Here is a 72,089-nt window from a genome sequence, read left to right as displayed (position 1 = left end):
ATATTGTATGTTGATATAGCGTTAAACATGTTCTCCTACTATATTGTACATGTTAAATCTCTCTTTTGTGCAAGCATGATATTGTGTGTATGGTTCATTTGAAATTGGTGAAACCGGACAATATTGTATGTATTAGTCTTCTCCACGTGAGACGCATTGAGAATTGTATAATTTTCTTACATCCTTTCTGCATGAAATGTAGTTTGGTTCGTATTTACTTGCTCACATAGCATTCGCTTAAACTGTTGCATTTATTTTGCATAATTGCTTCATTACAGCTCTCTTTGCATGATCATAAGTTATGTTCGGCATTGTGCATGTCATTTGCATCTTGCCCCTGCCTGAAGGCGCATCTCTTTGTTATCTTGCCTGTTTGTCTAAGTCTTCGGCTTTGTCAAAAATGGGTCGTCTCTGGGCCTTGACATTCACTCCCGTCACTTTTTGACTTCCGAGTTCTGTCAAAGAGGGGCAACTGTAGACACCCTATTTTTGGCTGACCTTAAGACTCAGACATCATCGATTGAGCGCTCGGTGATAATGAATGTTTGTGCTCGTTTCAAGATTTTGGAGTTTTCGACTGAGTGCCTTGCCTCCGGGCCTCTGAACTTTTTGTGTTTTGGCTTGGTTTGTGGACCATGCCTTTTCTGCCCTTTCTTGGAGGAGGGAGAGAGATCCGTAGACCACTTTTCCCTCCTAGAGACTAGTTTCCATTTTTCAGAGCCTTCGGCAATGCGCCTTGTCTCAGGATCACTTAACGTTCTCAGTTTGGCCTGGTTTTCGAACCATGCCTTGTTGCCTTCTCCTAGAGGGATGCAGAGGTCTGGGAGACCACTTTTTGTGGTCGTAGACCACTTTCCCCTCGTAGACCGCTTTTGGTGCCCGTAGACTAGTTTTCGAGGCTTTCGGCTGCGCGCCTTGACCCCCGAACTTTTGTCTTTCATCCTTTTTGGTTTGTTTTTGGCATAAACCTTGTTTTCCTTGCTTGGAGGGTGGAATAAGGGTGGGAGACCAGTTTCTCTCCCTGAAAACCAATTTTCTTCCCTCCAGCCAGTTTTCTGGTCGGCCAACTGGTCTTCTTGGTCTTTGGACCATCAAAAGTGGTCGGCCACCACACCATTGGCTTGCTTTCATTGTGCAGACCACCTCCCCCCACCTGCCGACCACTTTCTTTCCTGGCAGACCACTTCAAGTGGTCGGCAGCTTTCAAGCACCTTTCTGAAGATCTTTTCTTGCCAGCTGTGACAGCTAGAGGGCACAGAAACCATCCTCCATACACGTGTATAGGGGGATGGCTTGAAGGCTTAAGCTTGTTCAACAAGCTTAAACCTTGGTTCTCTACAAAAGAGAACCTCCCCCCTCTTGCCTTAGGTTCAGAATTTTGTGCTTGAGCTATAGATACACACCTATCTCTATAGTTGCTCATTCTCTCTTGTTTTGTGCTTAAAAGTGCATTTTCATCATACTATTGCACACAAACACACACTCAAACACCATACTCTTGTTGCTGAGGCACTTTGGCTAGTTTTGGTGTTTTTGGACTAGTTTTGATCCAAGAAAGCTACTAGAGTTGTTGCTCTAAAGTGGTTCTACAAGGGTGAGCTTCTAACCTCTTAAACCCTTGTTTTTTATTAAGCTTTTGGACCTATTTTCATGCTTATGCTGGCTTGACTTTCTACTACAAAAAGTTTTGATTTTGCATGCTTGTAATGTTTGTTTAAGGTCTCTTTTGTGTTGGGGGTGGTCTACCCCCTCTTGCGCCTTGTTTGGCTTTGTTTTACACCATCACTTTAAGCCCTTGAGATCACTTTCTCTTGGCCTTTTAACCACTGAAATCCAGTGGATTTTCAGTGGTAAAACTTGTGTTTTGAGGTCTTAAATAGGAGAGGGTCATCCCCTCTCCTTGTATCTTGGATGCTTGCTTCATTTGCCTCATATTTGAGCATGTTTGTTAAGCTTATGTTGACTCCATCTTAGCATGTATTTGGGGTTATTTTGACAGGGCATACCACTGTTTTGTCTTGGTTTGGTCACCCCTTGCATGCTTTATACACTTGTAGTGTAAATTTTGCAAACTAGCTTTGTGTGCCTTATAAAGTAGCATGTCTTTCTAGCATATTTTGGCTCCATCTCAGGTTATTTTTGGTGTTTTTTTTAGCATTCTATACCTCTGTTTTAGGTTGGTTTGTTAGCCCCTTGCATGCTTCACACACTTGTAGTGCAATCTTGCATGTTAGCCTAACATGCATCATGCTTTGGACCATCATCCTAGCATGATTTTGGCTTAACTCTGAGAAGCTTTTGTTCATATTTTAGCATGCTCTAGCTCTGATTTATGTTTTTTTTGGTCATGCATGCATTGCTTTGTATAGCCATAGTGCATTCTAGCTCACTAGCCTTGAGTTTCCAAGCCACTAGCATGTATTGCTTGGACTATTTTCATGATTTGGCATCATATCATATGTGATTTCAGAGCATGTTTCATTGCCATACACTCACATCTTTCACTCTTTTAATGCATTGGAGAGTTTGTGCTTTATGCCTTAAACATGAGCCATTGTGTATGCCTTCATGCCTAAGCTTGTGAGCTATCATTTCAGTGTGTTTTTGGGGTTATTTTGCCATAATATAAATCTAATTTTTGTTGGCGAAGCCATCTCATGCTTGGTCTTGGTAGGTGTAGTGTAATCCTCCATATTGGCCTTGCATATTCCATGCTTCATGCTCACCATGCTAGCTTATTTTGGCTTCCTTCCATACACGTTTTAGCATCATTTTGACATGCTCTAGGACTGTTTTGGGTTGTATTTTCCATATGTTTCATGTATTGCATAGTTGTACTGCAATTGTCCTTGCTAGCTTTGAGTTTTGAGCTTTGAGCACCATAGCATGCTTCATTTGTGACATGTACATGATTTGGTATCATTTACCATATTATTTCAGGGAATATAGCATTGCCATGTTCCCATTTCTTTCACCCTTCGAGTGCCTCTAAGGGTTGTGCATTGTTGCCTTGTTTGTGGCTTAGCTTGTATGCATGCATGCCTAGGCCTTTGAGCTCCCATCTCAGCATGTTTTGGTTCTTGTTTTGACCTAGTTGAGCTCTGTTTATGGCCGGTTCATCCATTTGTGCCATGCATTGCATGCCTCATGTGTAGTTTCCTTGACTAGCCTTGTGTTTTCATGTCCCTAGCATGCTATGCTTGCGGTGTTTAGATGATTTGGAATCATTTTATACTATATTTCAGAGCATTTAGTGTTGTCACACTTCCACATTTGTCACTCCTTGAGCACTTTTGAGGGTCATGTTCTTAGGCCTACTTGATGAGCCAATGTATGTGCATGCATGTCTTGCATTTCATGCCATCTTTCAACATTTTGGCCACTGTTTTCGATTTAAGTCCATTATGCATGTTTGTTTGCATGTTGTTCGCATGCGTGTTGTTTGCTTTGTGTTGAAATGCTTATGTTGCATTGCATTGTGTATGCATGCCATTAGCGTTGACAGGTTGCTTATGTTGCATTCCATTGTGTATGCATGCCATTAGCGTTGATAGGTTGCTTATGTTGCATTGCATTGTGTATGCATGCATTACATTGTGTTTAGTATGCTTGAGTTGCATTGCATGTGTTTGGATTGGGTGTTAGTCCAAATACGAGAAACAAGGGACGTTTCATACTTGAAGTGATGAAACGTACCTCATTTCTCGGTCGCCAACCCTCTTGATCGTGCATGATAGAGGTTAAGGCATTTATGTGTTATGTGTGCATTCATTTACATTGATTCGTGCAATCTTGCCTCTTTGGCCATCATGCATCAAGATGCGCGATTGGTGGCCCGAGAGTCAAGAGCCGCACTCCCTTAAGATCATGAAATGATAGAGAGGGTGGTTGTGCACACATATCTTGCAAATACTTTGCCATGTCCCTTCTTGTTCTCTGTTGCAGCAAACTGGAGAAGTGCAGTGAAAAGTGGTCGGCAGACCAGTAAAAGTGACTGACTGACCACTTTTTCTGGTCTGCAACAAAGGTAAGTGGTCGGCAAGTGGTTGGCAACACCAACAAGTGGTCGGCAGCCTTCCTAGAGGTTCCCATGATGGAGCAAAAGCTATCTGGAGCTTTGTGCAAGGTTCTGAGAACAATTGCAAATAGAGGCAAGTTGCGGCATTGCAATGGATTTCCGAACAAGGCGACCGAGCATGCATGCACTTCTCGCTCCAAGCCCCTTTCTTTTACTGTTTTACTTAGCTTCTTTACTTAGCTAGCTAATGCTATTTGTTTTTGTACTTAATTAGTTAATGAGCTTAACTATTCAATTTGTGTTGTAATAACTAATTAGTTAACTTGTTAGTTAATTAGTTTTGTGATGTAATAATTAGTTTAATTAGCTTAGATTAGTTAGTTAGATTATTATTCAGACCCTCCGTCGAGAGGGCGAATTTTGTAATAAGTGTGCGTGCGTGTGTGAATGTCTTCCAATCCTACGTCTTTCTCTCTTTTATTTACCAGCTTTCAATGGTTAGTTTAGGGTCATTTTCAATTAGCATACTTATGCCTTGTATGTTTGCATTTATTCATTTGTCTTGTATGCACCGGGCTCGGCGCATCATACAAACTGCATTGTATTTTAATTCCTATTTGGATACATGTTATCAAGTTGCATTCACATGACATCTTAGAATAGTCGGGCCTATCTTAGTTGTATTTTTGCATGTGTTGCATTAGCCATCTTAACATGAACTAGGATCATACATGATTTCTAACTAGTTCTCTGTTTTGGCTCGGAGTACATTGTGAATGTTTACGCTTTAGCATACTGCATGAGATGTGTATGTTGCCATGTTAGCATGCTTGCCATAAGGCTAACTGCTTAAGTGATTAATTGCCTGAATGCATGTGGGTGAAGGTTGGATTGCTTGAATTGGGATAATTCATAAAAATGTGCGTTTTAAGCCCACTTGAAAGCGGCAAATCACCATATTTTCTAAGCCCACTTGAGGATGGCAAAATCCACAACTTAGCCTACTTGCGAATAGCACTTCTAAACCATTTTCAAACAAATGAACATGAGATATTTTGTTCCAATTTAGGCGATCTAGTCTATACTTGTATGTTGTGCACATCACGTAGTAATTCTAGATTAATAACCGGAATAAGAACGCATGTGTTTTCAAAAACAACATATCATGTTAGTAAAGCGCGATCTTTGATCGAGCGAGCGAGGGTGCTCATTGCATGACCTTCCCCTCTTGTAACCAAGTTCCCAAGCCGAGGCAACTTTGGTGATGACGGACACGTGACCTTAGGCACGAGTCAGGGTTTCCTAAATTTCCCAAAATAAAAACATTTTGGTGGCGACTCTGTATCTGACAAAGCAGTCCATGTTTGGCACTTCTTTATAAAAATCAGTTTTCCAAAATGATTTGCTGGATTTGGACTCTTTGGTGATTTATCAGTCTTGCATTGCACTTTGCGAGATTAGATTTAGAACCGTGACACGAGTCCGAACTGTAGTAGGTAAGAACAATGATTCGCCCTCGCGCGCGGAGCGGAGTTCCGGGAGGTCCACAGGGGTTCATTATTAACAGCATGGCATCTCTCTCTTGCCTTACACTATCTCTTGTTTGACATTTCCTTCTCTTTAGAGGGCTTCTCACCAATGGCCTTAATTGGTTAAAGAATGGTTGGTAAATTAAAATGGGTAAATAAAAATGGAAACTAAAATTGTGCAAGTTAAGAATTTGGTTGTGTTTTGGTGTGTTCAATCGGACATTAATTGAACAGAAGGAAAATTAGGGCATTTCATACTCAAAGTGATGAAATGTGCCAAATTTCATAGGTCACCATTGCCCTTGATCATGCATGATAGGGTGAAGGTTTTAAGTCTTGTTTGCACATTTATTAAACTTGTACACCTTGGTTCTTTAGCCATCATGTAATGAAATTACTTGATTGATGGTTTAAGGACCAAGTGTATCACTCCTTTGAGATGTTTTGATGATAAGAAGAGATATACAATACAAACAATCTGTGAGAATACCCTCTCTTTGCCCTGTTTGCTCTTTGTTACAACAGGGAATAGTGCATCATCAGTGGTCGGCCGGCCACTATTTCTGGCCAGCAGGCCATCTGTGTTAGACGGTAACCCCCTACTAGTGGCCGGTTGGCCAACACTTCTGGCCTGCCGGCCACCAGTGAATTTTGAGCAAAATACTTATGAAGCAAAGCAAACTTGGTCTGGAAGAGAAAAACTAGTTCAAAGGTTATGCAATAGAGGCTTTCAGGAGCAAACAGTGGACATACTTCGGGTGGAAACCGAGCATGCATGGGCCTCCTTCGCTTCCCAGACTAGTTAATTAGTTTAAATTAGTCATTTGTCATTTAGTTAACTAGTTTAATTGGTGACTTTGTAATTAATTAATTAACGTAGTTAGCTAATTAGTTTTGGATTGTACTTATTTAATTAGCTTAAAGTAGTTAATTAAATTAGTTCATTATTGTAATAATTAATTAGCTTAGATAACTAGCTTATTTATTCATTTTTTTTAATAATTATTTAAGTAGTTTAGCTTAGCTAGTTTATTCATTTGGACCCTCCTGCGCGAGGGCATCAATGTTATAATAATGTGCATGTCTTCTAACCCTATGCCTTTCTCCTTTTTATTTATCCGCTTTTGATGGTGAGATTAGGGGTATCACGTCTCAATTAGCATATCGCATGTTTGCATCCATTCATTTGTTTTACATACACCGAGGCTCGGTTCATCATTCAAACTTGCATTGTTGTTTATTACCACGTTGAATACGTGTTTAAACGCATGCTATGAAATTGTAACAAATAACATGTTAAGTAGACGAGCTTATTTTAGTTGCGTTATTGCATGCGTTGCATTAGCCATCTTGCATAGTTAGGAATCATGCATATTTTTTCTAACGCTTTTGTTTTGTCTTAGCTTGGAGTACTAGGTGAGTTTTTAGTGCTTTAGCATACTTGCACAAGTGTGAGTGACTGTCATGACTAGCATGCTTGCCATGAGGCTAAGTGCTTACTTGTTAAATTGTTTGAGTACTTGTGGATGAAGGATTGTTGCTTGAATTGGAATGATTCAATGAATGTACGTTTAAGCCCACTTTGTCAAATGAAAAATTCACAAACTTTAAGCCCACTTTGTTAAGTGAAAAATTCACAAACTTTAAGCCCACTTTGTTAAGTGGCAAAATCAAACCTTTTCTGAAAAACAAACATGAAATTGAATTGTTCCAATTTGAGCAAACTAGTCTATACCTTGTGTGTGCGCATCACATAGTAATGCTAGTCTTAAAAAAAAAAAACGGGAACAAGAGCATATAATGTTGATAAAAATTATATCATGATTAGTAGAGGTCGATGTTCGATCGGGCGAGCGGGGGGGCTTAATTCATGACCTTCCTCTCTCGTACCTAAGTTCCTGAGCCGAGACAATCTTGGTGATAACGAACACGTGGCCTTTGGCACGAGTCATGGTTTCCTAAATTTTTCCAAAATAAAATATTTAGGTGACGACTCTGTATCTGGAAAAGCAGTCCATTTTTGGCAATTTGATTCAAAATCAATTTTTCAAAAGATTTCCCGGATTTGGACTCTTTGGTGTTTATCAATTTCACATTGCACTTGTGAGATTAGACTCAGAATCACGAAAGTCTGAACTGTAGGGCTTATTTCACCTTCCAAAAGGGGGCACGAAAAAAATCGAGCTACAAAACCCATTTCTTGTTCCTAATAAATTTTTCTTGTAAGGACAAGATGAAAATAAGTGCCCTTTTCTAAAACAATAATGACAAGTAATATGTGGACTACTAGATGAGCAAGCTTTAACAAAAAAAGTTTTATAAAAAGTTTGCTTCTTGTAAGGTTTGTATACAATACCCGCTTTGTTGAAAACACATCTTTAATTTCCAAGTAATTGATTTAAATTTTCCTCTCCTTGTGTGAATTTAAAAATTATTTTATTTAAATCTTCTATATTTTATTTTAAAGATTTATTTTCAGTTTTCAAATCATTTAAAGAATTTTTCAAAGAATCATTTTCCTTTTTGAAACTTTCATTTTCATTGACAAGCAAAGCATTTGATTTTTTAATAGTAGAATTTTTTGAAATTATCTTTTGAAAATCTTCATGAAGTTCGTCTACAATATCTAGCAATTCTTCATAGGAAATAGAGTTTTCGATTACCTCATCATCTTCAATCCCCATGAAGCAAAGATTTGCAACTTTTGAGTCACTTGATTCGTTATTTGATCTACTGTAGTCAATTTCTCCCCATGCTGCCATAGCTCTTTTGCTCTTCTTCTTTTCCTTCATCTTCTTTAAGTTAGTACAATCCTATTTAATGTGACCCGGTTTCTTACACTCATAACAGATTATTTGGTTTTTCTTTCCTTCATCTTTATTAAATGATTTTTTGTGTAGTCTTTTTTTAAATTTTTTATCTCTTTTCAATAAATTTTTAAACTTTTTAGTGACCATGGCAATGTCACCATCCTCATTACTTGAGTTGCTACCGTCTTCAACTTTTTCTTGAGTTGATGTTTTGAATGCGATTCCATTCTTCTTCTTGTCATTGTCATCATCATCGGTCTTCATCAAAATCTCATGGGTTATCAATGACCCAAGAAGTTCATCTAAACTAAGTGTGCTGAGATCCTTGGCTTCTTAGATCGCCGTCACTTTCGGTTCCCAATTCTTTGGTAAGAACCTGAGAATTTTTCTTACCATTTCACTATTAGTATATACTTTACCAAGATTTTTTAAAGAATTTGCAGTATCAGTAAATTTGGTAAACATTTCAGAATTAGATTCGTTGGATTTCATTTTGAATAATTCATAGTTATGAACAAGCATACTAATACGTGACTCCTTAACTTGATTTGTGCCTTCATGCGTGACTTCTAGTTTATCCCAAATTTCTTTAGCAGTGTCACATGCAGAAATTCTATTAAATTCATTAGGATCAAGTGCACAATATAATACATGTTTGGCTTTAGCATTTGCTTGAATACTCTTAATATCATTTTCATCCCATTCATCTTCTGTTTTAGGGACTTTCTGTGTATCTACAATTTTGAAAGGAATATTTGGACTATTTGTAATAATTTTCCATACCGTATAGTTTGTGTCTTGAATATATATCATCATTCTATTTTTCCAATAACTATAATTAATTCCAGAAAAATATGGAGGCTTGAAAGGGGAGTGACCATCAATAATTTGTGCTCCTATAATGGTTGCCATTAATTAACTCTAAGACTATTGAGTAAAAAAAAAAAAAAATACTAAAGCCCTTGCTCTAATACCAATTGTTACCCAGAAAGCAACCCAAGAGGGGGTGAATTGGGTTTCTTAAATAAATTACTAAATGAAAAAGTTAACCCAAATAATAAACAATTAACAATATGAAACAATAAAGATGAGTAATAAATTAAAATATAATCCAAATAAGAAATAGATGCAATATAAATGAGACTAATAAAAATAAATTAAGTGAAGGAAGGGAAAAGAATGCAAACACAGAATTTATAGTGGTTCGGTTCAAACCAAGCCTACATCCACTCCTCAAGATTCTCCTTGAGAGTTTTTCACTATGCGTCAAATAGAAATTACACTCCTAGCTTTTATAGGTTCTAGTGAACCTTAATAATTGATCAACCCCGATCACTCCAACCAACTAGTTGTGAATCCGATGCTAGTCACACCTAACCCAAGTGATTTTAAATTAAAAATCACTCACAAAAATATAACTCTCTTTTACTAGAAAAATGATAAGGGATTGGAAACCCTCTTACAATAAAAGTTCAAACACTCAATAAATTTCTCAAAGAAAATTATATAGCTCAATAAAAAAATACCACACAATATTTTGAACTCTTGAATATCACAAATTTTCTTCACTTCACTTCTATGTCTTTTCTTTTCTCCATAAAGCTTCTTCTATAGCCAAAAAAAAAAAAAAACTAGCCATTGCAGAGAGATTCTAGGTAGGCTCCTCTTTCCTTATATTTTTCTTCCATCTGAATTTATTAGCCTTTTAGACTTGCATCATTCTTGCGAAGAAACACTTCAAATCAATCAAAAGAAGAGAATGAATAACAAAAGATATGGAAATGATTTGAATTGATTTTTATATTAAATTAAAGTATTCAAAAGATGCACAATAAATTCAGTTATTTGTAAAATGGTGCAGTCTATATCAAAATGACAAATTTTATTTTCATATTTTGTGTTAAATGATTGTAAAAAAAAAATGTGTATTAAAAAATCACAATTTATTTTATAATATTTTAGACATCATCAAAATCAAACCATAGGATTAACAAGCTATATCTAGGCCAGTGCAGTTCATCAAGTACATTAAACTTTCAATAATTTGGGCATACTCTAATTGAGAAATACTTTATTGTACATTCTTAGAAAGAAACAAATTAACATCCACAAGTGTTTTAGCAAGATGATCATCATCTTAGCTAAATTTGTCAAGTATTTTCTCAATGTAATGTGATTTTGACAAAGCATATCTTTCTAATGTTTTGGCAATTTTCATACCAAAAATTACATCAGCTATCCCCATGTCCTTCATGTCAAAATGTTTATTCAATATTTTCTTGATAGTTTTAATCATGTCATTATTACTACCTATGATGAGCATATCATCTACATAAAGACATACAATTACATAACATTTGTCTGTGTTTTTAATATAAACACATTTGTCACATTCATTAATTTTAAATCCATTTGACATCATTGCATTGTCAAATTTCTCATGCCATTGCTTTGGCGCTTATTTTAAACCATATAATGATTTAACCAATTTACACACTTTCTTTTCTTTTCCTGAAACAAAAAATCCTCCTGGTCGTTCCATGTAAATTTCTTCATTTAACTCACCATTTAAGAAAATTGTTTTCATATCCATTTGATAAATTTCTAGATTGTACAAAGATGCAATGGCAATTAGCATTCTAATGGATGTTATTCTAGTAACATGTGAGTATGTGTCAAAGTAATCAAGACCTTTTTTTTTGTCTATATCCTTTAACCACAAGTCTTGCCTTGTATTTGTCAATTGATCCATCTGCTTTCATTTTTCTCTTGAAAATCCACTTGTCCACAAAAGGTTTACAACTTGGTGGTAGATCCACCAATTCCCAAGTGTGATTTTGCAAGATGGATTCAACTTCACTATTTACAGCTTCTTTCCATAAAGGAGCTTCAGGAGTGGACATAGTTTGTTTAAAAGTTAAAGGTTCATTTTCTAACAAAAAAGTTACAAAATTTGGACCCAAAGATTTTGAGGTTTTAGCTCGTTTACTAGGTTCCTCTTCCTCATTTTGATCTATCTCTTGTTCTTGATCTTGTTTTTTATCGTGACTAGAAATAGCATCGTAAGAACTTTTATTAGTACTAGTCTCTTGTCCAGTCTTATTTGGAAACACATGTTCAAAGAAAAATGCATTCCGAGATTCAATAATAGTATTTGCATGCATTTTGGAATGTTTTAACTTATGAATCGAAAACCAATATGCACTACTATTCTTGGCATAACCAATGAAACCTCCACACTTTTAAGTATTTGTAGGATGGTACTCTCTCATGCCACATTTCATAAGGTCTTTGATTTACTTTCTTTCGGGGTATTTTATTAAGAATATAATTAGCAGAAAGTATTGCGTCCCCCCATGAGTTCTGAGGTAATCCAAAACTTATTAACATGACATTCATCATTTCTTTTAAAGTCCTATTTTTCCTTTCAGCAATGTCATTTTGCTGAGGTGAGTAAAGAGTAGTGGTTTGATGAATTATTCCAAGTTCTTTACAAAATTCACCAAGAGGTGATTCATATTTACCACCTCTATCACTTCTTAGTTTTTTTTAATTTTGTTACCAAGTTGATTTTCAACTTCATTCTTATATTGAATAAAAGTTTCCACAGCTTCATCTTTGGTTCGAATTAAATAAACATAACTATATCTAGTATAGTCATCTATGAAAATGATAAAATACTTTTTCCCACCTCTAGTTTGAATTGATTTAAAATCACAAATGTCACTATGAATTAATTCAAGTGGTTCGTTACTTCTTTCAATTAAATAAAAAGGAGTTTTAGTTAATTTTACCTCAACACAAATTTCACATTTATGATTTAGATCAATTTCAAATTTAGGTAAACATTCCATATTAATTAATCTACGCAAAGATCCATAATTAACATGTCCTAGTCTACTATACCACAAATTTGAATACTCAAGCAAATAAGAAGAAGATGTATTTTTATTAATAATAGAGGGTACACCAGTCATTACATTTAGTTTAAAAAGGCCATCAGACATGTAACATTTTCCTACATACATCTTGTTTTTGGTAAGTACAAATTTGTCACTTTGAAAAACTAGCCTAAACCCATGTTTACTCAACAGAGATCCGCAAACAAGATTCTTGCGAATGTTCGGTACATGTAGCACATTGTTGAGAGTAAGTTCCTTTATAGATGTCATCTTCAGAATAATCTTTCCTTCTCTATCAACTTTAGAAGTTGAGGAGTTGCCCATAAAAAGTTGTTCATCGTTGTTTACCACAGAATAAGATGTGAACATCTTTTTGTCGACACAGATGTGGCGAGTAGCACCAGTGTCCACCAACCATTCTTTAGGATTTCTGACAAGATTTTCCTTGGAAACAACTGTTGAAATATTTATGTCCTTTGCACCATTAGAAATTTTGTCTACTTCGGTTGTATTGGCTTAAGCAGGCTTCTTGCTTGATCTTCCTTTGCCTTTGCGCTTGCTACGGCAATCTTTGGCCCGATGTCCCTCTTTGTCACAGATGTAACATTTGCCATTAAACTTGTACTTCTTAATTTCCACTCCTTTAGAGCCTTATGCGGAACTTTCTCCAAAATACTTCCATTTTTTTGGCTTTTGGAGCATTTTCCACCACATTTGCCTTAGACTCCATTGGATACTTTGGTGCCCACTTTTCAGAATTATAGTTGTCCTTCTCAATTCTCAAATGCACAATTAATTCTTCCAAAGTCATTTCTTTGCGCTTGTGTTTGAGGTAGTTCTTGAATTCCTTCCAGCCTTGTGGTAATTTTTCAATTAAGGCAACAACTTAGAAGGATTCACTAAGAGACATGCGTTCTGCATGAATGTCATGCAGAATAAGTTGGAGATCATGAACTTGGCTGATCACAGTCTTATAATCAACCATTACAAAATCCAAGAATTTGCTAACCACAAATTTACTTGAGTCAACATCTTCTGTTTTGTACTTTTTCTTCAAAGACTCCCAAAGTTCCTATACCATCTTGATAGGGCTGTAGACGTTGTACGATGTGTTATCAAGTTCGTTCAAGATGTAGTTCCAGCAAAGGAAATCAGAATGTTTCCAGGCATCAACCGCAACAACTACTTGCCGGTCGGTTTCATTCTCTTTTAGAGTAGGAGCATCCTCACAGAGAAACCATGCCAGGTTGAGAGTAGTAAGGTAGAATAGCATTTTCAGCTGCCGACTTTTAAAATTAGTTTCTAAGAACTTTTTTGACTTTTCAGCATGATTCACTGGCACAATCACAATAAGAGGAGGGGTTGGAGCAATTGCAGCCACTACACTAGTACTTGTTTGAGCATTAGTTTGACCAGTTTCAGTTGCTATAAATTCTAAATCATATAACAAAATTATAATTAGAATTTTAGACTACACAGAAAATTTAAACCATACACACAAAATTTAATTCTGTAAGAATAAAAGAAACAAGAATTGTAACTTTTATTTCCAATTAATTGGAAAATAAAATAATTATTTAAACAAATTAATTCCACACAGAAAAATATTTCTATAATACTTCAAAAATTGAAATACTGAAAACAGAATTTTAATTAATGAAAACTCAAAAATTATTTCTGAAAACCAAAATTAAGTTCTGACCAACTTCGCAAATGAATATTCTGAATTGTTAATGACTACCAGTATATTACTACTAGTTGTCAAAGAAAATAAACAATATATTACTACTATTTGTATTTTCCAACCAGAATATTATTTTGTAAAACCACAAAAAATAATTTCTGTAAGGAGAAGAAAGGAAGAAAGAGATACAAACGAAAAATTCTGTATAAACAGAATAATTCGAAGCGGTCTTAAGATTGTTGAAACAATCTTCTATGTAAAATAAATAACTTAAAACCAAATCAAACAAATAAAAATAAATTATTTGCAGAATTTATTTACCGAAATGAATAAGTACAAAAATAGATCAAATCGAGTGTGTGACGCTCTATCCTTAAGACAGTTTCTCCCCGCCTCAATGCTTACAGATAAATGGCGTCTATATCTCAAGATACAATGATCTACACAGATTGTTGTAGTACTTCAAACAATCTATACGGTGAACCAAACCTGTGTTCTATACTCTTAGAATATTTTTCCTAAGAACTAATATGAAGAACAATGCACACAAAGAACAAAGCCGGGGAAGAGAAGAATTTTTCTGGATGTTAGAAATGCTAGAAGAGGTCTACTTTTATAGGCAGATTGGTGACCATTCATGTCTATCCGAACAGATCTGTTCTTGAAATGAACAGGTGCAGTTACTATTTGAACACAGATTTGAATCTGTTATGTAAAAAAAACTAAATCTGTTAGGAACTACTGGCTGTTTAGAGCAGTTTAAAATAGTTGGAAATTGGACCGAAAGAGGCATAGTTTGGATAGAAAAATTTGGCAAAAAAATTAAATTAATTTCGTTTAGAAATTCAAATAATTTTCCTGCAAGAATTTGTAAATATTCAAATAAATTTTGTCCAAAAAGTTAATGTCAGAACCGACCCAACCCACATCCTATACCAGCGCCCGGCATAGCTGGATAGATGACAGGGGTGACGCACGTGTGCTGGTTTGAGCCAAGATTTACTTTGTCCATAACTCCTCTCTTCTACAAACTTGGGGTGCCCCTTGGGGCCCAACCCAAGTGTTGCCACTTAGAACTTATATACATACATAAGTTCTCTTCAAATTTCAATGTAGGACAACCATTACAAGGAAACCCACATTTTACCTTTTTAATTGTCCATTTCACGAACCTGAAAGTGACGTCAACTTCCCATTCACTCATTAATGGTTTTGACGAACCATCTTCACCATGTGACTTTCCATGCAGCAAGGAACACGTCACTTCTTCGGACCCACCCCAAAAGACGTTTGGGAACTACTTAAATTTGGGCTCAAAGTTAGGCCAAAATAAGCCTATAAAAACTATAATTCCAACAATAACAATCTTCATACTCCAAGGTCATGAACTATCATGATTTTCACAAATAATAACATAATGTGGAAAATAAATAACATACCTGGATCGGTTATGCGAAACCTTCAAGTGACCCAAATTTGATTGAACATAAACCTAATAATAGTATTAGTGGAAAAAGATTTCTCTCTCTTGACCCTCTTTAGAATACATTGAATTCAGAATTATTTTGATGGGTAGTCTGAATGTTCTTTTATTGGTAGAGAGATGACCAGTTTCCTTATTCAACAATGATTCCACTTTCCCATCAAAGTAGGATATTTGGAAAACATTCTTCTTTATCTACCAATTAATTGTAGCAAAAAATATGAAATCATAATCTTGCCAAATCTCTAATTTATATTACCATATCATGTGGGTCAATATAATGACTAAACAAATAATTTAGTCTTACATTCTCCCACTAGGTCCATACGAAAACTTACGTCAAGATTTAACAAGGTTAACATTAGACGCATAATAAACCATATTCAATATTACCTTTAATTTGGTCATCATCGTAATGCTATAATTAAATAGTTCACTAATATGAGTCATGGAAGTTCTACACCAATAGTGCGATATCGTCCCTTCCATGTACTATAACACTAGCAACGAGTTTAACATAGCCCTTTAAGTGAAGAGTATAAAGAGGTCCAACGATAATATCTTTTATGAAAGACTATTCTTGTTGTCATTCATTCATTCTCATATATGTACATAATCATTTCATAACAGGAAATATATCAGAAACACAATTAATGAAATCTCAATGTGTCAAATAACACAATCAATCATAAACAACTGTTATGGATTACATTCAAGACCCAATTGGCAAGTTTCTTAATTTTCTTTGAGAGTAATCCCTTCATTAATAGATCTGCACTTAAAAGTTATATACTTATGCGTTTTATTGACACTTTCTGTTTTTGAAATTCTTCTTTAACGATGAAGTATTTCAATTCTATGTGTTTAGCATCATTAGAATACTTGTCATTCTAAGAAAATAAAATAATTGCTAAAGTATCATAATAAATTCTCAATGACTTGGCAACAAAAGTCGACAATCCCAAATCCTGAGATAAAGTTTCGCAATAATAATTCGTGAATTGTGGTCTCAAAGCACACCACAAATTCAACTTTCATAGGAGATATTTATTATAGTTCATTTCACATTTTTCATGAAATTTCTTCTTCGCATAATAAGAACAAATAATCAAAAGTGAACTTTCTACTATCAATGCATCCTCTAAAGTTTAAATAACCAATCAATTCAAGATTGTCAGACCTCACAAATGTGAGTAAGTATCTTTTATTTCTTATAATTACCTTATCACTTCTTTATTTGAGCATTAAGCTTCTTACAATAAATGTATAAAGAATCGTTTCCATTCTAATTGATTTTATAAAAATTTTGCATGAGACTGGATTTATTTCCTTTCAGAATATGGATAATTTTATGTGAATATTCTATCATTCAGAATCTCTATAGAACTTTTAATATATATCTTCTGAGACAATCTTAACAATTCATATAATTCTTTCAGAAATATTTCAATTTCTATCACATAGATTGTCTTACTAATATATATATATATATATTTTTCAAAGTTCTTAAAGAGAAATTTCTTAATTTGTGCAATAAATCACGTACATTAGTGACAAACAAAATATCATCGACATATAAAATCATAAATATAAACTTGCTCCCACTGATTTTTGGATATGTACACTAATTAAAAATATATATTTTCTTTAAATCCAAAGGAAAAATAATATCATAAAATTTAAGATATAATTTTTTGAAAGTTTGTTTAAGTCCACAAATTGATTTTTTAAGTTTGCAAGTTACATTTTCATTTTTCTCAATAGAGAAACCTTTGAGTTGATCTATACAAAATTCTTCATCTAAGCTCTCTTTCAGAAAATTAATTTTCACATACATTTAATACAACTCAATATCATAATAAGTTACTAATGTCGTAATGATTGTAAATCAGCCCTTTAAGATATAAGTGAAAAAAGAATATCTCATTGTAAACAATGTCTACTTTCTGAGTAAAATCTTTGGCCACATATCTAGCATTAGATCATTTTATATTGCCTTTAGAATAATAAATATTTTTGTATCCTTAGGCAATTCAATGAAATCCCAAATTTCATTCTAGTCCATTGATTTCAACTCATCATTCATGACATCAATTCATTTAGTAGAATCGATACTTTCCATGACTTGTGACAATAAAACCGAGTATTTACTTATCCCAATATTATAAGAAGATTGTTATAGATATACCACATAATCATTCGAAATGACAAATGTATTTACCTTATGAGATCTTCTTAATATTATTTCTTTTGATTCTTCTACAACTTTTCATTGGTGATAATTACGTTATGGAGTAATTGATTATTCATTTTTTGTTCCAAGACATCCTTCAAATTATGGGTAATGATACTTGTACCCAAACTTATTGAATAATCACATTTCATGATTTATCACTCCCACTGATTTCACCATTCTTATTAAATTTGATATTATCGGTTTATGCAATTCTTGTACTATGGCCAATATAGTAAAACTAATACCCTTTGAGTTTTTAAGATAATCAACAAAATAACAACTGATTATTCTAAAATCCATTTTTTTTTATTTGGATCAATAATTCTAATTTTGTAGACAACCCCAAACATGCACGTGTCTTAAGTTCGGTTTCCTTCATGTTCACAGTTCAAAGTGAGTGTTTGGAACTACCTTACCAGGAACTAGATTCTATATGAAAACCATAAATCACAACGACATCCATCCATAATATTTTGGGTATTTAGAAATTATTTAACATACTCTTAGTCATATTCATTAGAGTACAATAATGTTTCTTAACTACATCATTCTGCTGAGGCATTATACCTTTTATAGAGTTTGGCAAATAAACTTGTGCTTTGCACTATCTTTATGTTTTTCACATTTTTATTTAATTGTTTTTCTTCCCTAATAATGTACACATCAATAGTGTCCATTTAATAGAGATTTGTTATGTAATAAATAAACAAAATCATAAAGTGAAAATTCATCTATAAAAGTGATAAAATAACTTTATTTACCAAACATAAAGTGTCAAATTTGGGTAATATGAAGAAATCCAATGTGTATCTTGTGTCACTTTATGTCACGACCCCATTCCGCCCCTAGTAGAATGGTGTCGTGATGGTCAGTAATCTGAGATTACCAAAGGCCAACTTACAAAGATTCACACACAGTCAGAGTATACATATGGGGCTTACATATGCGGAAGCAATAGATTTAAAACTAAATAGTCCACAAGAGTTGTGCATAGATTAAATGAAATGTCATATATAACGTGGCTTTACAACTTGAGTACAAATAGAATGAATACATATTACATCTTAATCAAAAGGCTTCTCAAGCTGACATAAACAAAAGAGGTGAAATACAAAGCTGAGAAGCATAATTTTCAAGATACTAACAAAAGTATGAATCCAAACATCATGCAAAACACATCTAGGCGTCACCGCCTTCTTGCTCATCACCTACATATATATAAGGAGAGGGTGAGCTTGGATACTCAGTGAATGATACTAGTAATAAATGTTTTGCATGAATGATATTCAAGATTTCTTTTCTAAACAATACATGGCATAGCTTATACAAAATCAAGGGATGGACCAAGTCCATCTATCAAGTCTTTCAAATCTTCAAGGGATGCTTACTAGCATCAATATAGTACAAGGGATGACATTCCGGACAAACAAACCCACGCGGAAAACCGTCAGTGGCAAAACAAGGGTGCAGTTGCATTATAGTCTCCTGGCACTAAGAACTTGTAAAGCAAGGGTGCAGTTGCATTATAGTCCCCTAGCACAAAGGACTTTCAAAACAAGGGTGCAGTTGCATTTGTCATGACCCGCTCCCCGTACCCAAGGGTTAAGCATCGTGATGGCCAGTAACTGAAGTTACCTACGGCCAATTCTTGAACAAATCAAATAACGCGAGCGGAAGTAATATTTAAATAAGGGTACCAAAAGAATCATTGGAGCTTCTATTTTTATTATAAAATTTATTGACCAAAAAGGCCGATATTTACATATAAACATATCATAAAAATATTGTGTGTGTCTAATTCGCAGTCCCGCATCTAAGACTTCCCAAAAGCTATTTCTGAATTGCATTGTTTCCTGAAAATTGGTAAACAACTATAAGCACATGGCAGAGTGAGAAATATTATACCAAGAGTATAAGGGACACGAAATAACCATGGATAGTTAGTTAGGCCAAAACATTTAAGATAACTTAGTCGGAACAAATAATCCTTTTAAGTAGCAAAACCAAGATTATTTCCATTTAAGTGACAAAAACTGAAATACAAAATTATGTAAGTAAATGACCATAACCTTGGTATTGAACAGAACAGAATAGAGGTCACAGAAGTGACAGTCAGAACAGAGGTACGGATTCAAGAGGTGGCTCGTACGGATTCTAGAGGTGGCTCCCACAACAGTGTAGCACTTAGCTCCGCACAGCACTTTGGTCCGCAAAGAATAGAGGTTAATGGATCCATGACAAACAGAGGACCACAAAATGGTCAAACAGAGGCCAATGGTTATTTAAGTCCCCCAAGGCATGGGACTCCCGTGGTGGTACTTACAAAACATAATTTTATATAAGGTCATAGCCAAATATTCTTTAAAATACAAACAAACATATCCATGGGTTTCCTTTTAAGCAAATAGGGTTCAAAAATAAAACCACGTAACTGAAATCTTTATAAAACATAACTTTTATTAAAAACATAACTTGTATAAAACAGATTTTGGTAAGTCAAAACATACGTAAAATACATTTTAGTAACTCAAGATATAATATAACTCACCTTAACTTTAATATCTTACTCTTTCTTTCCACTATCAAAGACCCTTTCACCTTCCACTATTTTTTCCTTCTTCCTCTCTTTTCTTTCTTTCTTCTTTTCTTTTCCTTTCTTCTTTCCTTCCTTTCTTTCTTTTCTTTTCTTCTTTCCTTCTCTCCAGGTGAGACACCTCCTCCTTAAATAGAGAGGAGAAACCACTCTCTGGCCACAAGTGGCCAGGCGTCGCTTTCCCACATATTTAATTCATAATTATATAGATTCATTCTTATCCTTGATAAATATTTAAGATAATTATCTTTTGACCCAATATTTTAATATAATTGTATAAATAATTTAATTTCTAATTAAATTACACTTTATCGTATACCAACAAAAAATTAATTATTTATTTTAGTACCACACCCGTTATTATTATTATTTATATTATCTATCTTATTATTATTTATATTTTGACCCCTAAATTTTTAATAATTATATTATTTTACAAAATTATACATAATAATATATAATAAATTATATATTTTCCGAACTGAGATTAAATAATATTAGTATAAATTCTACAGAATAATTAAAAATCTGAGTTGTTACAATCTTCCCTCCTTTTAAAATTTTGTCCTCGAAATTTGTCATGTGTAAGCTATCCGATGCGCACTCTGATAAATATATATTAAATGATTAATCTGATAGAAATACTACCTCAAAAAAAACTTTACCAAAAATCACTCACTGTCTAGTTGTCAAAAATTATTTTTGGCCAAAATGAGAAATAATGGGTGACTTAAAAAACTTTTCATTAGTTTTGTAATAAAATAAAATAAAATAGATCACAATTAAACAAGTGACTGAAAATGAAATGACAAAATCATATGTAAGATTTGAAGGAATTTGAGATGAACTTCCATGCTTTTATCCGTGAACTTTCTACTAATGAAAAATAGTCTCAAAATTAGTATATTTAAAATTTGAACCCACTTTTAAAAACATCAAAATAAATTTTTTTTTTAATACTGAACTGAAAATTATATGTATTTAATTATATTATAATTTTGGTAGGTGATTGAACCACACTAAAAAATATAAATTCCATGCTTTTGTCCTTCTATTGTAACGTCAATGTGACATATGCCAATTAATTTCTATTGTAACGTCAATTGTATTATGTGTGACGAAAAATACGAATTCGGGTTGTGGTTTGTGTTGGGTAGATTTGGTTCATGTTTTAATTGGCATATGTCACATTGTCTTTCATGCTGTTACGTGCACAATGTGTCACATATCCATTATATGTTGTCACATTTGTGTTCGGATTGTTTGATAATTGTCACAGTGAGTTGAATAATACAAGTAACCCGAATTCGAGTTGTGGTTGTGAGTTCACGTCCCCATTTTATGGTGTCACATTCGTGTCTGTAGTGTGTTATATGTCAACCTTCATGTAGCACACAGGATTTGGTGAAAGAACTTTTAGTGGTCAATGATTGTCTGTAATAAAAATCAGACTCGTAAGTGTGAATTATGTTTGTTTGCAATGAATTTCATTGATGATGCCATACATTATATGTGGTTCATTTAAACGTATTTACTAATGTCTCATATTTTCCTGACAGGATGATTATGGTATTATAGTATGCATCATTATGAAGCAACTCATGCGTCACCTTGAAGTGGAGAAGTCAATGGGAGGGGAGAGCTGCTGGGCTATGCGAGTCAGGATGGTGAAGTCATTTGTGAACGACCCATCTAGGTCATTTGTTGATGATGATTAACAATCGGCACAATCTTCCAATGGTGACCAAATGTGTGCCTCGTGTTTTTTGGGTTTAAGTTCACGAGTAGTTAGTACTTGAATGGCACATTACAGTTGACGTTAAACATCTTTTGTTATTATCGTGTTTTTGAATGTTTTGCATAGCATTGTCGATACGGTTTACGATTCGTACATAATTTTTGAGAATATGTTGGAAAGGTTTAGTCATAAATATTTGATGCACTTGTTTGGTATGATATGGTGATATCTATTAGTTAGTAATGTCAATAGGAATATTAATATGAATGAAGAATAATGAGCTGACATTTGCATAGTATTCTATAAGATGTAGCTTTCAATTTTTTCAATGCACATTATAGTCATTAATCTACTATCCAGGTCATCTAAATTGATGGTTGTGTCATTCACATTACGCGTCGATGTTCTCACACCCTTACCGAATTTGAATTCCCAGATTTACTTTGTCTAACAACATTTGTTGCCGATCAGTTCACACTGTGCCAAATTTGTAAACCCAACGTAGTTGGTCTGACGCAACAACCATGTCATGATGTGCTTGATTGCCTTGGTCGTCCAATCATGTTATGCCCAATATTGTAACCCCAGCTTATTTGGCATGACGCAATGGCCATGTCACATTCGTATTAAGTTTGATGGAACAGTCACATTCGTGTTCTTAATTGCTTTGTTCAAAAAAAGTCAACAACACGAGTGTTGGTTCGACTTTCTAACTAGTTGTTAGATTACATGTGTACACTTGATGTTTGACGTGCCATGTCATCCTAAATATAGGTCATCACATTCACATTAGGCCGTGACAACCTCACTCCCGAACCCAATTGGTACTCTCGCATTTACATCGGGCAGCAACATTGATCGCCAATCAGTTCATGTTGTGCACGTTGTAAACCCACCATATCACATTCGTATTCAAATTGGCAGAGCATTCGCACTTGGAATGCTAGGTGTGCTTCATTACTTTAATCTTTCAAGTTGGTGTTGTAAATTAAGATTGATGACCCGATTGTGGGATTGCCTATGGCATTAAGTGGTTAGAGTCATGACGTCACGCTTGTACGAAATTTGGCCATGAATACAATAGCAACATTGGGTGGTTTGATTGACGTTCCACATGCAAAAAAATGGCAACTTCACACCGACATAACCACACCAACGTGACATCATGTCATAAACTATGGGTTCTCACATGCAAGCCCAATTTCAACGTGCTAAGTAATGTGTATTAATGATTTGAATAATACAAGTTCATGAATCATAGCATAAACATGTAACATTAATACATGAATGAAAGTGGTGTGAAGAACAAAACCAATTAACACTACACCAAAATTGGGCTTTAGTGGCGGTTTTTTACCGCCGTTAAAGGCTGTAAAACCGCCGTTAAAGCCTTTAACGGCGGTTTTGTTACCGCCGTTTATGCGCGTGTCGGAAAAAGTACAACCGTCATAAAAAGGTAAATTACCGTCGTTAAAAGTCGACCAAAAACGGCGGTAACATAGGACTAAAAACGGTGGTTTTTTACCGCCGTAAATAGGTTCAAATTTTTCAAAAAATAATTCTTTCTTCTTGCACTCCCCAAGTCTTGAACCCTCAACCTCTCATCCACCCACACTAACCACTCTACCATAGCCACTCTTTATGAAATATATTCCCTAAATAAATATTTAAACATTACTTTTACTTTATTGTAGATGGTTTCGCCGGAGCTCGCCGAAGTTTCGCCGGCAAAGACCGCCATCATTAACGGCGGTAATGATTGGGCATTAGCGGCGGTTTTGTTACCGCCGTTAAAAGTGGGCATTAACGGCGGTAACAAAACCGCCGTTAATGATACCTTTAACGACGATTTTCGTTACCGCCGTTAATAGTACCTTTAACGACGATTTTCGTTACCGCCGTTAAAAAAACCGCTGTTAATGCCCTGTTTTGGCGTAGTGTAAATTACGACGCGTGGAGTCCAAATCGAGAGAAGCATTCATTATGACGAGTGGAGTCTAGTTAAATTACAACTCAAATGACGTGTGGAGTCTTATAATATGGAAACAAAGTTAGGGGTATAATAGTACACTAATACCATTCATTTATAACTCATAGGATCTTGTGGAATACATTCATATCTAAATAGGACTTGAGACTATAAGAAATTATAGAGGACTTCATATTAAATAAGTTCCCATAATAGGACTTACAAATAAATTTTCCTAATTGTTTTTTATAAAACAATTATTTGTTTGCACAAATTTTTAAACAATCAATTTTTTTAACTTGTTAAAAAATATATATATATATACCAAACGAATCAATCTCAAACACCCTCAGTTTTGTTATAGGTGGTGTGTTTCTTTTCTCTCCAAAGAGAGAGTGGTGTATTTTTTATTTGAAAGTTAATTAGTTCATCTCTTGTCCCGTGGAGGATTTGACTGTCCAGCTTTAGACTCGAGAACTTATCATAACTTTCACATTTAAGATTTAAATTATTTAACTTCTAGATAGTTTTCTATTGATCATCCAAAAAATCATATTGATCCGGATAAGTTTAGTTACATAATTTTATCATATTCATTTTTAAAAAATAAACAATATATTTTAAAATTATACTTTTCATCCATCTGATAAAGATAAATGCAATCAAATTATATGATTACATTTATTAAATCAGTTAGATTTCTTTCAAAGATGATCTACGTTGTACTTTCTGAATCTCTCTCCATTCATGTCATCTTCATGTACCTTTAATTTTATGCTGTTAATGAAATTTTTCTTTGCTAATAAAAAAAAAAAGTAAAATGGTTTGGATCATCAAATTTAAGCTCATAATATGGGGTCAAGAGCCCAAAAATATGTTAATTTTATACTCAATTTAACACATTTTATTTATATTATTGAAATGGGAACTCTCTTGGTACACATTTAGGTGTCGTATGCATCTTATTACACATATTTTTTTATACATGCTATATATTTTTATGATAAATGTTATGTTATGTTTTAGTAGAATTATAAAATTTTGTAATTCAGAAATGAAGTTAATGTTGCATAATTCTTAATTCAAAAATATTTCGACAAAAAAATATTAATCATAAAATATAATTTTATTTTTAAATCACAAATTACTACTAAAAAATTAAATAACAAATTACCACAAAAATGTGTCATATATACCAAAAAATTCCTAATATCATTCATTGTCTAAATCAAAAAACACCTGACATACTAAATTAAATACTATTTTTAACATATTTTAATTAATTAACATACGTTTGAAAAATTTTAAAAAGTGATACACCTTATTATGTATTTTTGTGGTGTATATTACGTATTTATGTGATATATGTTAAGTTTTTTTTCTTTTGTTTTTGTTTTTGTTTTTTTGTTTTTATATAGAATTATGACATTTATAATTCAAAAATGAAGTTTCATATTTTATAATATCATTATGCATTTTTGTGTGTTACACATTTTTTTATCCAAACATTTCTAACTAAAAAAAATGTGTAATATTACCATAATAAAAATATGTAATAGTATCACAAAATACAAAACATCATTTCTAAATTATAAATTATCATAATTTTATCAAAAATATATATGTATAATAATATTTATAAAAATACATAACATGTACCATAAAAATTCACAGTAGTAGCGCATCATTAGGTGTGTAATGTTATAAACCTACATTTTAGATTCATAAATTCACCTATAACAATGTGACAAGGAAAGTAAGCCTTACATCATTAGGTGCGTAAAATTAAAAGTTGACACTTATCTTACTTTCTGAGTATAGAAATTCAAATTGCATACCACAAAAAATGGAGGAAATATTCTACGACATGTTCCTATCCATTTGGACCAGATAGGTCCTCCATCTTCATAATTCTAGATTTTTGTTCTTTATACATCTCTCTCTACGCCATTGATTTTTGTTCTAAATTTGAGATGAATCATTGCCATTTGCCATCACAGTCGTCATTCACAACTACAAAACTGTCATTGTCTCTTCCAAATCCATCACTACCACTGTTCACAACCACCGTCCAAATCTGAAATGAGTTGCCATCGTTTGTAACCATAGTTCATATTTGAACCGAGTTGCCGTTTAATTCGTCCCCTCTCTGTCTCTCTCCTTACTCTTTTTATATTTAACTTTTTGTTCAAAATAGTTTGATTTTGTTTTGGCACAACGAAATTTTATTGTAACAATTATATTTAGTTTACGTTTATTGTAAGAAATTGCACTTTACCAGAGAGTCATCAAAAAATTTTATTGTTTTAAATTAGTAAAATTTTACTTTGCTAGCAAGTTGCCGGAAAATAGATAAGTGATGGTCACCAAAAAATTGTCACCGACAATTAGACGTGGTCACGGGCAATTGGAGGTAGTGGCCGGAAGTGACAATGTTGGTTGAAGATAGTAGAATAATAAAAACTTGATTGAAGGTAGTATTGTTCAAAAAAAAAAAAAAAGGGGTAAGCAACCTTAAACTAATAGATATAGTTTAGTTGTCCTTAGACTAATATAAAATATTTTTTTAAGGAGCTGTATAAAAAATTCCTTTACTTAATGACATGGTAAAACACTTATTATTGTATAAAAAAGTAAAATAGTCAAAATAATTTTAGAGTTTGATTTGTTACCGAAATCAAATCTTAAATTATATATATATATATATATATAATTTGTCAAAAAAAAAAAAAAAACTAATAAAACATGAAAATGAAGTATCTTAAAAATAGCCAAAGCAAGTGGGGGTTCACTTTTTCCCAAGGACAAACTAGCAAAAACTTTACAAAATTTATCAATTTGTCACATTAATAATATGATAAATGCCCTTAAGGCTTAGGCGCCTTCGATTGATCACCCAATGATGAAGTTATACGTTGGATAAACGCTCGATTTCCTTAGCGGGAAACCCCGGTTTTGAGTCTCAAAAGCTTACAAACCTTGCACCTTTTTTGGACCAAAACAATGTTTTTCCAAGTTTGACCACGCAGAGGCCTGCAGGCCAACTAGTGGCCGATTGGCCAGAAAAAATGGACGGCTGTCCCCCTAGTGGCTGGCCAACCATGTGTGTCGATAAAACAGATATTTTGCTGCCAGTTATGCCAGCTATCCCCACAGGTGCATGCACGGCGCTAGCTGTCTCTATACAGATATTTCCAAGATAGTAACATATTTTTCTATAAATACTTGATCACCCCTCATATTTTTAGGTTAGAAAAATTTGGTGAAGCAAAATTTTTGAAAAATATTTCTCTCTCTCTCTACCTTCGCAACCTATATACATCTTACTTAGACTCTCTAAACCAAATTTTGAGGGCTCTTTGCTGAGGTTATTGAGCTTGAATTTCAGCTGTTGAGGGTGGGAATTTGTTGGTTTGAAACTCAAAGTGTTACTCCTCTTCAAGGGGTATAACTTCTTGCTTCTTTACACTATTTCTTTCCTATCTTTTCTTACTGTTTTTGGACTATTTTTCAACTATTTTTATGGCTTGAAACTTATGGCTTAAAGCTATTAAAGGTAGAAGGGTTACTCATCCTTCTTTGAACCTCATTTTCGAAGCTTTTGCCCTTGTGTTTCCCATCTTTTTCTCAACTTTTTACCACTAATTTTCAGAGGTTTTCAGAGGCTAAAAATGTTATTTTGAGGTCCCAAAAAATGAGGGGTTAGTCATCCCTCCTTACTAGCTCAACTTCTCCATTGTTTTAGCTAACTTTTTCAAGCTTTTCCATATTATGTCCGGCACCGTTTTTAGATATTTTAGGTTGTTTATTTCATTTATGCTTTGAATAGTAGGCTTGTAGTGTAGTGGTCCTCATAGATTTGGTGGTTTAGGCATCAGACACCAATCTATTTGAGTTGATAGCATTTGGTTCATGCTTTTCATACTTGTGTTCGCATATAATCACCTCTGCAACCTCCCTCATTTCTTAGCTTTTTATTTCTTTGAAAGTTGTTTCAACCGAGTGTTGTTTAAGCTTGAGAAAGAGACCCTTCAATACTAAATGGTTTAATATTTTTAGAGGTTTATTACCAGAGCATTCCTCTCTCTCATACCCAAAACAACTTCTTATTTGACACTCCTCTCCGTTTAGTGGACTTAACTATCATTCTTAGACTAAAATGCCTAATGAGTTGAAAGATAATTAAAAGAGGCAATAAAATTGGATTAAAATGGAACAAGATAATAAAATCAAGTTTGAGGTTCAATCGGACGTTAGGTAAACCCGTTGAGTCTTGAGCCGTTTCATGCTCTTTAGTGATGATAATGGTTCAAGATTCAAGATCTACCACTTCCCTTGATAAATTCCATGATAGGGAGGAGGTTTGTGGGTCTTTCATTGTCATTTATTGAGATTTTGTCCCTTGATGCATAAGTCATCACGCGATGAGTTTGTGTCGATTGATGGCTTGTGAATCAAGCCTATCCCTCCTTTGATCTATTTGATGATAATGAGAGGTAGGGTGGACAAACATCTCCTGAAAATACTCTGTTTGTACTCTATTTCTGTTGCAGCATGGGAGAACCCAAAACTAGTGGCTGGCCGATCACTTTTTTGTATGGCCGACCACTTTTACTAGTCGGCCGGCCACCTCATTTTAGATCAGCAGAGCCATTTTCATGGCAGAACAAAGTAGAGGCTAGGGTAAAAACAATTCAATTTTCTGACTGCACAATAGAACCATTCTAGCAGCAGAACAGAGGCATTTTTGGGTGGAAATTTGCATGCATGTATAAGCCATTCCTCACTTCTCAAGGCTCGTTAAAATTATGTTTAATAGTAATATGTTGTACCTAAAGTAGTGAACTTTTAATAATTAATTACTTAATTAATTTCGTATTGTAACTAATTAGCTAGTTCAATTCTAGTTTCTAATAATTAGTTGGTGTAGTTAATTCATTTATTTGGTAATGTAATACTTAATCAGCTTGGACTTTTATTCAGACCCTATTGCGTGATGGCAAATATATAATAATATGTGTATGTATTTCAATCCCCACTTCTTTCTCCCTTTTATTTACCCGCTTATGATGGATACATATTGCATCATATTTCATTTAGCATTCTCCATGATTTGCATCCATTTGTCTTGCATGCATAAAGGTTCGGTTTATTATTCTAACAAGCATTGTTATTTATTACTTCCTTGAATACGTGCTTAACTGCATGCTATTGAATTGTCTCACATGCCATATTAATAGCCGAGCCTGTTATTTGCATATTGTATGTGTTGCATTAGTCATATTGTATTGTTTAAGAGCATGCATTTTTCTAATTATTTTATTTTCTTTGGCTTTCCGCGGAGTACTAGGTGAGCATTTATTGTATTAGCATATTGCATGCATGTGATTGTTGCCATATCAAGCATAATACCATGAGGCTAAGTGCTTAAGTGACATACCTGTTTGAATGCTACTGAATGAAGGCTAATTGCTTAAATTGGGATGTTTTGACTAATGTATATACGAGCTCACTTTTTTTAAAGTGACGCGTATTCAAAACTCTTTTCAAATAAACATAAAATTAAAGTATTCTAACTTTTGCAAATTAGTTTATACTTGTGTGCATCACCTAGTAAAGATAGCTTAATAATCGAAACAAGAGCATATAATGTAAAAAAGAATTACATCATGATCAGTAGAAGGCGATCTTTGATCGGGCAAGTGAGGTTCTCAATTCATGGTCTTTCCCTCTTGTACCTAAGTTCTTGAGCTGAGACACTTTGGTGATGACGGACACGTGGCCTTTGGCATGAGTCACGGGTTTTCTAAATTTTCAAAAATATTTAGGTGGTGACTCTGAAATCTGACAAAATAGTCTAGTTTTGGCATTTTGATTCAAAATCGATTTTTCAAAAGATTTGCCAGATTTAGACTCATTTGTGTTTATATATTTCACATTGCACCTATGAAATCAAATTCAGAATCACGGGAGTCTGAACTGTAGGGCTATAGTATCCGAAAGAAGCACGAAAAACAAGTTACACTCATAAACTTTTTGTTGATTTAATGTCCCAGGTAAGGAAAAAAATTTATTACCAGGGAATAAAAAGAAAGAAGTTTAATGACATGTTGCTTTTACAATTAAAAAGTATAATTTTTGTGAAAAAAATCCTTGAAAAATTCACTAAATACCAAGAATACAAAAAAAAAATGAAAATTCAATATATTTTTCATATTTTTGTACATTTATTAATTTTTTTAAAATATTTTTTCACAAATATTTTACTTTTTAGATACATCTAAGTAAGGTGCATCTAAAAAAGTTAAAAAAATACTTAAAATTTTAAAAATATTTACCAAAAACCAAAAAACTTAATTTTTAGAAAATTGAATTCAAAAAACTAAAACCAAATACAATGAATAGCTCTCTCTCTCTCTCTCTCTCTCTCTCTCTCTCTCTCTCTTTAACACTCTGCTCTTTGAAAGTAGAGATGGTAACCTTGAAGGAAAATCCTTCAAGGAAGACGACCACCTGAATCGGAGTACCAACAAGACAAAAGAGACCATAGCCGGCGATGATGATATCATGTTAGATAGACCAACAACAGAAGTTCAAATAGAATCACATGAAAACGAGATAGCTTCAGAAGGCAACAAATCGAAAAAGTTATCCATCAAATACTTCAAGAATGCCCTCGTTGATAGATGACCCAACGAGAGACCTTTCGATGAGGGTTTAGACAATCTAACTACGAATGATGAATTCGAGAGTAATGGTGATGAGATCGTGGAAGATGATGATGGATCTCTGGGAATACCACACATCTCATTACCCAAGAAGCTTTTGGCTAAAATTAGGAGGCCATGAAAGAACTATCTTATCATTAAACTAATGGGAAAAAAGGTTGGTTACAGATTGTTGCTAACTAAAGTCAAGAAGCTTTGGGATCTCCAAGGGGATTTTGAGGCCATAGATTTGGATTCGGGATTTTTTCTAATCAAGTTCCAATCGAAGGCAAATTATATCTATGTCTACACTAGTGGATCTTGGATTGTCCTAGATCATTACCTAACGGTTAAAAAATGGCAATCGGATTTTAAACCAATTCCTGCAAAAGAAATTCAAACTGCGCTTTGGGTGAGGTTTCCCTAACTCCTCATTAAGTACTATAACGAGAAGGTGCTCTTCCATATAACAAAGACCTCGGGTAAACCTTTGAAGATTGACCTTAATATGGCGATGACAACGAGAGGAAAATACGCCATAGTCTGTAATGAGATGGATCTTAAGAAACCCTTAATTTCTCAATTTTCAATTAGTAAATATAATTACAATATTGAATATGAGCACTTACATACATTTTTTTACAATTGTGGTCGGGTAGGTCATAGGAGAGAGTGGTGTAACGAGAAAGCACCACCGAAAGCTCCTAGCCTTCCGGCCAGTGAACATTACAATAAAGTTATGGCCATTAGAGAAGATGACAGTATTAAAGAGGGCACAAGCCCAAGTCTTCAAGTTCAACCATCAGAACCTAAGGAAACAAAATGGGAGAGTTTTGGGCCTTGGATGCTAGTGGACAGAAAAGGTAAGAAGCAAGTTAACAAGGTCATAAAAACAAGCCTTATCATAAAACCCATGGGAAAGGATTCCAAAAGCCTAATATGGCTACCTTGTCTAAAGAAAATAAGAACCAGCCTTCTAATTCAGCCCAAATTGGGGAAGAATGTTTTCATAAGGGTTCAGTAGATCTTTATCAGACTAATGGTTTGAAGGGGCACAAGGAACCAAGCAACCCATATAATGGTCTGAAAAGTAACATCATTAACGCCAAAGGATACTATGGACATCTGCCTTAACCCCTTTGATAGTCTTCAGGCTCTTGACCATACCAGTGGAGATGATTGATTAATACTTCCAGAAAATGTCTGTAATGGAAAGGTTGAGGACTTCACTCACACTTGAAGCCCATACCTGATATTTCTTTTAAAGAGCCTTTATCTCACCCTCTTAAACTAGGTATCCTTTTTTCCCCATCTTCAGTGTTCTTAACAACACCTAATTCCTTCTAAGAGAAACTAGTGTTGAGTGTCCATGGAAGTACAATATATGATCCAACATCAGGTGAGCTACTCACCAAATCTACATCGCAATAGACCTAGAGATTGAAGATACTTACCTAATCGCAACAGAATGGTGGATAGAAGAAGCTCAAGAAAAGATAGATCTCAACTTGATGAGGTACGAGTCTTTAACTCACAACATTCTAATAGGTTCAACAAGAGTCATGGTGAATGATTACCTTGAGTTAGGAAAATTCTGAGGATCCCTGATCATAGTCCTCTTCCACAGTACCCAAACTCATCATCTATGAAGATGCTAGTGTGGAATTGTAAGGGAGCCAGTAGCAATGTGTTCAATCACACTATGTGAAAGCTTTTGAAAAGCCACAACCCATCCATGACATGACATGGAATCAATTTAAGGAGATCTTTTATGAAAAATATTTCCCTCAATGCTTCCGAGATAGAAAAGTGTCAAAGTTTGAACAACTTAAGCAAGGCAACATGTCTGTTGATGAGTATGAAGCTAAGTTCATCGAATCAGCTCGATTTGCTCCTCACATGGTAGACACAAATTACAAGAAAGCCCAGAAATTTGAAGGAGGCCTCAACCTAGATGTGTTTGATTAAGTAGGCGTGTTAAAATTGCCTAAGTATGTAGATGTGCTTGACCGAGCCTTAATGACAGAAGCCAACTTAGCAGCAATGAAACAGACTAAAGTTCTAACAAAGGAATGGAGAAGCAAAAGATCTGGGTTCAATTTCAAAAAAGGCCGCTCATTTTCTATGAACAAGAAGCAAAATACAGGATTTACTAACAGTTCAAGTCAAAGTGTTGGATGTGCACTTGTTTATTCTAAATGTGGGAGAATACATAAAGGTGCCTGTTACCATGAAATTGGTCCTTGTTTTTGGTGTGGCAAAATTGACCACGTGGTAAAACATTGCCCACTCATAGCTGAAGATGCCAACCGTCTTGCGGCAAGTTCAGCCGGATCTGTTTTTGTATTGCGAGCAAATATGAGGACCAATACAGGAAAAGAAACCTTGAGGTGAGGGAGAGTGTTTGCACATGTGCCGGGAGATGTTCAGAACACCGAATCTATGGTGTCAGGTATACTCCCTATCTATGCCCAAAATGCATGCATGTTGATAGACTCTGGATCTACACATTCATTTGCGTCGCATGCTTTTTCTCGTAAATTGACTAGACCTCTAGAACAAATGAACTATGTGCTATCTGTATCTACACCATCTAGGGGTTCTATGATATGTGCTTATGTGTATCCTGCGTGTGACATTATGACTGGTGATGTGTTGTTATGCATTGACTTGATGTCTATGGCTATTGATCATTTTGATTGCATACTAGGGATGGATTGGTTGACAAAATACTGTGATATTATTGATTGCGTTGCCAAATCTGTTACATTTCGACCACCTGGTTTGCCTAAGTTTGTGTTTTATGGAAATGGTATGCTACTGTCTCCGTATTTGATTTCCGTTATGAAAGCCATCAAATTGCTTAGAAAGAGATGTAAGGGTTACCTACGTAGTGTTTGGATTGTGACTCCAGATAATACTAATGTGGAAAGTATTCCGATAGTTAATGGATTCCCTAATGTTTTTCCTAATGAATTACCTGGGGACATAATTGATAGAGAGATTGAATTTGCTATTGAAATAGTACATAGAACCCATCCAAGTTCTGTGATATGTGCTTATGTGTACTTTTACAGATAATTGCACGGTGGCTCGAGCGACCACCCTTTTATTCTCAATACTTGGTTCGAGCGACCGTCGAGCTATTGTTATAGCAATCCCGATTTTCCCTTTCGATATCTGTTGTATTCCAGACTTTGGTTCCGTGGAGTTGGTAGTTGTATCTATCTTATTGCCATCCTTTGATTCCATTTGTTTGAGTTTTAGGATGTGTTGGGCATGTTTCAAGCAGGTGGGTTAAGCCTTGGTCTAAAATCTTGTTGCCAGGTTTTTGGTCGTTTCGCTCGAGCGGGTCGTCTAGCGCTCGAGCGGAGATTGCACACTCCCAGTATTTTTTGGTGCTCTGCAAAACTTCTGCAGGTGTGATTTCTACACTCGAGCGGATTTCCTGCGTTCGAGCGGGTCGCGCTCGAGCGCGACCCTTGTTGGGGCTCGAGCGGGTAATACATTTTTGGTGTAAGTTCTGGGAGGGGAAAATCTACGCTCGAGCGGACTGGTTTTCGCGCTCGAGCGGATGTACTTTATTCTTGTGTCTTGGCGCACGAGCAAACCTTATTACGCTCAAGCGTGTCCAGATTTTTGTGCTTTACGCTCGAGCATCCTGTTCTCCGATCGAGCGGGAATGTCGTATATCAGAAGGCAGTTAGGCATTTTTGAATCACTTTTTACATTTACTCTCTCTCTCTTACTTTCCCCAAAACCGATTTTGAGAGCCTCTCTCTCTAGAAACTCCCTTCTCTCTAGGGTTTGATCTAGTTAGAGTGCTTCCCTTTCCTTTGGCCTTTGTAAAAGTTGTGTTGATCATCGAGGGCTTCGTTTTGATCCGTAGATCTTGAAGTTTGGAGCATTTTGGTTTTCTTCATCTCCTTCCCTTGGGCTCCAAATTTGAGGTAGGGATTCCTACTCACTTGTATGGGTTTTGACCTAGATATTGAGTTTTTGTATAAATGGTTTTGGGTTTTGGAAACTAGGGTTTCAATTGTTTAATTTCGAAAAGAGGGTTTTGTTTATTTTGGACCATAAATACGTATTTGGGTTTCAAAATGAGTATATTGATGTTGTTGGTAATATATGGACTCTTGGAGTCAATATTGAGAATCAATGGGAAAATGCCATGTTTGGGTATTTTTGGGTCACTAGTGTAATTAATGACAAGTGTTGAGAAAATATGGAATTGAGTTGAATATAATGAAATTGGCTCATTATGAGATGGATTAGTGAAGTTGGATTTATTAATCGCTCACTTTTGGAAATATGGATAAATTATCTGTTAACGCATTTATTATCTGTTTAGAAATAATTGCCTTGGGCTACCGGTGGAGGGTAGTCGTGCTTGTTGTAGACAATGCATGATGATTAGGCAAACTAAAACTAATCAATGGAATGTGTCATCGTATATGACAGTTGAAAGAATACATTAACTTTATGTATCGTTTGATGATGTATATGATAATTGTTTATATGCATTGTGGTGTGTGTGAAGAGATAGGGAATGTACTCCATGGTTTAGGGGAAGATAGGGGATGGACCTCTAAACCGGTTAATGTTTGGGAGAAGATAGGGAATGGACTCCGATGATACAGCTCATATGCTTATCTATGGAAGTGTTGATATAGCTCATATGCTTATCTATGGAAGTGTTAATATAGCTCATATGCTTATCTGTTGAGGTATTGATACAGCTTGTATGCTTATCTATTGCGAAATGGGAAACGTTTAATATGAATTATTATTTCGTTTAGAGTGTGTGGCCAGGTTCTGAGCCATGGGTATGAATTTGGAAATTGGATAAGAAATGGAAAATGAAATGAAAGATAGACATAGTGATCATGTAATGGAAATGGTTTATGAATTGATTTATGGGAGTTAAACATTTATCAATTGCTAATGTCTTAGTTACTGCTCATATTGTGTTTAGCATATCTCTACTGGGCGTTGGCTCACCCTATATGGGACATTATTTTCAGGTACAGGTAGCATGCCACCTCCAAGGATATAGCTTGGATAGTTATAGGAGTTGAAGACTCTTTTTGATTATTTTGGTTATATTACATGTATATCAAGCCAAGGGCTTATAACAGTATTTTGGTTATATTACTCTTCTTTTGTGTAACCAAGTGTTGACTTGGAAAGCTGTAAACCCGTAGGGCATTTGCTTTTGTTGTTAACATGTAATACTGTTATAAGAACTACTCTGATGAATGGAAAGGCGTTGATTTTCTTATATTACTGTATGTCTGAATGATGGGTATTATGTATTATTTTGAGAGCGTTACAACTTGGTATCAGAGCCTACCGAATGTTTTGGGTACATGGGAAGTGATTAGTATCACAATGGGTTTGTCTCGCTTGTTAGAGACTTAGATGTAATGTTATGTGCTTATGTGATAACATGTTTATGTGATTATTTGGGTATGGGATTTAGTTTCTAAGATGTTGATTGGATCCTTGGGTTTCTGTGAGTCTTGTTGGAAAAGCACTTGATCAATGTTGTTTCTAACCGGAACTCTAGTAACGCCTCGGGACTATCATTATCCGGAAATGAAATTCGTAAGTGCTTATGTGATTGTGTGCTTACGTGGAATGAATTGCAGTTGTCCATACATTAGGACGCGAGTGTTATAGCTTCGGCACATTTATGAATGTGTTAACGTTCTTTGTTACCTTATTTAGGATGACAGGACGAGGACGAGGACAAGGTGGTAGGCGTGGTAGGCGTGGCAGGCGGGGTAGGCAGGAGATGCCATTACCTGATAATATTTCGGCACAACAAGAGGGAGTTGGTCAGGCCAATGTGGCCGAACCAGTGGGTCAACAGGCTATGAGTGCCTTGGCCCGAGAGATAGCAGGAGCTTTGGGTATTCTTAGAGCTGGGAATCAGGATCAGGCCCACGTTGCTGAGGCAGGGCCTTCTTTTCTGAAGAGGGAATTCTTCTGGTCTAACCCGGACGAGTTTGTTGGGGATTTGAAGGAGCCACTTAAGGCTGACGAGTGGTTGGAACAGATGGAGAAGACGTTCGAGATGCTTGGCATCGAGGACGAGGCTTTAAAGGTGACCCTGGCATCCTTCCAACTGAAGGGAGATGCAGGTCAATGGTGGAAGTACGAGAAGGGCAGTGTTGGTGGTGCATGAGGGGGCTTTTGTGGATGCCTTCCAAGAGAAGTTTTTATCTTCAGTTGCTAGGGAGAAGCTGAGGGAACAGTTTTGCCAGCTTAAACAGCAGGGTTTGTCAGTGGCCGAGTTTGAGGCTACTTTTACTAGCTTGTCCAGGTTTGCACCTGAACTTGTGTTGTCCGAGGAACGTCGTTGCTTTGAGTTTGAGCGGAAGTTGAGGCGTGCACTCAAGTTGAGGGTTGGAGGGTCGTTTATTCGAGAGTATAGACATTTGGTGGATGCTGCAGCTCATATGGAGATTATGATGCAAGAGGAGGATGAGGAGAAGCATAGAGGTTCCAAGAGGAGCCAAGATGGCCAGGGTGATGGCAGGAGACAGAGGGGTTTCAACCCTCAGCAGTCTCAGGGTGGTTTGGCTAGATCGACCTTTCCAGTGCCGAGTGCAAGCTCCGAGACTGGTAATCAGGGAAGCTTGACTTGTTTCACTTGTGGCCAGCTAGGTCACAAGTCTTCGGTTTGCCCGCAGAAGGGAGGGGATCAGCGAGCTGCTTCTTTTTCAGCTAGACCTCAGGGCCAGAGTCAAGGCAGGGGCCAGCCTTTGTCTTGCTATCAGTGTGGTCAGCCCGGGTACCTAAAGAGGTTTTGCCCACAGTTGAGTGCCAATTCGGGGGCGTCTGGTTCTAGGCAGACGCAGGGTTATCAGCCAGCTCAGTCTGTGCAGGCCTCGAGGGCTAATCTGGGAGCTTTGTCGTCCCAGTTAGTGCAGCAGTCTTTTGCTCCTAGAGGTGAGCAGGTGGATCAGGAGCTTACAGGGCGCGTGTATGCTGTTACTGCGCAGGACCTAGTACCGGCTCCATCAGTTGTGAGAGGTACCTTTCTGCTTTGCAACTCGGTTACTAGTGTGTTGATTGATACGGGTGCATCTCATTCTTTTGTATCTGCTACATTCACATCTGTGTTGGAGTTAGAGTTGGCACTATTAGCATCTCCTATATGTGTTGTATCACCTGTTAGAGGTGAATTGATTTTGAAACACGGATGTAGAGGTTGTGATATAGAGGTCGTCGACCATAGACTTCCTTTTCCTTTTGTTGTCATGCCCATGAAGGGTTTTGATGTTATTTTGGGTATGGACTGGCTATCGTCATACCAGGCTATTATTGATTGCTACTGCCAAAGGGTCACAGTTTGTACCTTGAGCGGGGATTATGCACCGGTGCATAATCCGCGAGGGCGGAGTGAGCTTAGTGGTCTTCTTGCTAGCCTTTTGAGTAATGAGTGTGATGAGACCCAGATTGTGTTGCCAAGGGTGGTCTGTGAGTATTCGGATGTCTTTCCTGAGGATCTCGTTAGTTTGCCACCTCATCGAGAGATAGAGTTTTCTATTGATTTAGTGCCCGGCACGGCGTCGATTTCTATGGCACCTTACCGTTTTGCCCCAGCCGAGCTGAGTGAGTTGAAGGTTTAGCTCCAGGAATTGTTAGATAAGGGCTTCATTCGCCCTAGTGTTTCACCGTGGGGAGCACCGGCCCTCTTTGCTAAGAAGAAAGATGGTGCCTTGAGATTGTGTATCGATTACCGGAAGTTGAATCGGGCTACAGTTAAGAATAAGTATCCTATGCCCCGTATAGATGATTTGTTTCACCAATTGAAGGGTTCCCGTTGTTTCTCTAAGATAGACTTGAGATCGGGTTACCACCAGTTGAGGGTCAGGGAGGAGGATATTCCTAAGACGACATTCCGTACGCGGTATGGCCATTATGAGTTTCTGGTGATGCCATTTGGGCTTACCAATGCACCGGCAGTCTTTATGGACTTGATGAACCGGATCTTCCGGTAATTCCTAGATCGCTTTGTAGTCGTTTTCGTGGATGACATTCTTATTTATTCACCTTCAGAGGAGGAGCACGAGGAACACTTGAGAGTGGTGCTTGAGTTGCTTAGAGCCCACAAGCTGTATGCCAAGTTTGGGAAGTGTGAGTTATGGCTAGGAGAGGTCAAATTCTTAGGCCATGTGGTATCTGGGAAAGGGGTGTCAGTTGATACATCCAAGGTTGAGGCAGTGCAAGATTGGGCACAGCCTAAGAGTGTTTTTGAGATCCGTAGTTTTTTGGGATTAGCTGGGCATTACCGCCGGTTTGTGAAAGATTTTTCCAGGCTAGCTTCGTCGTTGACTAGATTGACATGGAACGGGGTCAAGTTTGAGTGGAGTGAGACTTGTGAAAAGTTGTTCCAAGAGTTGAAGGTTAGATTGACCACCACTCCGGTGTTGATTATTTCAGAGAGAGGGTTGGGTTATGTGGTTTATTGCGATGTCTCACGAGAGGGTTTGGGTTGTGTGTTGATGCAAGAGGGGAAAGTGGTAGCTTATGGCTCACGTCAGTTGAAAATACACGAGAAGAATTACCCTACGCATGACCTAGAGTTAGCAGCAGTAATCTTTGCCTTGAAGATTTGGAGGCACTACCTTTATGGTGAGAGGTTCGAGGTGTTCTCGGACCATAAGAGTTTGAAGTATCTGTTTACATAGAGAGACTTGAATTTGAGGCAGAGAAGGTGGATGGAGTTCATTGAGGACTATGACTTTGAGTTGCACTATCACCCGGAAAAGGCCAATGTTATGGCTGATGCCTTAGTAGGAAATCCATTAGTGATGTAGCTTGTATAGCCATCCGAGAATGGGAGATGTTGGGTGCACTTGGCAAGTTTGATTTGTTTCTGAGCGAATCTGTTGAGGCTGCGGCCTTGTTTTCTGTTGTTGCGCAGCCTACACTTGTGACTCGAGTGTTAGAGGCACAGAGAGGTGACCTTGAGGTAGAATCCCTCTGAGAGGAGATCTCGAGTGGGAAGGTTGAGAAGGGTTTGATGGTGTATCCCGACCTGAGTATGAGATACCGAGACCGTTTATTTGTGCCAGAGTCTTGCCAAGAGGAAGTACTCCGAGAGTTTCACCATTCACGTCTTACAGTGCATCCGGGAGGCACTAAGATGTATCGAGATTTGGGTCGCCAGATTTGGTGGCGGTGAATGAAGAGAGATGTGGTAGTCTTCGTGTCTAAGTGCCTTACTTGTCAGCAAGTGAAGGCCGAGCACCAGAGGCCAGCGGGTTTGTTACAACCCTTGCCTATTGCCGAGTGGAAGTGGGAGCATGTCACTATGGACTTCGTTGTAGGTCTTCCGAAGACTCAGCGGGGTAGTGATGCTATTTGGGTGGTTGTAGACCGGTTGACTAAGTCAGTGCACTTCATTCCTATGTGCGTGAGAGATTCGGTAGATCATTTTGTCGACTTGTATATTCAAGACATAGTGAGGTTGCACGAGGTCCCAACAACGATCGTCTCAGATAGAGATCCTCGTTTTACTGCTAGGTTGTGGCAGAGTTTGCAGAGTGCCTTGGGCACTAAGTTGACCTTTAGTACGGCTTATCATCCTCAGACTGATGGGCAGTCCGAGCGTACTATTCAGATCCTTGAGGATATGCTTCGAGGTTGTGTCCATAACTTTAGTGAGGCGTGGGAGAGACACTTGCCCTTGGTGGAGTTTGCCTACAACAACAGTTTCCAGTGTAGCATCGGTATGGCACCGTTTGAGGCCTTGTATGGCCGACCGTGTAGGTCTCCAGTCAGTTGGGCTGAGGTGGGTGATGCACCTTTGTTGGGTCCGGAGTTAGTAAGAGAGACGATGGAGAAAGTTGAGCTTATCCGTAGGAGGCTTGTTATAGCCCAGAGTCGCCAAAAGAGTTATGCCAACCGTAGGAGGAGGTTTTTGGCGTTTGAGGTAGGTGATCATGTTTTCTTGAAAATATCACCTAGGCGAGGTTTGATGAGGTTCGAGAAGAGTGGGAAGTTATCCCCTCAGTTTATCGGTCCCTTTGAGATCCTTGAGAGGATTTGGGAAGTTGCTTATCGTTTGGCTTTGCCACCGCAGTTGTCCGGGGTTCATGACGTGTTTCATGTTTGTATGCTTCGGAAGTACGAGCCGGATCCGTCCCATGTGTTGGATTGGACCGATTTGGAGGTAAATGAGGATGCCTCGTATGAGGAGAGACCGGTTCGGGTTTTGGATAGGCGGGATCAATTCTTGCGAGGCAAGACCATTCCCTTGGTAAAGGTTTTGTGGAAACATCACGAAGTGGAGGAAGCCACTTGGGAACGTGAGTTGGAGGTCCGCGAGAAATATCCGGACTTGTTTGTTGACGTGTAATCATGCATTGGAAATTTTGTAATCTTATTAAACCTTAAGAGCATTATATATGTCTTAAGTTGTAAAACATTGTGAATGTTTTGTTTTATGGAAGTATTGTAGAACTTGCCTTACATTAGAAGTTTGTTATAACATTGTATATGTTGAATGTATTGTAGAAATGGAGATATATCATGAATGTGAAATATGATATAGAATTATGAAACATGTATGTAGAAATTGATGAATTTCGTGGAAAGCATGTTGTTAATACATATTGAGATATGTGGTAAATTGCCTCTTGAATAGAGATGGAATGACCGGAAATGGGTCGAGTTGTTAAATTTTGCATTTGTAATAATGTTGGAAATTGAGAAAATCTTGTTTCTGAAAAACTTGTCTTTAATTTCGGGGACGAAATTCTTTAAGGGGGGAAGGTTATAGCAATCCCGGTTTTCCATTTCGATATCTGTTGTATTCCGGACTTTGGTTTCGTGGAGTTGGTAGTTGTATCTATCTTATTGTCATCCTTTGATTCCATTTGTTTGAGTTTTAGGATGTGTTGAGCATGTTTCGAGCAGGTGGGTTGAGCCTTGGTCTAAAATCTTGTTGCCAGGTTTTTGGTCGTTTCGCTCGAGCGGGTCGTCTAGCGCTCGAGCGGAGATTGCACACTCCCAATATTTTTTGGTGCTCTGCAAAACTTCTGCAGGTGTGATTTCTATGCTCGAGCGAATTTCCTGTGCTCGAGCGGGTCACTCTCGAGCGGGCTTGTTGGGGCTCGAGCGGGTAATACATTTTTGGTGTAAGTTTTGGGAGGGGGAAATCTACGCTCGAGCGGACTGGTTTTCGCGCTCGAGCGGATGTACTTTATTCTTGTGTCTTAGCGCTCGAGCGGGCCTTGTTGCGCTCGAGCGTGTCTAGATTTTTGTGCTTTACGCTCGAGCGTCCTGTTCTCCGATCGAATGGGAATGTCATATATCAGAAGGCAGTTAGGCATTTTTGAATCACTTTTTACATTCACTCTCTCTCTCTTACTTTGCCCAAAACCGATTTTGAGAGTCTCTCTCTCTAGAAACTCCCTTCTCTTTAGGGTTTGATCTAGTTAGAGTGCTTCTCTTTCCTTTGGCCTTTGTAAAAGTTGTGTTGATCGTCGAGGGCTTCGTTTTGATCCGTGGATCTTGGAGTTTGGAGCATTTTGGTTTTCTTCATCTCCTTCCCTTGGGCTCCAAATTTGAGGTAGGGATTCCTACTCACTTTTATGGGTTTTGACCTAGATATTGAGTTTTTGTATAAATGGTTTTGGGTTTTGGAAACTAGGGTTTCAATTGTTTAATTTTGAAAAGAGGGTTTTGTTTATTTTGGACCATAAATACGTATTTGGGTTTCAAAATGAGTATATTGATGTTGTTGGTAATATATGGACTCTTGGAGTCAATATTGGGAATCAAGGAGAAAATGCCATGTTTGGGTATTTTTGGGTCACTAGTGTAATTAATGAAAAGTGTTGAGAAAATATGGAATTGAGTTGAATATAATGAAATTGGCTCATTATGAGATGGATTAGTGAAGTTGGATTTATTAATCGCTCACTTTTGAAAATATGGATAAATTATCTATTAACGCATTTATTATCTGTTTAGAAATAATTGCCTTGGGCTACTGGTGGAGGGTAGTCGTGATTGTTCTAGACAATGCATGATGATTAGGCAAACTAAAACTAATCAATGGAATGTGTCATCGTATATGACAGTTGAAAGAATACATTAACTTTATGTATCATTTGATGATGTATATGATAATTGTTTATATGCATTGTGTTATGTGAGAGGAGATAGGGGATGTACTCCACGGTTTAGGGGAAGATAGGAGATGGACCTCTAAACCGATTAATGTTTCGGAGAAGATAGGAGATGGACTCCGGTGATACAGCTCATATGCTTATCTATGGAAATGTTGATATAGCTCATATGTTTATCTATGGAAGTATTGATATAGCTCATATGCTTATCTGTTGAGGTGTTGATACAGCTTACATGCTTATCTATTGTGAAATGGGAAACGTTTAATATGAATTATTATTTCGTTTAGAGTGTGTGGCCAGGTTCTGAGCCACGGGTATGAATTTGGAAATTGGATAAGAAATGGAAAATGAAATGAAACATAGACATAGTGGTCATGTAATGGAAATGGTTTATGAATTGATTTATGGGAGTTAAACATTTATCAATTGTTAATGTCTTAGTTACTGCTCATATTGTGTTTAGCATATCTCTACTGGGCGTTGGCTCACCCTATATGGGACATTATTTTCAGGTACAGGTAGCATGCCACCTCCAAGGACATAGCTTGGATAGTTATGGGAGTTGAAGACTCTTTTTGATTATTTTGGTTGTATTACATGTATATTAAGCCAAGGGCTTATTTTGTATAGAGCTAGTACTCTTGTTTTGTGTAACCAAGTGTTGACTTGGAAAGCTGTAAGCCTGTAGGGCATTTGCTTTTGTTGTTAACATGTAATACTGTTGTAAGAACTACTCTGATGAATGGAAAGACGTTGATTTTCTTATATTACTGTATGTCTGAATGATGGGTATTATGTATTATTTTGAGGGCGTTACAATTGTCGAGCGTAAAAATCGAGCATCCAGTACTTTTACAAACTTCGCAAACCGCTCGAGTAACCAAAGCTTCTCTTGAGCAAATTGCCCTATTTTAAAAAATTTTGCAATGTGTTTTCAAGTGTATTTCGGCATCCTCATTGCATCCTAGGCATTCTTAAGCCATGATTAACCTATAATAACGAAGATAATGATTAGAAACATATTAAGGAAGAAAAGTAATAAGTTAAGAACCAACAGAGCGTATGTTTCATGTGTATGTGTCACATATTTGTGTAGGACACGTGTTATCTCCCGCCTGATCAATTTGTTTTGTTCAAGTGATCTGTCCTACTACAACTGAAGCTATCTGTGAGTAACAACTCTATAAAGCTATGTTCGACTATAAGTATTTTTTGATTGATATGATATGATTGTTTTCTGAGATGTTATTTTATGAATCATGAATGAATGTCCAATTTTCTGAAATGTATTTGTGGCATCCTTAATTTACGTGGCCCTCGCCCGGGGCAAACAATATTGTAGCATATTTTCATATGGCCCTCGCTCGGGAGAAATAATACTGTGGCCAATGTGCACATGGCTCTTGCTTGGGGGTAACAATACTGTGGCCTATGTTCATGTGGCCCTCACTTGGGGGAAACAATACCATGACTATTTGTGCACAAAGATATTAACCTTTATGGTCGTCGGTACCGACTATGCATGTGGGCCTTATGACCATTTTGATCTGATAGCTAATGCATGTACCATATATAACTGTTTATGAATTCTATATATGCATGTGAATCTAAATCTGTTTCTGATATGAACTCTAGTTTCTGAATCTGTTTTGAACATCATTCATAAACCCTTTATCTTGTTGTTATTCACCGAGCTCCAGCTTATTATTTTTATATGTGTGTGTAGGTGATCAGGCACATGACCAGGCTTAGAACTTCAAGTCTGGATCTATTTTGTCAAGCCAACCACCGTGCCTCACATGGAGGTTCCTGGAAATTAGTGTGGTCAAGTTTTTGAAATGATGTATTACATTTTTGTTTACTTTTGTTTATCTAGACAATCTTTTGTTTCTTTTCTGTATATAGGGCTAAGTCTTTTTTTGTTATATTTGTACATGGGATGACATCATCATATATGTAAATAAGTTTAAGTCCTATATAAGTCTGCACAGCTTTGTAGACATTGTATATTTAAATAATTGCTTCTGCTAGCCCCTTATTTTTGTTAATATGTTTCAGAGGCCTTTGATAATCTTAAGATTATTGACCAGTTACGATGCTAAACCTATAGGGTCGGGTTTGGGTCGTGACATAGCCATTGACTTTTGACAACCAAAAATGAGGCTTTGGCGACTAATATTTTAATAGTCGAATGTTTATTTTCCTGTAGTGACATTTCCTGAGAAGGAGATCTTCTTCTTTAGTCGATGCACCTTTTCTCAGTCCTATATGAGTGGTACCACCGTCTTCTATAGCCTCCTACGTACTACTACTACTACAGAGTCTCTTTGTGATATGTATTATTTATTATTTAACCTACAAGACTTTTAATATGCCCATGAAATTGTTAGAGCAGCTCTTCCTAAATCTCACACTCCCATTCTCACTTATAAATGCAGTTTTTCATATTCACCCACAACACAGTATACATGCATTCAATCCCAAGGGATTGCTTAATGGGTGCAACTTGTGGTCTATTAGTGCGCTCTCTTTACGTTTCAAATTCAATTCCTATCAGGAGCAATCCGCTTCTTAGGACCTCATTCGCAGGTTCTACTCGAGATTTGTCCGATCCATGTGAAGGAGATACATTGCGTGGGTTCCAAAAATAATCGAGGTACGTGAGCATGAAGGCATTTTCCAATTGAGAACATTTGTATTCATTGAACTGAAGATGTGGTGTAGTCACTGTGTGAGTGATTTTCTGATCACACTGCCCGTTTAGTAATCAGCTAGAGAGCACCGCCAGAATAGATGGCTTCAGCTAACCTGTAACAGAAAGAGAAGGCTCCGACGGTGGTTCTTCCACCCAGGGGCACTCCGACGATCAAGTCAGTATATCTCTCAAAGATAATCAAGTGCTAAACTCACTGCTCAAAGCATAAATTGCGTACCTTAGACCCACGGGGGTGCCTCTCTTTTTATAGTTAACTCAATCCTAGTCCCACTAGAAGCCTGACTTCTAGGGACTCCAATTCTGGACTTACCTTGGACTCTTCAAGAGATAAAGATAAACTCCTTAAGAGCTTTATCCTCATCTTGACTAAGTCTCCTCTTCATTCTTGGACTCTTGTCCCCTATCTGCTTATCTCGGATTCCGATATCTTCGGAGGAAACCTCGGCCTAACCGAGATTACCTCGGCACAACGACCAGGACACGTGGTACCTCGGCTGACACGGTGGTGTCACCTTGCCACGTGTTGGTACTCAGAAAATATATCCCCATAACTGCCCCCTAGGTTCCATTACCTCGGTATCCTGAGGTGATGGAACCTATATCGGTATTTCTTCCTGTACATCGGCTCAAGAACTCCTCAGCCGAGATCATTCATTTCAGGCCAACATGTTCTCTTCAGAGAACCAGAATTCTAGTGAACTCTTTCACGTGTGTGAGCTGTCACGCATCATTTACTCAACCGTTTCATTCATGCATCTTCATCTCATTGGACCGTGCCTATGACGCGCTTGCAAGCCGTCTTGCGTCTGTGTGCACCGTCTGACGTATGCGTTGTTCCAGGCGCATTCAGTGCTCCGTTTTGCCGCCGTTTCAAATTTTTGACAAAACCTTTCCCCCTTTCTTCATTTTTCACTTTTGCATTTGATTTCTCTTCACTTTTTCTCTCTCTAGCTCCTGAATACGCCATTGTTCCAGTCCTTAAGCTCTGCAACTACCTTCCTTTCTCCCTTCCTGTGAAGCTTTCGTCATTTTTGTTACATCTGTAACTGTCGTCTGACTTCGACAATCTTCATACCGGCTTCACTTTTTTCTGGTAAGCCACTGTTCCTTTCGTTTTCAATTCTGTTGATATTCTTCATTACTTGTTGCCATTATTGTTTCAAATCTTGCGAATCACATATCTGAACATATTTATTCAAATGGTTTTGATCTTGCCCATATCTTGAATACATACTGTTCACCACTTTCTTGCACTCTTGGTACTGTTCTTGACCCTTTATTTCTCGTATTCTTTATGCTCTTGATAGCCCATCCCTGTTCTTGATTCTAAAGCACGTCTTTGCCTTTCTGTCTTCCAGATCCATGCCTTCAACCCTTGCTTTCATAGATCTAGGTTTGGGATTTGTTGTGCAGAACCCATAATTTAGGAAAAAACTGAAACTAGTACTTTACCTAGAATTTTGCCGAGGTCTTATTAACCATCTCAAAACATTTTTTCTCTAAAATCCAACCCCTCTAATTCAGGCCGATATCATGGGTATGTGGAGACATAGGGTAGATACCCCGACCAAACTTGAGTACTTTAGGCAAGAGTTCTCTATCCCTGCCGATGTCCATCTGAGGCTGGCTGGAGATAACGACTCCATCATGCCCACAGATGATTCGATGCCCTTTCCCATTATAGCTTTCACTGAGTGCGGACTCCAGCTCCCACTCAACATCCTTTTTCTTGAGATTCTTCACTATTATAAGTTGAACCCCATGCAACTGGTAATCAATTCCTACCGAGTGATCAATGGCATCATAGCCTTAGCTAAACAGGAAAATGCTAAGATCACCCTAGCCGATATCTAGTACTGTTATACCATGTGTGCCCTTAATTTGAAAGAAAAAGGCTACATTTATTACCTTAAGCCGAGGTCTGCAGAATTCAAAATCGTAGCCGACCTCCCAGACTCCAACAAGGGGGCTGGAGATGACTATTTCATTACCTCGGAAAATTGGGAGTTTGCTCCAAACGAGGACATCCATCTCTACCCTCTTCCTCGATCAGTTTTAGAGGGCAAGGGTAAGAGCCCAGTATTCAAATTTGCCTATTTTCTTTCAAATTCTTAAATACTTTGTCTGTTTCTGACGTCTGTTCTTCTTGCAGCTGTTCATAAGCCACCGAAAAATTTTCGCCAATCCTTTGTTCCCAGCAAGGATTTGAAGAAACTTCTGGACTTGCCAGTCCATAAAAGGAAAGCGCCTGTGCTTCTCAATTTTATTCCAACATATAAGTCAACTTTGCCCGACGTTCCCAAAAGGAAGAAGAAAAGCCTTTCTCCACCCTCTGCTACAACTCCATTGACTGCATCCACATCACAAACAGATCAAGGATCAACATCTGATCCAGCTGATCAGCCGTCAACTTCGGCTCCATACTTGGTCCCCATATCAGAACGAAAACGTCGGCGACGACTTGTCCTTACTGTCGAGATGGGCCGCCCAAAACCAGTTGCAAAAGACCTCTTAGCCAGCCTCCCTTCTGATGTTGAAACTCAGCCAACACAAACCATGCCCCCACCGAAGCCGAAAAGAGTTAAAAAGGCTCAGCCAAAGGCTAAAGTAACTCAAGTTGAATCTGAGGATACTTTACCTATTTCCAAGCTGGCTGAGAGTGACAAATCTCAACCCTCTACTGGGAAGAGGCGCTTTGAAACCCAGCCATCAGAATCTCAAAAATCAAAGAAGCCGAGGTCATCCTTTGCAACGACCTCGGGGTCCAAAATACCAGACGTCCCTTGGGCGCCTGAAATTACTCTAGAAGATAAGCCTGTTATGGCTAGTGATAGCGCCGATGACATCAATGTCGGCGTCGCCCTCAGTACTGCTCTACTTCTTCCAGGCGATCTTGACAGGAACGCCAAGATGAGTGAGTATGAGAACTATGCTTTCATGCTTCAACATTCTGTTCAAGTAAGTGTCTTCACTTGGTAACTTGTCTTTCTTTCTCTTTTTCATACTTGTAAAATTTTTCAAATAACTTTTGCCTTGTGTTTTTTCAGGCCATTCAGCATGCCCATTCTCTCTCCATGCAAGCCTTTGAAAATCGGGAGAAATTGGTCAACATGAAGAAGAAGTTTTCTGCCCTTCAAAAGGCCAATAAAAACCTTCAATCAAAAATGAAGAAGTTGGAGGATCAGGCTGAGGCTGCTATCAACGCCCAGACTGAGGCCGAAGAGAAGGCCAATTCTGCCAAGGCCATAAGGAAGGTTGCTGAGTCCCAGAGAAAACAGGCTGAGGAGAAAATGGCCCAGGCCGAAAAGGAGCTTTAGGAAGCCCTGGCCACCAAAGATGCCAAAATCAAAGAAGCAGATGAAAAGGCGTACACTCAAGGCATGGCCGACGTTACTGAGGCTTATGAACTTCAAGTGAAGCAGGCATGCAACAAGGGTTTCACCCTTGGTTGGATGTCTATTCTGAAAAACTCAATGTCCCTGATGATTCGCCTTTGAGGAATGCCGATGATATTCCTCTTCCATTCCCTCCACCAGCTCAGTCCGATGAAGATTCAGAATCTGAAGATGAGGAAGAGGATGATGCCTTGGTGAGAAAAGCAAAGGAGGCTACTGCGTCCAAGTCCCCTCCTCAAAATGAGCAAGTCCCAGACTTAACTCAAGACGAGGAGGTTGAGGAGGTTCCCAAGGATGTGATTCCTCCAAAGGCATCATCGGATTCACTTCTTGCTGATAAGAGTATTGATGAGACCCTTGCCCAAATTGATGCCGAGATCGCGGCGGAGAAGGCAGCCGAGGTATTTTCTCAGCAGTCCTCTGACGTCCAAACCCAGCCTGCTGCCGATGTTGGGGAATCTTAGTTTTGATGTCATGTCTTTTCTTTTCTTGTCTTTTGTACTCTTGTACTTCTTTGTTTCTTTAGACGATATAAGATTTGCATATGGCCGATGTGCCTTTTTGTGAATGCTAACTTAACTTTCTTTTTCTAAATGCTTGTACCTTTATCTTCTTCTAACTGCTCTTGCATGATTCTATACTTAGAATATTTTGCATGTCTTATGTACTCTTCCTTCTTTGTGCAATCTTCTCGGGGTGACACATTTCGGTTATGCCACCTGACGATTTACCTCGGCAAGTACTTGTCCTGTAAATTGCTTACAAATTTCAATAAGGATTAACATATACTGTTTTAATTTCTATTTTGTAAACTTTTCTTAAGTTATAACAAGTGCCAAACAATGATTTTGGTTTAGTTTCAACTTGTAAATTGCTACAAATTTCAACAAGCGTTAAGCATTACTTCAGTTTAACTTCAACTTGTAAATTGCTACAAATTTCAACAAGTGAAGATAAACAATAATCTCGGCTTAACTTCAACTTGTAAATTGTTACAAATTTCAGCAAGCGTTAAGCATTACTTTGGTTTAACTTCAACTTGTAAATTGCTAAAAATTTCAACAAGTGAAGATAAACAATAATCTCGGCTTAACTTCAACTTGTAAATTGCTACAAATTTGAACAAGCGTTAAGTATTATTTCGGTTTAACTTCAACTTGTAAATTGCTACAAATTTTAATAAGTGAAGATAAACAATTTTGTCTTCTCTCTGCCCCCAATGTGAACCTGAGTTCCACTTGAGTTCTCATTATTCAGAAACAACATTATGCATCTTTTATCAATTCACAAGTCTTGGAGAATTCTACTAAGATTTTATTGATGATGTCCTCAAAAAATAACAAGGAACATCTAATGGTAAAAAAATTTCAAATTACAAGTGTTCCAGGGTCTTGGCAATGCTTTGCCCTCATTATCTTCAAGCCGGTATGCTCCATTGCCCAATACCGAAGTAATTCTGTAGGGTCCTTCCCAGTTTGGGCCAAGCTTGCCCTCTCTGGGATCCTTCTTGTTGCCAACAACTTTTCTTAGGACTAGGTCGCCGACTTGAAAATCCCTTGGATTGACCTTCTTATTGTAAGCTCTAGCAAGCTGCTGATGGTATGCTGCGAGCTGAATTGCAACTTTCTCCATTCTTTCTTCTAAGAGATCCAGATCTCGGGCTAGAAGTATATCATTAGTCCCATTCTCTACTCCGTGGGTTCTGATCCCTGGGATGCCGATCTCCAGTGGGATGACTGCCTCTGTGCCGTAAGCCATGGCAAAGGGGGTTTCCCCTGTTGATCTTCTCGGCGTAGTCCGATATGCCCAGAGTACATTGGGCAACTCGTCTACCCACTTTTCTTTTACTGCCTGCAGCCTCTTCTTTATCGCATCCAAAATTACTTTGTTGGATGCTTCTGCTTGCCCATTGCTTTGGAGAAAACTTGGTGTTGAAAAGTAATTCTTTATCTTGAATTTTACACAGAAGTTCTTGATGAGTTTGCTGTCAAACTGCGTTCCGTTGTCGGCAACTATTGCTCTTGGAATGCCAAATCTGGTGATGATGTTTCTCCATATGAAGTTCTTGATGTCCACATCTCAGATTTTGGCAAGAGGTTCTGCTTCTATCCACTTCGTAAAGTAATCTGTTGCTACCAGCAAGTACTTCCTTTGCCCAGTTGCTTGGGGCAACTGCCCAACGAGATCCATTCCCCATTGGGCAAATGGCCATGGACTGGATATAGGGTTCAGGTCAGCAGCTGGCTGGTGTATCAAAGGTGCGAACCTTTGGCATTGTTCACACTTCTTTACGTAGGTTTCTGCATCTTTTTGTATGTAGGGCCACCAATACCCCTGGGTAATGGCCCTGTGAGCTAGTGATCTGCCCCCAGCGTGGCTTCCATAAATCCCTTCATGAATTTCATATAGAAAATCTTCAACCTGCAAAGGGTGTGCGCACCTTAAACGGGGTCCAATGAAGGACCTTCTGTAGAGATGTCCGTTCGCTGTCAGATTGAATCTTGCCGACTTCAATCTGACCTTGTGTGCTTCCTTATGGTCTTCTGGCAGCTTTCCTTCTTTTAGGAATGCAACAATTGCAACCATCCAGCTTGGTCCCAAGTCCACATACATTGCTTCTTGTTCTGTGATCGGTGGTTCTATGCTCGGGCCTGACAAATAGTCAATCATTATTGCCCTTGTTTTTCCAGTTTGTATTGAACTTGCCAAGTTAGCCAATGCGTCGGCGTGGCTGTTATCATCTCGGCTAACTTGAAGAAGCCGGTAGTTGCGAAACAAGGCTGCCAGCCTGATGACTTCCTTTGCGTATGCCGACATTCTCTCATCTCGGGTTGCAAACTCTCTTGTTCTCTGATTCACTATAAGTTGTGAATCACAAAAAATTATTACCTCATCTGCTTCTGCTGCCACTGCCAGCTTTAGTCCTACAATTAATGCTTCGTATTCTGACTCATTGTTCGAGGCCTTGAACCCTAATCGAATGGACTGTTCCAATATCTCCCCATCAGGAGATATTAACACTACTCCTGCCCCCGCTCCTTGCCGGTTTGAGCTCCCATCGACAAACAGGCGAAAGGAGTCGCCGATGTAAATGCTGCAGGGTCTGAGTTTTTCCTTTCTTTGTTCTTTTGCCTTTGGTTGGGCTTCTCCTTGTTTGCTTGGACATTGTTCATCTTGGCTTAACGGAGCCCGATGTTCGATGGATTCTGGCGTGAATTTGGCCACGAAGTCGGCCAAAACTTGGCCCTTAATTGTTGTTCTCAACCTGAACTCCAGGTCGTACTGGCCCAAGGCCACTGCCCATCTTGCTATTCTTCCAGTTAAGTCTCCTTGTTGTAACAAGGACTTTAGTGGGTGCTCTGTTAGCACTATAATCTTGTGCGCTTGAAAGTAATGGTTCAGCTTCTTTGAAGCCATTACTAAGGCCAGCATTAATTTCTCTAGTGGTAGGTACCTTGCTTCTGCATCGGCCAAGGTTTTACTTACATAATAAACAGCCTTTTGCTCCCCCTTTTCCTCTCGGATTAGCACTGCACTTACTGCGTGTTCTGAAACTGCTAAATACAAAAACAGTTCTTCCCCAGGTTCAGGTGTTGAGAGGACTGGAGCCGTGGTCAGATATTTCTTTAGGTCGGCCAAAGCGGCCTCACATTCCTCAGTCCATAGGAAGTCTGTGGCCTTCTTCACCAGGTTGAAGAAATGTTTACATTTGTCTGAGTTTCGGCTTATGAACCTGTTTAGGGCCGCGACCCTTCCAGTAAGCATCTGAACCTGTTTTGCCGACATCGGGCTTTTCAACTCTAGGATGCCTTGATTTGATCTGGGCTGGCCTCAATGCCCTTTCTTGTTACCAGGTACCCCAAAAACTTACCTGATCCAACTCCAAACGCGAACTTCGATGCGTTGAGTCGGACCCAGTATGTTTTGAGTATATCAAAGACCTCTTTTAGGTCGGCAAGATGACCCTTAGGTTCCTTGGTCTTCACGACCATGTCATCGATGTAGACCTCTACTGTTTCGCCAATCAGGTGTTTGAACATCTTGGTTACCTCAATGCCCTTTGGTAAGTTGCTCCTGTATTTTCAACCCAAAAGGCATTACCTTGTAACAGGACAGCCCTTTCGGGGTGATAAACGATGTCTTCTCCTCATCTGGGGGTACATGGCTATCTGGTGGTATCCCCTGTAAGCATCCAAGAAGCTCATCATTCCATGTCCAGATGTGGCGTCTACCAACTAGTCAATCTTGGGTAGAGGAAAGCTGTCTTTGGGACAAGCTTTGTTCAGGCTTGTAAAATCTACGCAGACCCTCCATTTACCATTGTTTTTCTTTACTACCACAGTGTTTGATAGCCATGTCGGATAATTGACTTCTCTGATGGCCCTGGCCTCCAGAAGTCTGTCTACTTCCTCTTCCACTGCTTCGACGTGCATCAACGTCAGTCTTCTGGCTCGTTGTATTACTGGTTTGGCTGTCCTATCAACGTTCAATTTGTGGCATGTGACCTCGAGGTCAATGCCAGGCATTTCATAAGGCGTCCAAGCGAACACCTCTATGTTTACTCTCAGAAAAGTTTCCAGTTCTCTTTCTTCTTCTTCGGCTAAGCCCGAGCTGACGAGAAAGAAGTGTTCTTCATCATCCTCCTGGACGAGGACTTTCTTCAGTGCTTTTTCACTCTTCTTGGCTGGCTCCTTGTCGACATCCTCTAGGACCTTCATGTCCTTGTCTTCAATCTCTGCCTTCTCCGGTTCTCGAATGTTGCAGGTGGATTTCATTGCTGCCATGGAGCAATTCTTTGCCTGCAGTTGATCTCCTCTGACTTCTTCAATCCCATGCTCTGTTGGGAACCGTAGTAGTTGATGCAACGTTAAGGGAACTGCCCCCATTGCATGCAACCATGGCCTTCCGAAGATGATGTTGTATGGCGAGGGCGTGTCAATCACCATGAATTTTGTCTTGATCTTCTTAGTGCCAGCTTGTACTTCCAAGCTTGTTACGCCCAGTGACCACGTCGACGTTCCATTGAAGCCGACCATCGGGCCATTGGATTGCTCCAAGTCATCAGGATGAAGGCCCAGCTCCTTGTAACATCTAACATACATGATGTCGTAAGAGCTGCCTTGATCAATCAGGATGCGTTTCACTTGGCACTCCCCAACCTGGAGGGATACTACCAAGGCATCATTATGTGGATGCTGGACCATCTCTAGCTCGGCTTTAGTAAAGGTTATCGTCGGTCCCTGGCATTCTTCAGGGCGAGGTCTTTTATGTCTGACCTGGTTCACGTGTTGTACGCATTTTACCTTCTGGGTCTCCCCTTGTATGTCGTTTTCGTTCACCTTTGAGTGAATTACATTAACCACCCGTGGTCCTCTTGCCTGTGGTTGCTGTGCTGGGGGAGGTGGAGCTGCTGGTGCTTGAAGCAATCTTGCCTGTTCTTCCCTTGTCCTGGCCTCATCGACAAGGTCCCTCAGATGGCCTTGCCTCACCAAGTCTTCTAAGTGTGCTTTTAGGGCTCTGTAACCTTGAGTTGGGTGCCCTTCTTCATTGTGGTAAGCACAACGCCTACCGATGTTTCTTTCCATAAATTCCCCTGGTGCTCTTGTCGGTGCTCTGAAATAGGGTTGGTTTCGTATTTGATCCAGGACTTTGTGGACCGGGATTCGGAACACAATCGCCACTGCCTGTTTAGCCCTCAATTCCGTTTCTTGTTTGATCGATCCATTGTTACCTCGGCTTCGCTTCGGCGAGCCATTTCCTTTCTCCTGCTTTGTCTCTTTGTTTCCCGACGTATCCTCCTCGGCTCTGGCTTACTTCTCGATTCTCGCCATGAGTTCTTCCATGCTTTTTGGCAATGTCTTTGCCAAAGACTTCCGTAGTGGGCAGTCATCTTTCAGGCCGTTCTTGAAAGATACGACCGCCACCTCTTGGTTGCATTCGGGTATTCGATTGAACACCTCGTAGTACCTTTTTGCGTAGGCCCTAAGGCCTTCATCCTTGGTGATTTTTAAAGCCATCAGTGCGTCGACCCTCAAGGGCTGTAGTTTGTTCGTTACAAACCTAGCCACAAACATCTCGGTCAGGCCTTCCCAAGTCTTTACGCTTCCCTTCGGTAGTTTATGGAACCAATCTGATGCAATCTCCCCGAAGGATGAGGGGAATACTTTGCAGAGCAACGGCTCATTCCCACTATATAATGCCATTGAATTCAGGTATAGTCCAACGTGAAAGTTGGGATCTGACTTACCATCATATATTTAGAACCTCGACATACTGAATCTCTTTGGTGCTTCAAATTTGTCCAGTTCCACCGAGAATGGTGTCCACGGCTTAATCGGGGAAGTTACCTCGGCTTGAGCATTCTGTTGCTTCCTCTTGAGGTAATCTCTTAAGTCTTCTTTACTCCTCCCTGGAGCTCGGCTATCTTTGGACTTCAATCTTTTTGGCACACTACTTTCAGCCTCGTGGTGGGCCCGTTTTGATCTTTCTCCATGGGTTGTGTCAAAGCAGAGCGCCTACCCTTGAACATGCCGATGTTCTTTGGGCTCTGGGTCCTTCGTGTGATACGTCCATCGGGACTCCTCTCGTCTCCGCTCCTCTCGTCCGACTTCCCTGGAAGGTCGGTGAGAGTGCCTTCCGCTCCTGGTGTGCTGAGGGGCTTCGAGGATTGTTTTCCTTCCTCCCTTCTGTGTATTAGTTGCTGGAATCGGCGTGTCCTGCAGCGGGTACGGTGGCTGCATGACATTGTTTTGCATCATGAAGTTGACGACCGACTGCAGGTCTGCCAACTTGTTTGCCAATTCTTTTACTTCTTCATCCCTCCGCAGGCACCTATCCCTCCATACCTGGAGGTTATCTTCGTTATAGTACTTGCTTTGGTCTGTCTTCTTCGAAGTGTCGCCCTCCTGGCCGACGTCTTTCTCTCCGTGGCCCTGGTCACGAGTTTCTGCATTGTGGTTATCTCCTTCGATATCAAGGTCGATAGGTCTACCACTCCCAGTAGGAGTGTCGTCCCCAATCTTTTCCTTCTGTCCGTTACTGGCCATCTATTCTTCTAATTTCCCACAGACGGCGCCAAATTGTGTGAATGATTTTCTGATCACACTGCCCGTTTAGGAATCAGCTAGAGAGCACCGGCAGAATAGATGGCTTCAGCTAACTTGTAATAGAAAGAGAAGGCTCTGGCGGTGGTTCTTCCACCCAGGGACACTTCGACGATCAAGTCAGTATATCTCTCAAAGATAATCAAGTGCTAAACTCACTGCTAAAAGTATAAATTGCGTACCTTAGACCCACGGGGGTGCCTCTCTTTTTATAGTTAACTCAATCATAGTCTCACTAGAAACCTGACTTCTAGGGACTCCAATTCTGGACTTACCTTGGACTCTTCAAGAGATAAACATAAACTCCTTAAGTGCTTTATCCTCATCTTGACTAAGTCTCCTCTTCATTCTTGGACTCTTGTCCTCTATCTGCTTATCTCGGATTTCGATATCTTCGGAGGAAACCTCGGCCTAACCGAGATTACCTCGGCACAACGACCAGGACACGTGGTACCTCGGCTGACACGTCGGTGTCACCTTGTCGCGTGTTGGTACTCAGAAAATATATCACCACAGTCACTATTATTTTTAGTGATAGTTGATATTTGTAAACACATATAGTGGACAAGAGTATCCTTAGATGCAGGTTGAGTTTGTTGAACTGCGTAAATTTTGATATATATATATATATATATTTCCATTATTTATTTATTATTATTTTTTACTATTGTTTTTGATCAATTAAAAAAGAACCTTTGTTGATGAAACAACCAATACAAAGTAAAAGAGCATTACATCAATAAAGAAAGAGATGAATGCTGCAAACATCATCATAGCTTAACTTTCAAATCCCAACCAGGTTGGCACCAAGAAGCAAACACAACCACATGACAGCACCACCCCAAGGCTGGTGAGAAGCCAACCAAAAAAACTAAAAAACAAAGAAAGGACAATAGCAAACCATCCACACCCAGCCACCTCAGAGGCATAGCCTCACTTGACTCAGATTTTCCACAAGATGATGCACTGGGTAATGGACGAAACCCATAGCCCAACCCTCACTTTGACTAATTCACCCAGCTCATTCATATCTGGCTGATAGCCATTAAAAACAACATCATTCCTTAGCCTCCAAGTTGACCACAACATCGCTACTGGTACAAGCCTCTAGATTATGAAGTGTATTTTTTATTATTATTACATCAACAATTTTTTGTTTTTTGGGTTGATATATAGTACATAAATTTTTTAAATGGATTTAAACTTTAAAAAGAAAAGAAAAGAAATTTAAAGAATGAAAGAAGCTTTCAGTTGGACTGTTTTTGCTACAATAATTGAAATCGAATCTTGCCATCGATTTCTGAAAGATACACGAAGGGTGTTTCATTGCATACATGTTCATATGCGCATGATATCAATTTTTCCTACGGTAGAAAATCAATCATAAAAACAAAACAAACACAGACTATAGATGATATTCTCTATTGTACTATCCACCACCAGTCCCACTGTGGGCCTAACTCAGACTAATCTTAGCGAATCTGGATCTTCTGTAGTATATTCTGGGTAGTGCTCTCTGCCCAAAACGATGTCATTTTAAGACACTCAAATTTCATATTAATGATTCAAAAAATTATCTTGAGTGTCTCACGGAGATGACAAATCATGCAAAAATATAAAACTTATCTATTAAAAAAAATGGAAGGTTGATTTTTAAAGCCAACTATTTTTTAAGACAAATGTGATTTGATGATATTAGATTAATCTAATTTTTTGTTACAAAACTTATGAATGAATAGTTCAAACTATCAATTTAGGCTTGAACGGGCCACAATGACGCACTGAATGATTCAATTGATTTTGTCAATGGAGAGAAGCCACATTAATTAGTAAATTTGTTAGTGGAGCCCATATTTAGAAGTATCTTGTTAGTTAAAATATATTTTGTGTCTTATTTTATAATTCATTTATGTGTTTTTAAATTTACTCACCTAATGTATATATATATATATAGAGAGAGAGAGAGAGAAAGAGAGAGAGAGAGAGAGAGAGAGAGAGAGAGAGGGAGGGAGGGAGAGAAATGATGAAAATATGACTCTTAAATTCATTTATAATAATGTGGTGGAGATTCTATGTTAAGTGATTGATTTTTAAACTAATCAACAACTGTCATGAGATAATGTATGTCAAAAACACAGAAATTTTCTGGGAAGTCTAGAGAAATTGGAGAGAATTTCTCTAGAGAGAAAATCTATGGGAGGTCTAGAAAAATTCTTTGGGGAGTGTAGAGAAAATCTCTGGAAGGTCGAGAAATTTTCAGAATTTCTCTGGAGAGAAAATCTCTGGGAAGTCCAGAAAAATTCTCTAAGTTGAATATATATGAAATCATTATTTATTTTTGGAAAAATATCACTACAAAAAAATTGACTTTTTGCGACGGCAAAATACCGTCGCAAATACTCAAAATGCCGTCTTAAAAGGTTTTTTGCGACGGCAGATGACTTTTAGCGACGGCAAGTGGGGGGTCGCAACAAAAGGGGTCGCAAAAAAGTTTTAGCGACGGCATGTTGCTGTCGCCTTTTTTTTGCGACGGCAAAGTTGTCTTTTTGCGACGGCATTTTTCCGTCGCCATTAATATGAAAAAAATCTAAAATTTTTTGAGACGGCACTATGTTGCCGTCACTAAAGGTGTTATTTGCGACGGCAAAAAATGTCGTCGCCAAAATTTTTTTATTGCGACGGAATAATGCCGTCGCTAAAAAAATATTTGGGACAGCACAATGTGCCGATTATTTGCGACGGCAAAGAATACCGTCGCAAAAAACTTGTCTCAACTCTACCAATATCATTTGCGACGGCAATGTGGTGCCGTATCAAAAAAAAAAAAACAAAACTACAATAAAATTATTAAAAATATGAAAATTACCTGTATTAAATGAAAAATAATTTAAAAAAAATCAATAATTACATAATAATATAAAAATTCCAGTATAAAAATAACAATTCATTCATAATACAAATATTCTTGCATTCATTCATTACAACACATTAGCAAAATTATCCCACTACATAATATTGCATAATACATACACAATGTTTAAATACATAAAGTTGTTCACAATTCAAAATAACGTAAATCAAAAACAAAAATTTCCCTCATGATTCCAGGAATGGAACCACCAACTCCATTTGCGCTACTACTAAATCCAGGGCTACCAACAACACTCATTCCGCCTCTATTTGTCACCCTTGAATGACCATGTGAGCTTCCATGGGATATCTGCAATACAAAACAATACACAATTGGGTAGAGATCAGGAAAGAAATTAATTTAGCAAACATAGTGAAACACCAGTGAATGAAAAATACCAACTAATAAATATGTGCAAAACTAACACATACCTGAGAAAGAGCAACAGGGAGATTGTTTGATGCAAAACGTCCACTAGGAAGGCTTCCAGTAGGCTGTTGAACCCAACTAGAAGGAACATTATTTATTGTAGAGTTTCTAGATGCAAGTGTGCCAGGCATGTTGGGAACATTAAAGCTCCCATGAAGGTTATGTAGCCCTTGAATAGTTCCTGTAAAAGGAAATTTCTATATTATATAAAATCTGATGGAAAATATAGAGCAATACTCAGCAAAATCAACTCACCTGTGTGATGAAAAACAGGGGAGGCTACACCAGATTGAGCAGAAAAAGATGTAGCAAAAGAACGCCCAGTACTGTCTGGAAGATTTGAAGCTGATCCGTTCAGAGATGACTGCAGATAAGTTAGATAAATTTTACAAGCACCAGGAATATGCATGTGACCATATAAATCATGCCACTTGTGGTCCAAGTTTAGATATAACAGTAAGCATTCACAAAGCTCAGAACCAAGACCAAACAATTGGCATACAAAAAATGCAAGACTCAAGTGAGACAAATAGAGGATACATGTAGAACTAAACATAACTAAAGGGAATTGAGTGAATGCCCAAATTATCAATCCAGAACAATTTATCTCCAAATTTTTGTGGTCCTCTTTATAAATAGATTTGTATCTTGATAGCCAAAAAACAAAAGAATAAAATAAAGATGTAAGATGGTCTTCCAATCACCCTCCATAAATAGTTTAACTATACATGCTAGAGATTGCTCCATACAACATAGCAAGAAACCATATAAAAAGTGGATATGTTTTAAGCCCTACCTTTCTGCATTTCTTGTTGGATAAGAAACTGATGTATTACAAGGCCAAGTCCTGTAACTTCCACATTAAACTGAAAAGGATGGATGAGTTGAAAACAAGAAAAATATATTTAAATAAAAAATAAAAAATAAAGAAGAAACATTTATTTAAACTACTTTTACATTTTAGGATACACATATTTATGTAAATATGTTAACCAAATACATAAATTTATACATACATAGAACGTTAATTAATCTTGTGTTTAATGGAAAATGAAGTTAATGTAACAAATAATTTATATTACCAATGTGTTCAAAGGAATGTGGTGCTATGGTGGTTCACTTCACCGGTTGGAACATGTGTTTTGCCGATTTTTGCAAACACATATTTTACCGTCCAAAAATATGACTAGTGAATGGGTTCATCGGTTGAACTAGCCGATCTAATATGGTTTCAAAATATTGCCGAGAGGTCTATGCCTTCAATTAATTCTACAGTGACACAACATATTTAAGGTTTCAAATCTTTAAACTGTGAATCTCACTGTGACTGCAGCATTGAGTTCATAATATACATAATCAATAGATTGTCATCAATGCAATTGATAATTAACATTCATGTTCCCATATATTTATATTTATACAAGCAAATAAATGTCTAAAGTGCATCCTGACACCCCCCTACTAATCCTAATCAATAAAATAATAATGCATATGCTTGTTGTCTTTCCCTTTAATTCAGGCTTGTTGGAAATGCTCAAGTTCCTCAGTAACTATTTTTTAAAGCACAAAATGCTCCATTAATTTCAGAAATATGTTTGCACACTTGTCGGCAAAAATGTTCAATCCAATAATCATAGTTTTGAATTTTATCCGTTACGTAAAACATTAAAACTAGATAAGGGAATGGATACAAATACAGTTGCCCCATCTTTCCCACCTTCACCCGGAAAAAAAAAAAAAAAAAAAAAAGCCACTTTAAAATTCTAATTTTGCAAACTTTTGAGTACCGACAATCACACAACGTGTCGACCAAAATAACCCCTTCGAGTACCGACATAAACAATTACGTGTAAACCCAGTCCAAAACCCACAAAAAAATAAAACAAACACTACATCTATTGCTTCACATGTGTAGCCGAACACGAATAATTTCAAATGAAAAAATATTACAATCAATTACCTTTTAGATAGTTACTTTAAATTACAGAGGACAATGTAGATTGACCGAAGATAATTCAAAGGAAAAACACATAATGGAAGTTACCCCCAATTTTCAAGTGTAGATATGGAAGTAAGAGGAGTACGAAACACACACACATGGAAATAGTAGACATCAAATTTGGAATTGAAGTGGCCATCATAATGGCCTAATATTTATAAACAGATCATAATTGCAAAAGTATTGAATCAACTATCAAACCAAAACCCAGAACTAGATTTCAAGGGAACAAACCCAGTTCTTAATTTACAGATTATGAAGATAAAAAAAAAAAAAAAAAAAAAAAAAAAACCACAGAACTTGATTTCCCTGAGAAACATAATAAAGATAAAAAAAATTAAAAAATCCTTTTTAACATAAATATTGATTCAAATTCTTTTAACATAAATATTGATTCAAGTGCCTTCATTATTTTTGTCATGGAAATTCTTTATACTGAGTTCAAAATTTAGGATCTTTGTAAATATTAACTATCCCAGATCATTAATTCACCATTTCAACACCAGCAAATCATCGAACACCTTCAAAGCATAAAATGAAGGGACTTATATTCCAACATTTCATAGGCTTCAATATATATATATACACATATACATATTACAGAAGAGGGAGTTGAAGAGAAAAACAGACCTATGCAAAGAGTTGAAGACAAAGGGAGAACGATAAAGGGAGATTTTCGGTGATCGGCGATTCACGGATAAAGAACGACATACGGAGATTTTTGGTGGTCGTCGGTGGTCAACCAAGTCGATGGTCAATAGCAGCACCCACGTTGGTGGTCAGCGGTGGCACCCAGGTCGGCACTCAGCAGCAGCACACAGGCGGCTAGTTTCGCTAGGCCAGGTCGATGCTCCTCTGTCTCTACTCTTTCTTCTTTTGTTTAAGGGGTTGGGGATTGGGGATTTGAGATCGTGAGTGAGAAACAAAAGGGGGGAAAGAAAGGGGGGAATTAGAAAGAGCGGGAAAACGAAAAAGAAAATGAAGAGGAGAGCTAGGATATATGTCGTCTTATTTATTTTTTATTAAAATAATTTTATTTTATTTTTTTAGCTAATGAAACTTTTTTTTCTTTTTATTTATTTTTAGTTACTAAGGTTGAAAATTTATTTGTTTCATTTTTATTTTAATAAATTTTTTTTTTATTTGGTAGAAGTAGAGGTAATTTTCGGGGGATTTTTTAAATTGGGAATTTTTGGTTTAAGGGATTGGGGATTGATGATTTGAGATCGTGAGAAACAAAAGGGGGAAAAGAAATTGGAGAATTAGTGAGCTGGAAAATGAAATTTTTTTGGTTAAAATAAATTTATTTTTTTTGTAGTTAATGAATTTTTTTTGATTTTTCATTTTTTTTAATTACTAAGGTTGAAAATTTATTTGTTTCATTTTTATTTTAATGAAAAAATTATTATTATTTTTTTATTTTGAAGAAGTAGGGGCAATATTTTAATAAAAAATATTTTTTCGCGGCTCATTTTTTTTTTTTTTTTTTGTTGCTAAAAATCATGAACTAATTTTTTGTGGTAGATGAAAGGGAGCGACAGTGAAGGTGGTGGATAAGAGGTGGTGGCGGCGGCGGCGGCGAAGGAGATTAGTGGTGAAGTTGTGGTAGTGGTAGAGGAAATGGAGTGGCGATGGTGGATGAGAGGTAATGGTAGTAGTAGTGGCAGTAGTGATGGTGGTCATAGTTCCACCCATTGATTTAAGTATGGTGTTTGTTTTAAGCTTTCAAATCATAATTCTACATCCATATTTCAAAACTCAATTCAAAATATAATCATCACTTTTCAAAACTCATAACCAAACACATAATTTAAAGCTCTTTTCAAAACTTAATTCAAATCAATTTTTTAAATATTTTAAATATTTTAAAAATATTTTAATTTTGTGAGAGACAGATAAATAAAAGAGATAGAGACAGAGACAGAGACATAGTGATGAACGAGAGAGAGACAAAGTGGTTGCTAAAAGTGTATTTTCTTATAGTAGATCGATAAATCAAGAAGGAGCTCGATAAATAGAGAAGATGAGAGAGAGAGAGAGTGAGTGAGCAAGGTGAACATAGTGAGGGAGAAATAGACAAATAGACAAGCAGACAGAGAGAGAGAGAAATAGAAAAGTGATGAGGGAGACAGGGAGAGAGAGAGATAGACAGAAAAAGAGATAGAGAGAGAAAGAGAGAGAGAGATAGATGGAGAGATAGAAAAGAGAAAGAAACAAGAAATGAGCGAGAGATAGACAAAAAGAAAGAGAAATAGAGCGAAAAGAGATAAGCGAGAGAGAGACACAGAAAAAGAGAGAGACAGAGAGAGAAGAGAGATAGAGAGAGATAGAAAGATAAAAGAGAGAGAAGAGAGATGAGCGAGAGAAGACAGATGAGAGAGATAGAGAGAAGAGAGATAGGCGAGAGACACAGAGAGAAAAGGAGAGAGAGAAACAGAGAGATAGAGAAAGAAGAGTGATGAGTGAAAGAGATAAAGAGAAGAGACAGAGATAAAGACAAAGAGACAGGAAGATGAAAAAATTAATGAAAAGAGAAATGTTATATCAAAAGAGTAAGACGACATCGTTTTTTTTTAATTTTTTTTGCGACAAAAAAATACCGTTGAATTTATTCAAACCATTTTGTGACTGTATATATATGATCACTATGCTAGGTTAGAGTTTTCCAAAAACTCTTTTGAGAAAATTACACTTTCTTGTTTTCCGTGTTATATTGTCTTTACTGAATTTTTTTAATATTTTAAGTAATTTTTTTAATTCTTAGACACACCTAACATAAAATACACCTAAAAAGTAAAAAAATTGTAAAAATAAAAATTCACTAAATACCAAAAATACAAAAAGAAAAATACAATAATTCAATGCATTTTTTTTTGTATTTTTATGTATTTATTAATTTTTAAAAATATTTTTTCATAAATTTTTTATTTTTTAGATACATCTAAGTAAGGTGCATCTAAAAAATATATTTAAAATTTTAAAAATATTCACTAAAAACAAAAAACAAAAAAACACGAAAGTCACTTTTTTGCGACGGCATTTTCTGCCGTCTAAAAAAAACAGAGTATTTGCGACGGCAGAATATGCCGTCTCAAAAAAAGGAGGGTATTTGTGACGGCAGAAAATACCGTCTCAAAAAATGAGGGTATTTGCGACGGCAGAAAATACCGTCGCAAATACTCTCTTTTTTTGAGACAGCAAATTGTACCGTCGCTAATACTCTGCTTTTTTTAGACGGCATTTTCTGCCGTTGCAAAAAGTGACTTTTTGAGACGGCAAGTGTGCCGTCGCAAATAGTTCCGTCTTATAAGCCTACTTTTCTTGTAGTGTATATATGAAATTCTCTAAGAATTTCTCTAGACCAACCCAATATTCTCTAAAGTAGAGCACTAGTCCTCATTGTTGTCCAGAGAAATTTGGATTTTCTCTGTGATGTGTCCAGAGAAATTTGAAATTTTCTCTGGATCGATATTGAAGAACCTTGGACATTGTGGGTGTTTGGGAAGTGACTATTTTAGAGACTTTTTTGGCTTTTTAGCTATTTTGTAGGCTATTTTAGTTTTTGTGTTTGGAAAGTTGGATTAGATTTTTATTTGAGTTGTTGTATTGAAAAATGTGTTGAAATGATGTTTAAAGTTAAAATGACAACTTTGTCCCCAATCTCACATTTTTCAAAATTAATTTAAAGAGGTAAAATCGTCATTTTAGCCTCAAAGACTAGGCTGCCACAATTTTCAGCCTATACACTGTCATGACAGTGTAGGACTGCCACTGTTCCGGCTTTGTTCTTTTTTTTTCTTGTTTTCTTTTTTCTTTTTTTTTTTTAATACAAATCGTTGGATGAGAATTTTTGAGACTTTTTTGCTTAAAATATGTTTGAGGCTATTTTAGCCTCAAAAGTGGGTTCCCAAACACCCATTATGAAAATATTGAGTATTCTTTATGTTATAAAATTTTAATATCAGGGATCTTAAAAAAAATCTCTATTATTAAATTATTTTAGTCATTATCTGAGAAAGGTTACTATGCACATTTTTTATTTATTTATTTATTTTTTTTTGTGAACTTTACTATGCACGTTCTTGAAAAGTACATATTACATGCTTGTTCGTAGTTACACCACATAAATTTATGACATAAATTTTCTCTTACAAAAGATATTATTTTTTGTTTACTATAAAAAAAAATCATAACAAAAAATTCGAAACTTTTATCACAAAACAATTTTTTGTGATGACAAGCAGGCTGCGTAATAACTATTTCCTATTATCTTACATGAAACAATTTTATGCTAAAAATACTTAAAAAGGATTTTATAGTTTAATTTCTTAATATCACACTCAAATTAAAAATAAAAAATAAAAAGAAAAAGAAAAAGAGAAAAAGAAAGCATAATGCGTATGCATGTAGGTAAACATTGAACAGAGGTTTGTTCATGATAATGACATAAATTGAAGTGACTTAAACAGTGACATACTTTCTTAATGGTTGGTCACGATGATGAACAATGACACATGTTTGTTTTTTTACTAAAAAAATTATTATTTAATTCTTTCAACCGAGAGAGAGAAAAAAAAAAAAATTGAAAATGACTTATTTACATATTAACTTTCTTAATTTTTTATTTTTTATTTTTGACAAAACTCCACCTTGGTGAAGAAGCAAAAGTGAACGCAATCTTTGAATTGGAGGTTCAAACCCTTTTGTGGTTATAAAACATGCACGTCAAATAGTGGCCCCGTTTGGGACGTGGGTCTGGGATTATTTTTTTTTAGGTTAAAATTTACAAAAAGATAAAATAGGTAAAAAAACTCCAAAGTTGGCCTAGTGGTATAAGCATGAAACTTAAGAGTTTGTTTTTCTTTAGGTCTCAGGTTCAAAACCTCTTAGGTGCTATTAATCATTGTGTTGGGTCAGTCTATACGAAATTTTGCTCTGGCTTTAAATGGCCTCCGCTAGTGGACGGTGGGATTAGTCCCTCACGGACATCCTGAGTTATCAAAAATAAAATAAAAAATAAAATAGGTTAAAATTGTCAATAAGATAAAATGTCATATCAAACGCATAATTATTTTATTTTTTCTCTCATAAATATCACATCCAATTACAAAAAAAATCTAATCATCTTTTCAAATAAAAAAAAATTTAGGCTATTAAAATAGTTAAAAACTAAAATACTTACTAAAATAGCCAACTTCCCAAACGAGACCAGTAAATATGCATATATATATATATATAGAGAGAGAGAGAGAGAGAGGAATTACATGCCGGTGGGAGAAGGAGAAAAAAAAATACCAATATAAAAAAATGGCTAGTCCTGAGTTTTTAGGAGCCTAAGGAGAAGCAAAAACGGAGGTCTATATTCACAAAATAAATAAATAAATAAAAATGCCTGTTTCGTATCACTACCGTCGATTGATACCAAAACAGATATCAAAATGTATTTATACCCAAAAAAAAAAAGAGTTACCAAAATTAGGAAAAATTTATTCAATTAAAATGTATTGAATATATATTGAATTAATTGTTATTTATTGAATATGTTATTTATGAGTGTGATTGCGTTGTTGTTTATTGAATATGTTGTGTATAAATGTAATTGAGATTGTATTAATTGTTTCTTCCACTAAAATTTGAAAAACAAAAAAAGTAAAAAAATAAAAAATAAATAAATAACTAAAATAAAAAAAGGACAAATTTAGTTATTCTACTAAAATCTGATAAAGAAATAAGGTAAGAAAAAAGTAGGGGCCCTATTTTGGGCCATTAACATTTTGTATGTGTATGTAATGTTTCTCATTCAAAGACTTCCAACATTTTGTATATATTTTAATTTCAATTGGGTCGAACCACACTTATAAACAAATATCGGCTCAACACAATAATTTTGGGTCTTTTAGATTGGTCCTAAAACAACAAAAATAATTTAAACCTATTTATATTTATAATATACTATAATACTTTTTCAAATTTATGAGCCCTATTTTGGATCAATTTTTTAGGGCTTAAGGCATAGGCTTCAATGGCCTTAGCCCGAGACCGGTTCTACATATAAAAAGTGCAAATGTGCCCATGATAGAGTACCCCCTTGTATTGATTTTTTTTTTCTCCTTCTCCTACTTACATGTATGCATGTAGTTATCCCTACACATAATAAGGTCGAGTGATGGAGTGAATAGTACACTTTTGTTAGGTACACATCACACGCAAACTTCTTACGTAGGCTATGAAAGGGGTTCGTTTAGGAATGAGAAAGGGTGCTTGGACTCGGGAAGAAGATCTCCTTCTTAGGAACTGCATTCAAAAGTATGGAGAAGGAGTTTGGCACCAAGTTCCTCTCAGAGCAGGTAAATATGAGACAGAAAGAGTGTGAGGGAGAGAGATGGGGATTTGGTTATCTATCTAAATTATGTTAAACTGTGTTTAATTAGAGAATTTGACGAGAGAAATGAAAAAAAAAAAATGAAATGTAATCTCATTTTTTGTTTGGTTATAATAAAAAAACACATGAAAAAAAAGTAAGAGGAAAATGCAATCCCATTTTTTGTCTTTCAGATTCACTTTTGGCTCTTTTTCTTTTTTCACTTTCCAACTCAACTAAACATAACTTGGAATTCAAATCATTTTAATTCTTTTCTTTTTCTTTCTATATCATTTTCTCTTTCTATTTTTCTCATCAAATCATCTAATCAAATACATAATTTTTGTTGTTTGTTATTTTTTATTTTTGCAGGCTTGAACAGATGTAGAAAAAGCTGTAGATTGAGGTGGTTGAATTATTTGAAGCCAAATATAAAGAGAGGAAACTTTACCTTCGATGAAGTTGATCTCATCATCAAGCTTCATAAATTGTTAGGCAACAGGCAAGTGCAATTCCATCTTTTAGTCTCTAATTTTTAAAATTTTATTCATTCACATTACAACATATAAAAGTTTTAAAAATTAAATTTTTTGATCCCTAAAAATAAAAATTTTGTTAGAAAAAATATTTGCTGACCAATTTCTATTGTCGTAAGGATAATCGATAAAAGATCATTATGAAAAGTCAAAAATAAGATTTTTAGCAACAAAGTTCTATGTGACTAATAAATACACTTTTAGGTATAAAATAATTTGGTCCTAAAAGGGTTTGTTTTGAGACATAAATTTTAATCCCAAAAGAATAATAATTCATCATTAATGTGTAATTTTTGTTACAAAAAATATAATAATGACACTTTTTGTTATAAAAATATTTAGCCCTTAAAAAATAATTTTATTCTTAATTTTTTTATTTCTAAAACCTTAATTTTTTATAATGTTAGTCTGTCCAACTATTAAATGTGTTCAAATGATCCTCAAAGCTCACACCGCCTAGATTAACGGGTGAGATATTTTTTAAAATTTTACAAAAAAAGAAAAAAATGTAATAAAATCAAAAAATTAATACTAAAATGCAATAAATTGCAAATTTTATGGACCATGTAAGTATTTGGTCCTTTTGATGGTTTTATGTAAAATATCGAAAATACTATAAGTTTCATTAATTAATTTAGGTGGTGTGAGCTTTGGAGACCATTTAAACTTATATTTTGTAATTTAGATATTAAATTAACAGATTTAAAAGATTAATAAATGAAGTATAGGAGACCATTGAGGTAATTAGTCCTAAACTATTATGATATTCAATCCTGCATTTTTATTGTGTACATTTAAAAGTTATATTTTCTATATATTTACCTTTTATGTATAAATAGATGGTCGCTAATAGCAGGCAGACTTCCCGGAAGAACCCCTAATGATGTGAAAAACTTTTGGAACACCCACATGCATAAGAAAATGATAGCTCAAAGAGAGGAGGAACGAGCCAAGGCTCATAAAAAACCCATGAAATATAATAACATCTTCAAACCCCAGCCTAGGACCTTCTCAAGAAACCTACTTTTCCCAAGGGGCAAAAGTTTCAATACAGAAAACATTCAAACTGAAGGCAATTTCCCAAAGGCACCTCCAGCATCATTGCTAGGGGATTGTGGAGCACCACCATGGTTGGATGGCGGCGTACTCGACAGTATGGAAATGAATAGTGAAATTTCATGGTCCATGTATGGCTCAGCTGATCAAGAGCCCTTTCAAGTGCCGTGGCTGCCTGAAGAACTTACAACGTCAATGTTGGCGGCTAGTGACAATTCTGCTGAAGGAGGTCAAAGTGATTGGATTGACAATTTGACTTGTAATTTGGATCTCTGGGATTTTCTTAAATGATTGATTTGATTATTAGCTATATTTTCATATTTTTAAAATGCTTTTTAGTATTTTGTACAAGTTAATTTCCAGGCAATTAAAGTTGATTTAGGCAAGCTTTTGTGAACTCTTGTTGTGTCTAATTAAAGCCCATACAAGAAGGGTCTTGAGAGGTCACTGATTTCACAATCTTCAATAAATAAATTAGAAAACAAAAAAGAGATTAAAACACACATCTTGATTAGTCTTGTGGTGGTTGGGTCAACCAACTGAGATTAATTTGTTTGGCATTGACTTTTTGATTAAAAAAAGTAGGGTAAATTACATTTACCTCCCCTGTAGTTTGAATAATTACAATAACCTCCCCTACTTTATCTGACAATGTCAAGATTCCCCCTTCTGTTGACTTCCGTTTATTTATTTCACAGAAAAAGCTGATGTCATCAAAGCCAAACATTAAAATGTCTATAATGCCCTCAAGTGTCCTCAACCCATCTATGTCCAGAACAGTGTATTTTCTGAGAAAATGGTGGATAGTTTCCTTTGCCTTCATTTTGTGACTGCTAACTCCATTACCATCTCTCTCTCTCTCTCTCTCTCTCTCTCTCTCTCTCACTCTCTCATAAATCTTCAAAAATGTCTCCTCAAATGTGTATCTAACTAAAGTAGTACTTTCATTGATTGAATTCATTCCAAAAGCTAAATTAGTTTCTCTCTCATGATCAACCTTACTTCTCTCCCTAATTTTCTCGCGTTTTCGCCGTAAAATCCAAAACCCACCAAAACCCAGAAACAAAACAAACCCACAACCTATCACAACTACACAAATCACAAAAATCAAAACCAAACAGACAGTTGGCAGTATCTTCATCGGTTGGGCCGAAACGAATGATAAACACCGCGGCGTAAATCGAAGGGTACGTGAAGGTTGGAGGCTCGAGAGACTGGTGGTGCAAGAAGCGCACGGCCAACCATTACCAAGAGATTGATTACACGCCTTCACGGCATCGTCTAACGCCGATTTCGAAACATTGCCTTCGAATGAATCAAGAGTAGTGATGTTCATACAACCCTCGGCGATCTAAGAGGCCTGGAAACTGTAGATTTGCGAATATCATTGAAATTGGGAAAGAAATCGTTTATTAGGGTTTGGTATGAAACCCAACAAGACTCGGCGGAGTCAATCGGAGAAAGAAAATTGTTGGTGATTCGGAGATAATCAGACTGAATGAGTCGGAGACCGACCTTGATGTAGTGACAAGAGACGGAATCGGAGTCGAGTTCTGGACGATTTGAGGATTGAATGAGTCAGCGAAGGACGTCGAAATCAAAAGGACATGATGAGGCCGTGGTGTGGAAGTGGCGGGCGGCAGAGGTAGTGGTGGAGGAGGGAGAGGAGAGAAGAGAGAGGTGGAGTTGTAGATAGAGAAAGAGGAGGAAGATGAGGGACATCTGGGGAGTGATTTAGAGAATTCAGATTACACTGCTGTTGCAATTGGAAACCAGAGTGAAGTTGGGATTGGGGGATGAGATGAGATGAGAGAGAACAAAAAAATTAAAATTAAAATTAAAAACAAAGTTGAATACTATAATCAAAGGGTATTTTCGTCTTTTCATGCTCAAATAAAAGGGTAATATGGTCATTTTGTATACAAAAGTAACGTCGTTTATGCATAATTGACTGATTGGGAAAATCTGTACAATGTCAGGTAAAGTAGGGGAAGTTAGTGTAATTATTGAAACTACAGGGGAGGTCCCTGTATTTGTCAGAAACCTCAGGGGAGGTAAATGTAATTTACCCAAAAAAGTACTAAAGATAAAATAGGCTAAATAAATTAATAAAATAAAATGTAACATTCAAATCATAGTCATTTTACTTTCTTTTTTTTTATAACAAAAATCAAAATATGCCAAAAACGTCAAACTAAACAAACTTGTAATGTACCCACCATGAAAAACAATTTATGTAGACCAACATTATGAGTTGTTTTGGTTGGACTGCAATTCAATCAATTTGATGCAGTTTGAATGCGAGCAAAAATGTTAGAAATTTTAAACGAATTATCTAATATTTGACAATTCATTTGAAAATTCCTTAATATTGCTCATGTCTCCCCCTTCCCCCCTCCTTAAGTCTCAACATTTTACAATAATAGTGAGCCGCACATGTGATTTGTGTACAATTCAAAAAATATAATAGTATTAGAATAATAATAAAGAAAAATACATATATAATATTTATTGTCCAAATGGTAAGGATTTACTTTGTCAAACTCATGATCTTAGTTTTAAAATTTGTCCTTTATATTTTATTTATTTATTTTATACATAAATATCAACTACAAGAACATTTTTAAAAAACCTAAAATATGTGAGACAAAAGTATCAATACTATCACAGGCCTTCCTTTTGTTTGGAAAGTGCTAAATTTGTATACTTTTTAACTTTTTACAAAAGAAATAATGTGAAATATGAGTTAAATTTAA

At 36.8% G+C, this 72,089-nt stretch overlaps 3 protein-coding genes and 1 non-coding gene across 4 annotated transcripts; 3 read left to right on the top strand and 1 right to left on the bottom strand.

Moving 5' to 3' along the window:
- The first annotated feature begins 33,231 nt into the window (after nucleotides 1–33,231).
- Nucleotides 33,232–33,750, top strand: LOC145822347 (uncharacterized). Its single transcript, XM_082919143.1, has one exon. The coding sequence runs from the start codon at nucleotides 33,232–33,234 to the stop codon at nucleotides 33,748–33,750; it is 519 nt and encodes a 172-aa protein (XP_082775269.1).
- A 25,208-nt stretch (nucleotides 33,751–58,958) lies between these two features.
- On the bottom strand, nucleotides 58,959–60,053 carry LOC114268491 (putative NOT transcription complex subunit VIP2). The gene is made up of 3 exons (XM_082868625.1): nucleotides 59,637–60,053; nucleotides 59,384–59,562; nucleotides 58,959–59,261 (listed from the first exon to the last, which is right to left on the bottom strand). Exons 1-3 carry the CDS (start codon nucleotides 59,935–59,937, stop codon nucleotides 59,097–59,099), a joined length of 645 nt encoding a protein of 214 aa, XP_082724751.1. The 5' UTR covers nucleotides 59,938–60,053; the 3' UTR covers nucleotides 58,959–59,096.
- LOC114268503 (small nucleolar RNA snoR35) lies at nucleotides 59,637–59,717 on the top strand. The gene has a single exon (XR_003631275.2). It is a non-coding gene; the product is annotated as a small nucleolar RNA snoR35 (small nucleolar RNA).
- Nucleotides 60,054–67,400: 7,347 nt separating the features above from the next.
- On the top strand, nucleotides 67,401–69,730 carry LOC114268478 (transcription factor MYB1). The gene is made up of 3 exons (XM_028209666.2): nucleotides 67,401–67,727; nucleotides 68,114–68,243; nucleotides 69,117–69,730. The coding sequence occupies exons 1-3, from the start codon at nucleotides 67,607–67,609 to the stop codon at nucleotides 69,622–69,624; spliced, it is 759 nt and encodes a 252-aa protein (XP_028065467.1). The 5' UTR covers nucleotides 67,401–67,606; the 3' UTR covers nucleotides 69,625–69,730.
- Nucleotides 69,731–72,089: the final 2,359 nt, after the last annotated feature.

Source organism: Camellia sinensis, chromosome 1, assembly GCF_055761805.1.
Source record: "Camellia sinensis isolate YWXY chromosome 1, ASM5576180v1, whole genome shotgun sequence".
In the NCBI taxonomy this organism is placed as follows: domain Eukaryota; kingdom Viridiplantae; phylum Streptophyta; class Magnoliopsida; order Ericales; family Theaceae; genus Camellia; species Camellia sinensis.
The sequence above is the reverse complement of the archived record's forward strand: the minus strand, read 5'-3'. Positions and strand labels throughout refer to the sequence as shown.

Bases quoted from the DNA above. Each gene is read 5' to 3' on its own strand.
- LOC114268478 (XM_028209666.2), top strand. From the start codon at position 67,607: ATGAAAGGGGTTCGTTTAGGAATGAGAAAGGGTGCTTGGACTCGGGAA. The intron at 67,728-68,113 runs GTAAATATGAGA...TTATTTTTGCAG, and splicing joins CCAAGTTCCTCTCAGAGCAG to GCTTGAACAGATGTAGAAAA. The intron at 68,244-69,116 runs GCAAGTGCAATT...ATGTATAAATAG, and splicing joins CATAAATTGTTAGGCAACAG to ATGGTCGCTAATAGCAGGCA.
- LOC145822347 (XM_082919143.1), top strand. From the start codon at position 33,232: ATGAACTATGTGCTATCTGTATCTACACCATCTAGGGGTTCTATGATA.
- LOC114268491 (XM_082868625.1), bottom strand. From the start codon at position 59,937: ATGTTTAGTTCTACATGTATCCTCTATTTGTCTCACTTGAGTCTTGCA. The intron at 59,563-59,636 runs GTGAGTTGATTT...TTCCTTTTACAG, and splicing joins CCCTGTTTTTCATCACACAG to GAACTATTCAAGGGCTACAT. The intron at 59,262-59,383 runs GTATGTGTTAGT...TTTGTATTGCAG, and splicing joins TCCCTGTTGCTCTTTCTCAG to ATATCCCATGGAAGCTCACA.